The following is a 72089-nucleotide window of genomic DNA, read 5'->3' as shown; positions in this document are numbered from 1 at the left end:
AATGACAGAAAAGAAAAAATCTAGGCCCCCACCTTCTGAGGGTGAAGATACTAAGCCTCCTTCACCACCATCACGTCATCAGAAGTGGAAGTTAGCCCGTTTACGCTCATCGGGCAACTACACTTCTGACTCTGCACGAGAAATCTCTGAGAAAATTGTAAGATACAATTCTTATCTAAATTGCTCGTTCATGTTTTATATTATATTTTGATTTATAAATGTTTTTGTTACCTTGTAGGATTCGTTGGTTGAGCAGACCTCCCAAGGAGGATTCATTCCAGAAGGTCGTCATGACATACTTGCTGCTGCAATTGGACGACCTGAGCACCCTGGACGTGTGCGTGGTGCTGGATCAGGAGTCGGCATACGCCAATTTTTTGGTTCCTCCTCTCGTCAGTCTTCATGCAGTCATGGTGCTGATTATGAACAAAGACTAAAGGAAATGATCACGGCGCAAGTGAGAGAAGAACTAATGCGCCAATTTGAGCATTATGGCATTCGTTCGCCAGTGGATCATCCGCCAGAAGTAGACCCATTTGTGCCTCCCACGGGTAAATTTGTTTTCTATAAGTTATGAATTGAATAAATGATATTTAATAAAGTAATTGAATAACATTAATAAATCGTTGGCTCTAACAGGTAGAAGCGGAAAGGGGAGTTGTTCAGCTCCACCCGGGGATGACATGGATGACACTCATCCATGTCAGCTATATATTTGGGATGGTACAGAGAAGACACTAGTGGCTCGTGGAAAAGTATTTGAGGCAGCCACAATTCTTCATGGCATGGAGTTATCAGAGGATGAGGTTAAGGTCACGGTAGAGGAGGTTCTTATGCCGTATGCTTTAGTTCCTGTGCCAACAGATGAGGTGTATACTGTGGCACAGGCATTCCAGTGTTTCCTCGCCTGGCCTAGAGATTTGGTTGATACTGACCCCCCGGTACAGACTCTTAAACCCACAAATATACTACATTTTTAAGTTTACATGTTTATTATATTCAAACTTAAATTATATTCCATTTTAACTGAAATTGCATCAATATAGGAAAAACCTCAATCAAAGAAGATTCTTCTCTCTTTGGATGATCCTCTTGGTGCATTGCTCCAACTTGCAGAAATCATAGCTGATAAGCCAATGCAGGTTCCTTGGGATGCTAACATTTTTGGGAGAGATCTTGACATCCCACTTTACTTGCATTCCCAAGATGTCTTGGAGCTTGCACGAGGACAAGAAGAACTCAATATTACCATTATTCAATTATGGATGATGTAAGTCTTTTAGTCATTATATATAGTTATTTGATATATTTATGTATTTACTTATATCAAATCAATTTTTGGTTTAGGTATCTGTCTGGTGTCACTGAAACTATGGGGCTGAATGATGTATATGGGTTTATAGACCCCCAACTCACCCATGAAGGCAACAAGTTTGATGACATCCAAGCATATGTGACCAAATGCTTTCAACGTGGAAAAGAAATTTATTTTGTCCCTTATCTTGCTGGGTAAATCATTTTTGTTAACTTATGAATATAATAAGTCATTTTAATGCATAACAATGAATTTATTTTCTTATTAGGCGTCATTGGCAGTTACTTGTGGTTTCCCTAAGGGAGAACCTTGCTATGTGGTTTTGCTCTTTGCATCGCCCTCCCCCCAACCATCTTAGACAAGTGATAGATTGGTAAGAACCTCAATATCAATCTTATGAATATGACATGTTATATAAAAATATCCTAACTTATTCCCTATATCATAGTTCAATTGCTGCACATAACATGTTGTTAGGGAGATTAACGGCTAAGGCAAAAGGTCTTGTATGGTGTTCTCTCCAGGTTTGATATTTCTATCCATATCTTCATGATTGTTTGCTTGATTTTCTTCATTAATTAATTGTAAGGTTGTTAATATAATGTAGTGTAATAGACAAACCGGCTCATATGAGTGCGGTTACTATATAATGCAATGGATGACAACCACTGTGCGTGCTCGTATTACAACAAATTGGGAAACGGTAATATATATTTGAATTAAAATGAATACTTTGCAATATTTCCTTTTTATATACTAACTTAACTTAATCTATTATTTTGTAGACATTCAAGAGTCCTGCAGCAATTCCCGCAAAGTCCATCAAGTTTGGTAGGATAGCATGTGCCAAATATATAATTGAAATGTACCATAGTATTGATTAGAACATGTATGTTGATTACAAAAGATTTGTAATTGTCTTTTAAATGAATTTGAATTGTAGATGTGTTTTAAAATATTCTGTTCTGGTCTATTCTGGTCTGTGCTGGGTGCTGAATAAAATTTGCAGGTTCAAATGTGGGAATAACACCAAATCAGAAATTGCATTTAAAAAAAACAGCGTATTAGGCCTCGGTTCACACCAAAACCGAGGCCAAAAAGGGTATCGAATTTAAAAAAAAAAAAAAGAAGCCCATATGGCCTCGGTTCATACCACAACCGAAGCAAAAAGCAGACTTTTGGCCTCGGGTGCCACCAAAACTGAGGCCAAAAAGGGTATCGAATTTAAAAAAAAAAAAGAAGCCCATATGGCCTCGGGTGCAACAAAAACCGAGGCCAAAAGGGTATCGAATTTTTTTTTAAAAAAAAAAAGAAGCTTATATGGCCTCGGGTGGCTCAGAAAACCGAGGCCAAAAGGTTGGCTCTATGGTCTCGGGTTTGTCTGAATATAAACTTATGTGAATGAAGAATATAAACTTATGTGGGGTGGTATGCAATGATACCAGAATATAAACTTTGCATGAATTGTTCTGTAATGAAGAACATGTGTAGTGTTTGGGTTTGAGTCTCTCGTCCTTATAGTCCTTATAGGAACTTTATGATCATCTAGGACAAAGGTTTCGGTTAATTTATGTAAAAAGGTTTAAGTACTCCAAATGCTTTATTATTTATATATTCTTTGCCGATAAAAAAAAGAAAAGAAGGTTACAAAAACACACAAACAACGTTCCTGTATTTTCTAAGTGATCAAAATCCTTAAGCCTTAATTTTGTGAGGAAAAAACGTTATTTGTGTTTAATAACTATCTAGAAGAGTGAACTTTTTCTATATTTGTCTGATGTTATCTATCTTTTAATAAACGAATCTCATGACATTTAGATCACATTTCTTTGTAAACCAAAATGTTTTAGTAAGAAGTGATTGCATTTCAAATCATACTCAAAGTTTAGTCAAAAATGATTATTGTATAAATAATGCTTGAGTTTTGGTTGTGGCATAAATAATACCCAATTTTGGTTGAGTGACTCAAGTCCAAAGATTATTGTCTAATACTTTTAGTTTGCTAGTTGAACTTGACTATATTAATTAAGAACTTAATGTTTTCATACACAACCAATATAAAAACATGAATGTAAATATTTCTCTACCGTAATCTCTTTGAATTACATATTTATTATTCATCAACATGAGTTTGTCAACTTAAAGTTGTGTCTGCCTATTTTCATTAAAAGTTTAATTTTGTATGTAATTTTGATCAAATGTTGGTTTTGAAAATATTATGAAAAGTTTTAAATGGACAAATGAACCTTTCCTTCTCGTGTATTTTTCATATTTTCACACATCACGAGACTTCTTTTAGATAATAGAATTATCTCCATCATCTAAACCCTAGCTTAGTTAATTTTCCAAAATTATTGCTAGTTCTCGCTATCTTGGCCTATTTCTTATGTGTAGAGTTTTGCAATTTAGAGTTAAGAAATGGATTCCATGGACGTAAACACGTTAGGTTCAAAAACTATCTAAATTAGAGTTATATAAAAAAAAAATACAACAAACATAAATTTTATGTTTTTGTTGTTTAATTGAAATATGAATTTGTTGCTTAAATACATGTTGTATTTAATTGCTAATTTTATTATTATTCTATTTCTACTGTACCTTTTTTTTTTTTATAAATGTGGTTAAGGGTCACATGAATGTTAAAAAAAATTGTAGTTATTCAATATACACTTTGAATTGTGTTTGAAGATATTTGATTTATATATATGATCAAAATTTTCTAAGCAATATCTCTAACTTTCTCATGAAGTGTTGTTGGGTATTGGGCTCCCATCCTATGTGGAGAAAATGCCCAAAACTTGAGAAGCCCATGTCTCATTTAACCTAGTGGAGAGGGGGCTATAAAATAAAGAGAGAGGCAGAACAATAGAGTCCCTAACATATAGAGGGAGAGGTAGAGGGAAAATTCTGTTCACGTTTTTCACAGAGCTGTCACAGTAGAATCGGCGCTGCGGATTCGTTCACCGTTGGATCGGACTGAAATTTTTACAGCAGGTTCGGAACTCATTGCTCTTCATTCTAACCGGTCGGATCTTTGATACGAGATCTGAGTTTTGAGATATTAATTTCAAACTGCAGCAGTGATTTGTAGAGGTTTTCCTCTCTTGTTCTTCTCTATTTTGAAAGCTTTGTTGCTTTGTTATTTGGTTGGGTGTTGGCACTAATTTGTGCTATTGATTGAGACTCTTTTGTAGTCTTGTTGATCATAGTGGAGCTATTTCTTTGGTCTGGACGACTCGTGGTTTTTACCCTTGATTTGAGGGGGTTTCCACGTTAAAAATCTTGGTGCCTTTATTTGTGCTTTTGGTGATTTATTATTGCTGCTCTTTGATTATTGCTCCTCATAGATTCTTGCAAGTTAGGGGAAATTATATCCACTGCATTCTCTGGTATGTTGTTTGTTGTTGTTTTCCCCATTAGAGTGGCATCAGAGCTCTTGGTTGGGCTATATTTACTTGCTTGAATGATGGAGGCAAATGCAAAGATGGTTGCTTTGAATGGTACAAATTATCATTTGTGGAAGGGCAAGATGAAAGATTTATTATTTGTCAAGAAATTGCATCTTCCGGTCTTTACTACACAAAAGCCAGATTCTATGTCTGAAGAAGAATGGGACTTTGAGCACCAACAGGTATGTGGTTTTATTCGGCAATATGTTGAATATAATGTTTATAATCATATTGCTAATGAGACACATGCTAGAGCTTTGTGGGAGAAGATTGAGTCTTTGTATGCTTCTAAGTTGGGCAATAATAAATTGTATTTGTTAAATTGCTTGATGAACTTGAGGTACAGGGAGAATTCTTCTATTTCTGATCACTTAAATGAGTTTCAAGGGCTCCTAGATCAATTGTTAGGAATGGGCATAAAGTTTGATGACGAAGTTATGGGATTATGGTTGCTTAATACTCTACCAGAGTCTTGGGAGGTATTTCGGGTTTCAATTACGAACTCTGTCTCGAATGGTGTTGTTTCTTTTCAGATGGCAAAAAGCGGTGCTCTTAATGAAGAGATGAGAAGGAAGGCACATGGTTCTTCATCTCAGTCTGAGATGCTTGTTACAGAAGCTGGGGGGAGAAGTCAGAAAAAGGAACATAAAGGTGGTAGAGAGAAGAGTAGGAGCAAGTCCAAGTCAAGATACAAGAATTTAGAGTGTCATTTTTGTCATAAAATTGGGCACATTCAGAAATACTGTTTTAAGTGGAAAAAGGAGAACAAAGACAAGAAAGGCAAACAGAGAGAGAATGACCATGATGATGATCGTGTCACTACTGCTACAGATGGTGATCTTGTTCTTCTTCGTGACTTTGAGTCCGTTAATCTTGTATCTGATGAGAGCATGTGGATTATTGATAGTGGTGCTACACTGCATGTTACACCTATGAAGGAGTTCTTCACATCTTACACTTCTGGTGATTTTAGAGTGTTGAAGATGGGTAATGATGGTGAGTCTAAAGTGATTGGTGTTGGTGATGTTTGCCTGCAAACCAACATGGGAGTGCAGTTGTTGCTTAAAGGGGTCAAACATGCTCCGGATGTCCGTTTTAATTTAATCTCTGTGCAGTTGCTTGATGATTGTGGTTATGACAATCACTTTGGTTCTAGTAAATGGAAACTCACTAAAGGTAACTTAGTTATGGTCAGAGGGGAGAAACAATCTAAATTGTACTGGACTAAAGCTTTGGTTGCTAAAGACAGTGTGAATGTTATGTATATGGAGGCATCTTTGTGGCACCGGAGGCTTGGTCATATAAGTGAGAAATGGCTTAACTGCTTAGCTAAAAAGGATGTGCTTATGAGATTGAGAAATGCAGAATTGGAGAAATGTTCTTATTGCATGGCTGGTAAACAAACCAGAGTATCTTTTAAGAAGCATCCTCCCTCAAGGAAGTCAGAATTGCTTGAATTGGTGCATTCTGATGTTTGTGGCCCATTAAAGGTAAAGTCATTTAGTGGTGCACTTTACTTTGTTACTTTTATTGATGATTGTTCCAGGAAGCTATGGGTCTATGCTCTTCAGCAGAAAGGTCAAGTACTTGAAAAGCTCAAGGAATTTCATGCTATGGTTGAGAGGCAATCAGGCAAGAAGCTGAAATGCATCCGTAGTGATAATGGTGGTGAGTACCGTGGACCTTTTGATGTTTATTGCAGGCAGCATGGTATTAGACACGAGAAGACTCCTCCTAAAACTCCTCAGTTGAATGGTCTAGCGAAGAGGTTGAACAGGACCTTGGTTGAACGGGTTACATGTATGCTTTCGGAAGCAAATTTGCCTAAGCACTTTCGGGGAGAGGCATTGCTTGCAGCTGTGCATGTTATTAATCTCAGTCCCGCAGTTGCTTTGAATACTGAGGTGCCAGACAAAATTTGGTTTGGTAAGAATGTTAGCTATGATCATTTGTGTGTCTTTGGTTGCAGGGCATTTGTTCATGTTCCTAAGGATGAAAGATCCAAGTTAGATAAAAAGACAAGGCAGTGTATCTTTATTGTCTATGGTGAGGATGAATTTGGCTACAGGTTTTATGATCCTGTTGAGAAGAAGCTTGTTAGAAGCCGTGATGTACAATTCATGGAAGACCAGACCATTGAAGACATTGATAAGGTGGAGAAGACCACACCCGAGAAAGATAGTAATCGCACTGATGGTAATCCGATGAGGTTGCCCGTTCACAATTTGGAGAATGTTGAAACGGAAGCTCAAGACAATGAGCAACATGGTGATGTTGATGATCAACAGTTTGGAAGTGGAGTAGAGGTTCCAATTGATGATGCTCAAGAGGAACATGATGATGATGACGATCTTGGTGATATACCTGAATCACCTCAAGTCCAACTCAGGAGGTCTAATAGACAGAAACAACCTTCTACAAGGTATTCTTGTGATGAGTACATAACCTTGACTGACGGTGGAGAACCTGAGTGTTTTGAAGAGGCAAAGTTCATTGCTATTACTGAAGCATGCAAGGAGTTGTTATGGTTGAAGAAATTATTGCAGGAGCTTGGTTTTAGGCAAGATAACTATTCATTGTTCGTTGATAGCCAAAGTGCTATCCATCTTGGTAAGAATCCAACTTTTCATTCTAGATCCAAACATATTGATGTGAGGTATCATTGGATACGTGATGCTTTGGATGCTAAGTTGTTGGAGTTGGAAAAGGTTCATACAGATGATAATGGTGTTGATATGATGACTAAAGCATTGCCAAGAGGGAAGTTTGAAGTTTGTTGTGAGATCGCCGGTTTGGCGGTTATCTTCACATAGTTGTGAGGGGGAGATTTGTTGGGTATTGGACTCCCTTCCTATGTGGAGAAAAGGCCCAAAACTTGAGAAGCCCATGTCTCATTTAACCTAATGGAGAGGGGGCTATAAAATAAAGAGAGAGGCAGAACAATAGAGTCAGAACACACTGAAAGCCCTAACACATAGAGGGAGAGGTAGAGGGAAAATTTTGTTCACGTTTTTCACAGAGTTGTCATAGTAGAATCGGCGCTGCGGATTCGTTCACCGTTGGATCGGACTGAAATTTTTACAGCGGGTTCGGAACTCATTGCTCTTCATTCTGACCGGTCGGATCTTTGATACGAGATCTGAGTTGGGAGATATTAATTTCACACTGCAGCAGTTATTTGTAGAGGTTTTCCTCTCTTGTTCTTCTCTATTTTGAAAGCTTTGTTGCTTTGTTATTTGGTTGGGTGTTGGCACTAATTTGTGCTATTGATTGAGACTCTTTTGTAGTCTTGTTGATCATAGTGGAGCTATTTCTTTAGTCTGGACGACTCGTGGTTTTTACCCTTGATTTGAGGGGGTTTCCACGTTAAAAATCTTGGTGCTTTTATTTGTGCTTTTGGTGATTTATTATTGCTGCTCTTTGATTATTGCTCCTCATAGATTCTTGCAAGTTAGGGGAAATTATATCCGCTGCATTCTCTAGTATATTGTTTGTTGTTGTTTTCCCCATCAAGTGCAGACAACTTGCCATTTGAAACACCAATATGCAAATTATGTATGTTACCACACCGATAAGAACTTTGGCTTATACGGAAAAGAGATTAAGAAAAGGCAGAAAGAACATTTTTTAGGTCTATTCAGAGCTTCAAGAATGAATAATATGAAGCTTTGGTGAACCAGATTCCCATAAAAATAACTCACACCTCATAGAAACTAAGTAAGAAAATTCCAAATACAAACCACACAAGTTGGTTGAAGAATAATATCAGGTTCAAGTGGAAATGATAGGATGCTTCCACTTTCTGAAATCGTCCTTTCATTTATGTTTTTAAATCCTATTATACGAATTTTGTTTGCGGTTGTTTTCATCGTTGGCTCTTTTCTGCACTTTACGTCATGAGAAAATAAAAAATAATATATATAAAGTTGTAATTAAATTTTGTACATTAATGTGAACTGCATGTACATGGAATCCACTCTATAGACAAACTCATTACTATATGAAAAGTGAATAATAAATGTTGTCCATTATATTCTTCTTCCTCCAATGACTTTAGGTTATTATTCTACTAGTTTGTGGTTTTCTCTTAATGCCTTATGGGGCCTACAAAACTTAACGTGACTTTAATAGATAATTATTTTAGATGATCAGTTAATTAATTAACTTGTTGTACCGAATTTTTTTTTATCAGATAATAATGAAAGGTAAGCTTGCATGAAAAGATAATGTAGTTTAATAGTACCAAACAACCAGCATTTTATTTTGAGTTTCAAGTACTTTGTGGGCTGTGCGTTGCATGCTTTGTAGTTTGTCTTATGATTATGACAATGATCACATAATAAACCGTTTTTTTATGCTGTAATTGTAATCATTGATTTTGAATGAAATGGTATATATCTGTAAAAAAATTCTTATAAGTTAATTTAAATACCAATTTTTATTTACTTTTTACTTACAAGAAAAGCATATTTCATGTACACCATTACTTTTTAAAAGATAAATTGACATGTGACAAATAAGGTAAGTAAACAAATAGCCAATGCATAAAATACCTAATAAGCAATCTTATAAACAAACAAATAAATTACATAGGTTACATTAGAGTTGGAAGAAATTAATGTACAAAAAAATCCATATTTATTCTATCAAACAACAATCTAATACTACTAAAAAAATTTATATTTTCTGTTAATTTTGTTTTAAAATTTTTTTCGTACGAAATACTTACAAATTTTGTTATGAAATTTTTTTGCAACAAATTGCGATCAATTTTTTTGCAAATATTTTGTATAAAATACTTTTCGCATAGAAAATACTTACAAATTTTATAATTTTGTAAGAAATAATTATTTACGAAAGAATTACTGCCAATTAAGATTCTTAAAAAAACTAGCAGAAAAAAAATCTTTTCTTACAAATTTTGTTAACAAATTTGTAAGACAAAAATCATGTAATATACTTTTTCTTACTATTCCTTGTACTTTTTCTTTTCTCTTCTTAATGTATGTTGTTGAATTAGTCTTATTAAAACCTTTTTATTTTTATGTAAGTACAAACTTATTGATTTTTCTTACATTATTATAGTGAACCAATTACATGTTATGAGGATTCATATAGTGTGCTACCATCACCAATCAATACAGGTGAATAACCAGAACTTAGGAATGGATTTTGGAAGTGAACTAAAAATACCATGATTATTCTCCTATCAGTTTTTCTCTGCATACACACCAAACTTAGTAAACTTCAAATCTCTTATAAAAAATTGCGATTCTGATCCAAATTCTTTCTTTTAGGAGTTGGGGAATCTAGGCCTAATCTATTAGAATAGGTCTAGGCTGATTTGGCAGGTCGAAGCCTAAAGACTTTCAAGGTCAAAACCATTCCGCTCGAAAACTAGCCTTCAAAGAAAGTCAAAGACTAGCGGACCGCATACGTGCTTACTTTTTGTTTGATAGGTTGAAACGTCCAATTCAAGATTGACATCATTTGTTCATGGAAATATGGAGTTTTTTTTTTGTCTAACCCAATCGAAGACAAACCTATAATTCCAAACATCGTAGACGAGTTTACATGATGATGAAATTGTTCCAATCCCTACTATGAAGTACAATCCAAATGTAAAAGTCGAACTGTAGGAATGCATACACTTCGATTCAAAAGAGGCAATAATATCTGCAATAAAACACTATCACATCACCAATTGGTACAACTTCAATGTCGTGGAATCGAAGCCCCATATTTACGTGGCACGATGCATCCATTACAACAATGGATGTTAATGGCCTTTGAGGGCTGGTTACAGCAAAGTCAAACATCACTGGGAGATCAAGTCCATTGACGGACGACATACATGTTTCTCTACATTAATTTCCCAAGATCACTGCAATCTGGATTTAACTCATTGTTTCGATTGTTTTCCATTTAGTCATGACGAACCCAAGCATTCAAATTAAAAGTTTGGTTGCAGACATCAAAAGTCATTATAGATATACCATAACAAACAGAAGAGCATGGATAGCAAAGGAAAAAACAATTACCATGGAGTATAGCGACTGAGACCAATTTTATAATGAAGTTCCCAAATGGTTACAAGTTGCCTAACACACTCATCCTAGGATAATTTTCCAAGTATTTGGTCCTCTGGTTAATGTTGATGTTAGAATGGGACATCTTGTTACATAATTAAGGCTTATCAAGTTCTGTTACGTTCATTTCTAATTTCAATAACTTTACTTTTCGAAGGTTGAACCGTACTGAAGGTTGAGCTGGATCAATGGTTGAATCAGGTCAGATTGGGCCAAAGGTCAAGTTGAACCAACCTAGGACACAATTGAAGGTCGAGTCGAACTAGGCCAAAGGTGGAGCTGGGTAGGTCTAGGTCGAAGGTCGAACCAGGCTGAAAGTCAAACTGAGTCAGAGCTTAAGGTTGAGTCGGGTTGGGCCAAGTCGGGTTGAAGGTCAAGTCAAACCGGTCCGAAGGTCGAGTTGGGCTGAAGGTCGAATTGAACCAAAAGTCACTAGTGCAGATTTGGGATTTTACCTCGCCTTATAGGCCTCGATTATGGCGGAACCGAAGCCTATAAGGAGGCGGTGGCAATTTTGAAATTAAAGGCAACTTATAGGCCTCGGTTCAGTCAAAAACCGGTGCCAAATTCTGCTTTAGGCCTCGGTTCTTAAGAAACCGGTGCCAAAGAGGGGTTATAGGCCTCGGTTAAGGAGGCCCGAAGCCAAAAGGTTGCCAGAAATTGACCTATAGGCTTCGGTTAGGGAAAAGCCGGTGCCAAAGAGGGGTTATAGGCCTCGGGTGTTAGGAAACCGAGGCCAAAGAGGGGTTATATGCCTCGGTTCTGCGTGGAACCGAGGCCATATCGTTTAATTAGGGCTCAAAAACAGAACCCCTTCTTCCTCGCGCGCGCAACTGCCATTTCTCTTTGCAAATTCCGGCGACGCTGTTTCTTCTTCTCTCCGCGACTTCCGGCGAGCCCACCACTCGAGACCACCACGCGAGCCTCTTGCCACCACCGCCGTCTCGTCTCGCATCCAGCCACCGCAGTCTCGTCGCGCCTCCAGCCACCACCACGCGAGACCACCACGCGAGCTCTTGCGCCGTCTCGTCTGGCGTCCGTCCACCACCACGCGAGACCACTGCTGCTATCTCGTCCCTCTCTCTGTCTCTCTGCAAGTGTTCCGGCGTCCCTCTACCACCACGCGAACACTTTCCTTCTTTTGTCGCAATTGTCGCGCCGCGGTTTTCTCTAAGGTAAATTTCGAACGCGTTTTTGTTTGATTTTCTGTTTTTGTGTATGTTAATTTTAAATTTTAGTTATTGTGAGTGTTAATTTGGATTGAGATAGAAATTGTTTGGAGTGTTTTGATTAATTTTGTGAAAGGATTGAGTCTCAATTTAAGAGCATTGTGTCTTCAGACGTAGAGCATTAAGTCTGAAATTATTTTAAGAGAATTGTAAAAACACTATAATTAAATAGGTAATATATGATGTTAAGGAAATTGTTGTTTTTGCTTTTATTTGTTACTTATGACTTTCTCTTGTGTTTTTTGTTATCTCTTGTAGCTTTCGAACGTGTTGAATTGTATCATCTTCCAGTGTCATCTGCTCTTTTTACGCTCTCCCAGGTTCCTAATTCTAATATTTTCCTATTATGCCAATCTGTTGTTTGCTTTATATATTTTATTAATTATTTGTTAAAACATGTTGTTTGTTTTTTCTTATATGTGAGTTAGCCTTAGTTTCCCGTTTGAGATTCAATACGTAAATTATGTATTGTCCCCGAGTTTTCATTTTGAAAAAATTACATTTTTTTAAAATTAGATATAAGGGGATACAATACTAATAATTTAAATGTATTGAATCTTGAATTGTCCGATTGGACAGTTTAAGAAGATTAATCACTTTCTAGTAATTTATTAGTGCATATATATTTAAAATACATATCTTAAAATTCATGAATATTTGTCAATTGTGTTTTGTATTGATCTTCGGGTGCATATGTGATTGTGGTTTATAATCACTCTCATTTCGTGTATCCTGAAGGCCAATGCGAAATGCTGGCAAAATTTCGTGAAATTTAAGATATGTATTTTAAAAGTAATATGTACCAATAAAATAAGGAAAGTGAATCTTCTTAAATGGGATAGGGTCACACCTTGATTACGACGTGAGCATTGATTCAAAGATTACTGAAATTGTTCACGCAATTTCAGTATGGATCGAGATTGGATTAATTTACCACGTATTAGAGCTGAGTATGAGAATGGAGTAGAAGAATTTATAAAATTTGCGCAACGTTATGAGGGGAGAAGTGATGATGAAGTGAAGTTCAGATGTTCGTGTGTCAACTGTTTGAATGGAAGAAAATTGAATGCAACTCAAGTTAGGGAACATCTTATTTGTGATGGTTTCCTTAAAAGTTATACAATATGGACATGGCACGACGAATTAATACACATTCCAACTGTTTCTCGATCTGAATATCTTGCCAATTCCTCCATGAAAGAGCGACGAGAAGAGCGATGGGAAGAGCGATGTGAAGAGCGATGTGAAGAGCGATGTGAAGAGCGAGTAGAAGAAGACAATATAGAGGATATGATACGGGATGTTGGCGCAGAAGCTTTTGCACAAGCGCATGTGTATGAGACGATGTCTGCTGATGTGGAAACTCCGCTGTATGTTGGTTCAACTAAGTTCACGCGATTATCAGCGGTTTTAAGACTTATGAATTTGAAAGCAACCAATGGTTGGACAGATAAAAGCTTCACAGAATTGCTCGTGCTCTTGAATGAAATTCTTCCCGAAGGAAATACTCTACCCACTCGAAACTATGATGCCAAGAAAATTCTTTGTCCGATGGGTATGGAGTATAAAAGGATACACGCATGTCCTAATGATTGCATATTATACAGAAAAGAATTTGAAGATTTGAAAAAATGTCCAAAGTGTGGGTCATCACGGTACAAGCAGAAAAGAAACAGTGAAGATAATGGTCAAATAGAGAAGGAAGGATCTGCTTTGAAAGTAGTCTGGTACCTTCCAATCGTGTCTAGACTTAAGCGTTTGTTTGCAAATCCTAAAGATGCTAAAAACCTTAGATGGCATGCAACTGAGAGAAGATGTGACGGACTCCTTCGTCATCCAGCTGATTCAATGCAATGGAAAAATATTGATCAGGAATTTCCCAAGTTTGGTGAAGAATGTAGAAATATTCGTTTTGGCTTAGCTACCGATGGAATGAATCCATTTGGTAATTTAAGTACAAATCACAGTTGTTGGCCTGTTATATTATTCATTTACAACTTATCTCCTGGACTCTGCATGAAGAGAAAATACATGATGTTGTCTATGATGATATCTGGTCCAAAGCAGCCTGGAAATGACATAGATGTATATCTCAATCCTCTAGTTGAAGACTTGAAGGTGTTGTGGGTTGATGGTGTTGAAGTATTTGATGCTGTTGCTTCTGAAACTTTCATGATGCATGCAATGTTATTTTGCACCATTAATGACTTTCCAGCTTATGGTAATTTGTCAGGGTACAGTGTCAAGGGTCATAAAGCATGTCCTATATGTGAAGAAAACACTGCATCTCATCAATTGAAAAATGGAAGGAAGACCGTGTATCTGCGCCATCGAAGGTTTTTACAAGCTAATCATCCTTATCGAAGGTTAAAGAAAGCATTCAATGGACATCAAGAGAATGACAAAGCACCAACTCCATTAACTGGCATTGAAATTCATGAAAAAGTTAATAAAGTACATCATGTATTTGGTAAAACGTCCAAGAAGTCATCTGCATCGAGCCCTTGGAAGAAAAAATCAATATTCTTTGACCTTCCATATTGGTCGAAGTTAGAAGTTAGGCATTGCATAGATGTCATGCATGTAGAGAAGAATGTGTGTGATAGCTTGATTGGTACACTACTCAACATTCAGGGAAAGACAAAAGATGGAGTAAATGCTCGTTTGGATTTGGTTGAAATGAAGATCCGAGAAGACTTGGCACCAAGGGAGGTTGGTAGGCGCACTTATTTGCCCCCTGCATGTTACACTATGTCCAGACAAGAGAAGATAAGTTTTTGCTTATGTTTAAAGAGTGTCAAGGTACCTCAAGGATACTCTTCAAATATTCAGAGTTTAGTGTCCATGCAAGACTTGAAGCTTGTTGGCCTCAAGTCTCACGATTGCCACATCTTAATGCAACAATTGTTACCTGTAGCTATTCGTGGAATTTTACCCAAAAATGTTAGACAAACTATAACGCGTTTGTGTGCATTCTTCTCTTCAATTTGTAGCAAAGTCATTGATCCTTTAAAGTTAGATGAACTTTAAGCCGAAATTGTTATCATCTTGTGTCAGCTAGAGATGTTTTTCCCTCCATCATTTTTTGACATCATGGTACATTTACTTGTTCATGTGGTGAGAGAAATCAAGTTTTGTGGACCAGTATACTTAAGATGGATGTATCCCATTGAACGTTACATGAAGATTTTGAAAGGGTATATGAAAAATCAATATCGTCCAGAAGCTTCAATGATCGAAAGATATATTGCTAAAGAAAGTGTCGAGTTCTGTTCAGATTACATGGTAAAAGCAAAACCGATAGGAGTTCCTCACAGATCATGGTTGAACAGGTGTTCTATAAGTAACAGCATACGAGGTGTGAGTATGGTTACCAAAAATCGCGAAGAGTTGATGCAAGCACACCTATACATTTTGAACAACACAAATGAGGTAATGCCTTACTTATCTGCACACAAAGTCATTGTGAAAGAGAACAATCCAAGACAATCAGAGAAATGGCATTTGATGGAACATAATAGAACATTCATGCCTTGGTTTAAATCTGAGGTTTTGAAAGATGCGCAATGCTCTGAGACTTTGATGTGGTTAGCAAATGGGTTGAAATTTGATGTCATCTGTTGTACAGGTTATGAAATCAATAATTGCACATTCTATACAAAGTGTCTTGATGATAAAAGCACAGTACAAAATAGTGGAGTCAGTCTTGAAGCCGAGTCACTACAATTTTCTACATCTAAAGATCAAAATCCCGTAGTAGGATCAATGACATACTATGGTGTAATACAAGAGATATGGGAGGTTGATTATACCATGTTTACTATTCCACTGTTCAAATGTAAGTGGATTGACAATAAGAGTGGTGTCAAAATAGATGAATCAGGAATGACTCTAGTGGATTTTCGAAAGGTGGGTTATCGAGACAAGCCATTTATCATGGCACAACAAGCATCTCAGGTTTTCTATGTTAAAGATCCTGCGTCTGAACATTGGTTTGTCGCTCTTCATGGAAAAAAACAAATTGATCCTAATGAAGAGAATATGAGTGATCTTAATATTGCTGTCACCCACCCATTTAGACGAACGACAAATATTGATGAAATCCATCTAGTTGATGATGTACATGCAATTCGAGAAGATCACGATGAAGGAATATACATATGACCAATCAATAACTTTATGTATGAATTTCATATTCTTGTTAACATTTAGGTGTTTTGTTAAATAATGTTTTATATATTAATTTGTCAGTTGCTTATTAATGTTTTTTTTTATGTTTTCATTTCACAGATACATGGCTGAACAAACTTCATCAGAGGATGAAGCACCTACTAAGAGACCCACTAGAGGAGCCACTAGGTTGAGAGAGCTCTTAATTAGAAGAGCTAAAGGTCAGAAAACACATGTTGATATTAACGTCGACACTGGTGAACCTAGTGGTCGTTATGGGGACGTCTTCAAAAGCTATTTAGGAATGTTGGCACGAGAGAGAATATCAATCCTTACGCCATCTTTTGATCATGCCACTGAAGTTGATCGGGAAATGATATGGCAAGATTTATTGGTAACTAATATTAATGTTATTAAAGTTATACTTTGACTTTGTTGATAATATGATAAATATTGTTGATGACATTTTCTATATTGCAGCTAACATTTGATATTCCAAATGTGCCGACCTTAAGACAAAAATGTTTGTCATCGGTGGCTAAGAAATTTCGTGGTTTTAAGACCAAGTTGACGTCAAGGTATGTCTTTGGACATAAAAAGAATGAAAATCCATTGTTGAAATACACTTGGATTGATGAAGACACATGGCGTCAGTTTCTTGAGCTTCGGACATCTGAGGGATGGCAGGTATGTTTATTTGAAATCATCAATAGCACAATTGATAATTATGCAAAATTTTAACTAATTCATAAAATGGGTTTTATATGTTACAGGTCAAGAGGAAAAAGGCTCAAAGCATAAGTGCTCAAAATACAAACCCGCACATATTATCTCGTGGTGGGTATAGAAAACTTGAAGAGAAGATAATGACAGAAAAGAAAAAATCTAGGCCCCCACCTTCTGAGGGTGAAGATACTAAGCCTCCTTCACCACCATCACGTCATCAGAAGTGGAAGTTAGCCCGTTTACGCTCATCGGGCAACTACACTTCTGACTCTGCACGAGAAATCTCTGAGAAAATTGTAAGATACAATTCTTATCTAAATTGCTCGTTCATGTTTTATATTATATTTTGATTTATAAATGTTTTTGTTACCTTGTAGGATTCGTTGGTTGAGCAGACCTCCCAAGGAGGATTCATTCCAGAAGGTCGTCATGACATACTTGCTGCTGCAATTGGACGACCTGAGCACCCTGGACGTGTGCGTGGTGCTGGATCAGGAGTCGGCATACGCCAATTTTTTGGTTCCTCCTCTCGTCAGTCTTCATGCAGTCATGGTGCTGATTATGAACAAAGACTAAAGGAAATGATCACGGCGCAAGTGAGAGAAGAACTAATGCGCCAATTTGAGCATTATGGCATTCGTTCGCCAGTGGATCATCCGCCAGAAGTAGACCCATTTGTGCCTCCCACGGGTAAATTTGTTTTCTATAAGTTATGAATTGAATAAATGATATTTAATAAAGTAATTGAATAACATTAATAAATCGTTGGCTCTAACAGGTAGAAGCGGAAAGGGGAGTTGTTCAGCTCCACCCGGGGATGACATGGATGACACTCATCCATGTCAGCTATATATTTGGGATGGTACAGAGAAGACACTAGTGGCTCGTGGAAAAGTATTTGAGGCAGCCACAATTCTTCATGGCATGGAGTTATCAGAGGATGAGGTTAAGGTCACGGTAGAGGAGGTTCTTATGCCGTATGCTTTAGTTCCTGTGCCAACAGATGAGGTGTATACTGTGGCACAGGCATTCCAGTGTTTCCTCGCCTGGCCTAGAGATTTGGTTGATACTGACCCCCCGGTACAGACTCTTAAACCCACAAATATACTACATTTTTAAGTTTACATGTTTATTATATTCAAACTTAAATTATATTCCATTTTAACTGAAATTGCATCAATATAGGAAAAACCTCAATCAAAGAAGATTCTTCTCTCTTTGGATGATCCTCTTGGTGCATTGCTCCAACTTGCAGAAATCATAGCTGATAAGCCAATGCAGGTTCCTTGGGATGCTAACATTTTTGGGAGAGATCTTGACATCCCACTTTACTTGCATTCCCAAGATGTCTTGGAGCTTGCACGAGGACAAGAAGAACTCAATATTACCATTATTCAATTATGGATGATGTAAGTCTTTTAGTCATTATATATAGTTATTTGATATATTTATGTATTTACTTATATCAAATCAATTTTTGGTTTAGGTATCTGTCTGGTGTCACTGAAACTATGGGGCTGAATGATGTATATGGGTTTATAGACCCCCAACTCACCCATGAAGGCAACAAGTTTGATGACATCCAAGCATATGTGACCAAATGCTTTCAACGTGGAAAAGAAATTTATTTTGTCCCTTATCTTGCTGGGTAAATCATTTTTGTTAACTTATGAATATAATAAGTCATTTTAATGCATAACAATGAATTTATTTTCTTATTAGGCGTCATTGGCAGTTACTTGTGGTTTCCCTAAGGGAGAACCTTGCTATGTGGTTTTGCTCTTTGCATCGCCCTCCCCCCAACCATCTTAGACAAGTGATAGATTGGTAAGAACCTCAATATCAATCTTATGAATATGACATGTTATATAAAAATATCCTAACTTATTCCCTATATCATAGTTCAATTGCTGCACATAACATGTTGTTAGGGAGATTAACGGCTAAGGCAAAAGGTCTTGTATGGTGTTCTCTCCAGGTTTGATATTTCTATCCATATCTTCATGATTGTTTGCTTGATTTTCTTCATTAATTAATTGTAAGGTTGTTAATATAATGTAGTGTAATAGACAAACCGGCTCATATGAGTGCGGTTACTATATAATGCAATGGATGACAACCACTGTGCGTGCTCGTATTACAACAAATTGGGAAACGGTAATATATATTTGAATTAAAATGAATACTTTGCAATATTTCCTTTTTATATACTAACTTAACTTAATCTATTATTTTGTAGACATTCAAGAGTCCTGCAGCAATTCCCGCAAAGTCCATCAAGTTTGGTAGGATAGCATGTGCCAAATATATAATTGAAATGTACCATAGTATTGATTAGAACATGTATGTTGATTACAAAAGATTTGTAATTGTCTTTTAAATGAATTTGAATTGTAGATGTGTTTTAAAATATTCTGTTCTGGTCTATTCTGGTCTGTGCTGGGTGCTGAATAAAATTTGCAGGTTCAAATGTGGGAATAACACCAAATCAGAAATTGCATTTAAAAAAAACAGCGTATTAGGCCTCGGTTCACACCAAAACCGAGGCCAAAAAGGGTATCGAATTTAAAAAAAAAAAAAAGAAGCCCATATGGCCTCGGTTCATACCACAACCGAAGCAAAAAGCAGACTTTTGGCCTCGGGTGCCACCAAAACTGAGGCCAAAAAGGGTATCGAATTTAAAAAAAAAAAAGAAGCCCATATGGCCTCGGGTGCAACAAAAACCGAGGCCAAAAGGGTATCGAATTTTTTTTTAAAAAAAAAAAGAAGCTTATATGGCCTCGGGTGGCTCAGAAAACCGAGGCCAAAAGGTTGGCTCTATGGTCTCGGGTTTGTCTGAATATAAACTTATGTGAATGAAGAATATAAACTTATGTGGGGTGGTATGCAATGATACCAGAATATAAACTTTGCATGAATTGTTCTGTAATGAAGAACATGTGTAGTGTTTGGGTTTGAGTCTCTCGTCCTTATAGTCCTTATAGGAACTTTATGATCATCTAGGACAAAGGTTTCGGTTAATTTATGTAAAAAGGTTTAAGTACTCCAAATGCTTTATTATTTATATATTCTTTGCCGATAAAAAAAAGAAAAGAAGGTTACAAAAACACACAAACAACGTTCCTGTATTTTCTAAGTGATCAAAATCCTTAAGCCTTAATTTTGTGAGGAAAAAACGTTATTTGTGTTTAATAACTATCTAGAAGAGTGAACTTTTTCTATATTTGTCTGATGTTATCTATCTTTTAATAAACGAATCTCATGACATTTAGATCACATTTCTTTGTAAACCAAAATGTTTTAGTAAGAAGTGATTGCATTTCAAATCATACTCAAAGTTTAGTCAAAAATGATTATTGTATAAATAATGCTTGAGTTTTGGTTGTGGCATAAATAATACCCAATTTTGGTTGAGTGACTCAAGTCCAAAGATTATTGTCTAATACTTTTAGTTTGCTAGTTGAACTTGACTATATTAATTAAGAACTTAATGTTTTCATACACAACCAATATAAAAACATGAATGTAAATATTTCTCTACCGTAATCTCTTTGAATTACATATTTATTATTCATCAACATGAGTTTGTCAACTTAAAGTTGTGTCTGCCTATTTTCATTAAAAGTTTAATTTTGTATGTAATTTTGATCAAATGTTGGTTTTGAAAATATTATGAAAAGTTTTAAATGGACAAATGAACCTTTCCTTCTCGTGTATTTTTCATATTTTCACACATCACGAGACTTCTTTTAGATAATAGAATTATCTCCATCATCTAAACCCTAGCTTAGTTAATTTTCCAAAATTATTGCTAGTTCTCGCTATCTTGGCCTATTTCTTATGTGTAGAGTTTTGCAATTTAGAGTTAAGAAATGGATTCCATGGACGTAAACACGTTAGGTTCAAAAACTATCTAAATTAGAGTTATATAAAAAAAAAATACAACAAACATAAATTTTATGTTTTTGTTGTTTAATTGAAATATGAATTTGTTGCTTAAATACATGTTGTATTTAATTGCTAATTTTATTATTATTCTATTTCTACTGTACCTTTTTTTTTTTTATAAATGTGGTTAAGGGTCACATGAATGTTAAAAAAAATTGTAGTTATTCAATATACACTTTGAATTGTGTTTGAAGATATTTGATTTATATATATGATCAAAATTTTCTAAGCAATATCTCTAACTTTCTCATGAAGTGTTGTTGGGTATTGGGCTCCCATCCTATGTGGAGAAAATGCCCAAAACTTGAGAAGCCCATGTCTCATTTAACCTAGTGGAGAGGGGGCTATAAAATAAAGAGAGAGGCAGAACAATAGAGTCCCTAACATATAGAGGGAGAGGTAGAGGGAAAATTCTGTTCACGTTTTTCACAGAGCTGTCACAGTAGAATCGGCGCTGCGGATTCGTTCACCGTTGGATCGGACTGAAATTTTTACAGCAGGTTCGGAACTCATTGCTCTTCATTCTAACCGGTCGGATCTTTGATACGAGATCTGAGTTTTGAGATATTAATTTCAAACTGCAGCAGTGATTTGTAGAGGTTTTCCTCTCTTGTTCTTCTCTATTTTGAAAGCTTTGTTGCTTTGTTATTTGGTTGGGTGTTGGCACTAATTTGTGCTATTGATTGAGACTCTTTTGTAGTCTTGTTGATCATAGTGGAGCTATTTCTTTGGTCTGGACGACTCGTGGTTTTTACCCTTGATTTGAGGGGGTTTCCACGTTAAAAATCTTGGTGCCTTTATTTGTGCTTTTGGTGATTTATTATTGCTGCTCTTTGATTATTGCTCCTCATAGATTCTTGCAAGTTAGGGGAAATTATATCCACTGCATTCTCTGGTATGTTGTTTGTTGTTGTTTTCCCCATTAGAGTGGCATCAGAGCTCTTGGTTGGGCTATATTTACTTGCTTGAATGATGGAGGCAAATGCAAAGATGGTTGCTTTGAATGGTACAAATTATCATTTGTGGAAGGGCAAGATGAAAGATTTATTATTTGTCAAGAAATTGCATCTTCCGGTCTTTACTACACAAAAGCCAGATTCTATGTCTGAAGAAGAATGGGACTTTGAGCACCAACAGGTATGTGGTTTTATTCGGCAATATGTTGAATATAATGTTTATAATCATATTGCTAATGAGACACATGCTAGAGCTTTGTGGGAGAAGATTGAGTCTTTGTATGCTTCTAAGTTGGGCAATAATAAATTGTATTTGTTAAATTGCTTGATGAACTTGAGGTACAGGGAGAATTCTTCTATTTCTGATCACTTAAATGAGTTTCAAGGGCTCCTAGATCAATTGTTAGGAATGGGCATAAAGTTTGATGACGAAGTTATGGGATTATGGTTGCTTAATACTCTACCAGAGTCTTGGGAGGTATTTCGGGTTTCAATTACGAACTCTGTCTCGAATGGTGTTGTTTCTTTTCAGATGGCAAAAAGCGGTGCTCTTAATGAAGAGATGAGAAGGAAGGCACATGGTTCTTCATCTCAGTCTGAGATGCTTGTTACAGAAGCTGGGGGGAGAAGTCAGAAAAAGGAACATAAAGGTGGTAGAGAGAAGAGTAGGAGCAAGTCCAAGTCAAGATACAAGAATTTAGAGTGTCATTTTTGTCATAAAATTGGGCACATTCAGAAATACTGTTTTAAGTGGAAAAAGGAGAACAAAGACAAGAAAGGCAAACAGAGAGAGAATGACCATGATGATGATCGTGTCACTACTGCTACAGATGGTGATCTTGTTCTTCTTCGTGACTTTGAGTCCGTTAATCTTGTATCTGATGAGAGCATGTGGATTATTGATAGTGGTGCTACACTGCATGTTACACCTATGAAGGAGTTCTTCACATCTTACACTTCTGGTGATTTTAGAGTGTTGAAGATGGGTAATGATGGTGAGTCTAAAGTGATTGGTGTTGGTGATGTTTGCCTGCAAACCAACATGGGAGTGCAGTTGTTGCTTAAAGGGGTCAAACATGCTCCGGATGTCCGTTTTAATTTAATCTCTGTGCAGTTGCTTGATGATTGTGGTTATGACAATCACTTTGGTTCTAGTAAATGGAAACTCACTAAAGGTAACTTAGTTATGGTCAGAGGGGAGAAACAATCTAAATTGTACTGGACTAAAGCTTTGGTTGCTAAAGACAGTGTGAATGTTATGTATATGGAGGCATCTTTGTGGCACCGGAGGCTTGGTCATATAAGTGAGAAATGGCTTAACTGCTTAGCTAAAAAGGATGTGCTTATGAGATTGAGAAATGCAGAATTGGAGAAATGTTCTTATTGCATGGCTGGTAAACAAACCAGAGTATCTTTTAAGAAGCATCCTCCCTCAAGGAAGTCAGAATTGCTTGAATTGGTGCATTCTGATGTTTGTGGCCCATTAAAGGTAAAGTCATTTAGTGGTGCACTTTACTTTGTTACTTTTATTGATGATTGTTCCAGGAAGCTATGGGTCTATGCTCTTCAGCAGAAAGGTCAAGTACTTGAAAAGCTCAAGGAATTTCATGCTATGGTTGAGAGGCAATCAGGCAAGAAGCTGAAATGCATCCGTAGTGATAATGGTGGTGAGTACCGTGGACCTTTTGATGTTTATTGCAGGCAGCATGGTATTAGACACGAGAAGACTCCTCCTAAAACTCCTCAGTTGAATGGTCTAGCGAAGAGGTTGAACAGGACCTTGGTTGAACGGGTTACATGTATGCTTTCGGAAGCAAATTTGCCTAAGCACTTTCGGGGAGAGGCATTGCTTGCAGCTGTGCATGTTATTAATCTCAGTCCCGCAGTTGCTTTGAATACTGAGGTGCCAGACAAAATTTGGTTTGGTAAGAATGTTAGCTATGATCATTTGTGTGTCTTTGGTTGCAGGGCATTTGTTCATGTTCCTAAGGATGAAAGATCCAAGTTAGATAAAAAGACAAGGCAGTGTATCTTTATTGTCTATGGTGAGGATGAATTTGGCTACAGGTTTTATGATCCTGTTGAGAAGAAGCTTGTTAGAAGCCGTGATGTACAATTCATGGAAGACCAGACCATTGAAGACATTGATAAGGTGGAGAAGACCACACCCGAGAAAGATAGTAATCGCACTGATGGTAATCCGATGAGGTTGCCCGTTCACAATTTGGAGAATGTTGAAACGGAAGCTCAAGACAATGAGCAACATGGTGATGTTGATGATCAACAGTTTGGAAGTGGAGTAGAGGTTCCAATTGATGATGCTCAAGAGGAACATGATGATGATGACGATCTTGGTGATATACCTGAATCACCTCAAGTCCAACTCAGGAGGTCTAATAGACAGAAACAACCTTCTACAAGGTATTCTTGTGATGAGTACATAACCTTGACTGACGGTGGAGAACCTGAGTGTTTTGAAGAGGCAAAGTTCATTGCTATTACTGAAGCATGCAAGGAGTTGTTATGGTTGAAGAAATTATTGCAGGAGCTTGGTTTTAGGCAAGATAACTATTCATTGTTCGTTGATAGCCAAAGTGCTATCCATCTTGGTAAGAATCCAACTTTTCATTCTAGATCCAAACATATTGATGTGAGGTATCATTGGATACGTGATGCTTTGGATGCTAAGTTGTTGGAGTTGGAAAAGGTTCATACAGATGATAATGGTGTTGATATGATGACTAAAGCATTGCCAAGAGGGAAGTTTGAAGTTTGTTGTGAGATCGCCGGTTTGGCGGTTATCTTCACATAGTTGTGAGGGGGAGATTTGTTGGGTATTGGACTCCCTTCCTATGTGGAGAAAAGGCCCAAAACTTGAGAAGCCCATGTCTCATTTAACCTAATGGAGAGGGGGCTATAAAATAAAGAGAGAGGCAGAACAATAGAGTCAGAACACACTGAAAGCCCTAACACATAGAGGGAGAGGTAGAGGGAAAATTTTGTTCACGTTTTTCACAGAGTTGTCATAGTAGAATCGGCGCTGCGGATTCGTTCACCGTTGGATCGGACTGAAATTTTTACAGCGGGTTCGGAACTCATTGCTCTTCATTCTGACCGGTCGGATCTTTGATACGAGATCTGAGTTGGGAGATATTAATTTCACACTGCAGCAGTTATTTGTAGAGGTTTTCCTCTCTTGTTCTTCTCTATTTTGAAAGCTTTGTTGCTTTGTTATTTGGTTGGGTGTTGGCACTAATTTGTGCTATTGATTGAGACTCTTTTGTAGTCTTGTTGATCATAGTGGAGCTATTTCTTTAGTCTGGACGACTCGTGGTTTTTACCCTTGATTTGAGGGGGTTTCCACGTTAAAAATCTTGGTGCTTTTATTTGTGCTTTTGGTGATTTATTATTGCTGCTCTTTGATTATTGCTCCTCATAGATTCTTGCAAGTTAGGGGAAATTATATCCGCTGCATTCTCTAGTATATTGTTTGTTGTTGTTTTCCCCATCAAGTGCAGACAACTTGCCATTTGAAACACCAATATGCAAATTATGTATGTTACCACACCGATAAGAACTTTGGCTTATACGGAAAAGAGATTAAGAAAAGGCAGAAAGAACATTTTTTAGGTCTATTCAGAGCTTCAAGAATGAATAATATGAAGCTTTGGTGAACCAGATTCCCATAAAAATAACTCACACCTCATAGAAACTAAGTAAGAAAATTCCAAATACAAACCACACAAGTTGGTTGAAGAATAATATCAGGTTCAAGTGGAAATGATAGGATGCTTCCACTTTCTGAAATCGTCCTTTCATTTATGTTTTTAAATCCTATTATACGAATTTTGTTTGCGGTTGTTTTCATCGTTGGCTCTTTTCTGCACTTTACGTCATGAGAAAATAAAAAATAATATATATAAAGTTGTAATTAAATTTTGTACATTAATGTGAACTGCATGTACATGGAATCCACTCTATAGACAAACTCATTACTATATGAAAAGTGAATAATAAATGTTGTCCATTATATTCTTCTTCCTCCAATGACTTTAGGTTATTATTCTACTAGTTTGTGGTTTTCTCTTAATGCCTTATGGGGCCTACAAAACTTAACGTGACTTTAATAGATAATTATTTTAGATGATCAGTTAATTAATTAACTTGTTGTACCGAATTTTTTTTTATCAGATAATAATGAAAGGTAAGCTTGCATGAAAAGATAATGTAGTTTAATAGTACCAAACAACCAGCATTTTATTTTGAGTTTCAAGTACTTTGTGGGCTGTGCGTTGCATGCTTTGTAGTTTGTCTTATGATTATGACAATGATCACATAATAAACCGTTTTTTTATGCTGTAATTGTAATCATTGATTTTGAATGAAATGGTATATATCTGTAAAAAAATTCTTATAAGTTAATTTAAATACCAATTTTTATTTACTTTTTACTTACAAGAAAAGCATATTTCATGTACACCATTACTTTTTAAAAGATAAATTGACATGTGACAAATAAGGTAAGTAAACAAATAGCCAATGCATAAAATACCTAATAAGCAATCTTATAAACAAACAAATAAATTACATAGGTTACATTAGAGTTGGAAGAAATTAATGTACAAAAAAATCCATATTTATTCTATCAAACAACAATCTAATACTACTAAAAAAATTTATATTTTCTGTTAATTTTGTTTTAAAATTTTTTTCGTACGAAATACTTACAAATTTTGTTATGAAATTTTTTTGCAACAAATTGCGATCAATTTTTTTGCAAATATTTTGTATAAAATACTTTTCGCATAGAAAATACTTACAAATTTTATAATTTTGTAAGAAATAATTATTTACGAAAGAATTACTGCCAATTAAGATTCTTAAAAAAACTAGCAGAAAAAAAATCTTTTCTTACAAATTTTGTTAACAAATTTGTAAGACAAAAATCATGTAATATACTTTTTCTTACTATTCCTTGTACTTTTTCTTTTCTCTTCTTAATGTATGTTGTTGAATTAGTCTTATTAAAACCTTTTTATTTTTATGTAAGTACAAACTTATTGATTTTTCTTACATTATTATAGTGAACCAATTACATGTTATGAGGATTCATATAGTGTGCTACCATCACCAATCAATACAGGTGAATAACCAGAACTTAGGAATGGATTTTGGAAGTGAACTAAAAATACCATGATTATTTCCAAAAAGAAAAACAACCTTTGGTCCCGTATTCCATTCACTGCTTGAATGTACATAAGTTGCACACCGCAAATTTATGTCATAGTGGAAAATAGATTATTATGATAGATAAAACAGACTTATTATGATAGTTATTCTGACATCATAATTGCAGGAGTCATAGAAAATACGTATTTTTTATGACACCGCAAAAACTTGTCATAGTAAGTCAAATTTACTATGATGGGTGTTCGATTAATAATCATAGTAAGTTACGGAACAAAATGACAATGTTGTGACACTTAGTGAACTTATTATGACAATTTTTTGTAAAACCGATCATAGTAAGTCCAACTTATTATGACAGGTAATTCAAAGTACATCATAGTAAGTTAGAATTTTTTTAATTTTTTTTTGTTTTACCATTTCCCTCTCCATTTAATTCACATGCAAATATATTTCATATCATCATATCAAACATTTCTCAATCAAACTAAGTCCATACCGTTTAAGTTTTCTAACAAACTTCAAAAATTGAAATAGTATATACATAAACCTACAACATTGACAACTTTTACAAATACTCTCAAAAAAATTGTAAAGTACTATAAAACTAAGATTTGTTAATATTTTATCTATCCTTTAACATATGTTGTGTCTAAAGGTTTTATTTGTTCCTTGCTACGGAGTCTTCTCCAAGGTTTGCAATTCCCTATGGAGTCTCCAAGATTAAGGGTGAACTCCATGGGTGTAGTATGTTCCTAATGTTTATACTTAGAAATGTACTTTTGCTCAAGTTCCTAGTAATTTTTTATTTTTTATCAGTATATATTATAATTGTTAGTTTTTATTAGTGAAGGAGTTAAACTTAAAACCTCTTTCGTCTTTCCTTCCAACTTTTACTTCTAGATGAAATTTATAGTTTCTCTAATTGTGATATAACTCTTTCTCAACTTCCATCTCCTTGCATTAAGGGTGATTTAGTTTTGATTCAAATTGACGAGAAGTTTACTTAGATGTATTAGAGGAATGTAAGAATCACCTTCATATGGAGTGTTATTATCTAAGGGAGACAAGCCTTTGACTCATGGATACTTGTAAGAAATGAGAAAGGGCTTGGAAAACATTAGGCATTTGGAAGGTAATCTCTCTAAGGAAAGGCTTTTATGAATTTCTAATCCCTCGAATATGCAAAGGATGTTGGTTGGTGGAACTTGAAATTTATCTCTTGGTCTTTTGTGAGATTTTTCGTGGACAAAGGACTTTCTTCCTGTTACCATAAAATTTGACTAATGGTGTGTTTGTTTCCGTTGACGGAAACTACACATGCGCGAAATTGCGATAATTGTCCAAAATTGGAGACAACAAATTTTGAAAAAAATTCCTTCATTTTCTTCATTTTCTTCTAATCATATATAATATTGTCCACATAATTGAATTTTTCTAACTAAATGAGCTATCAAATGCACCATAATATCAAAAAATGATGACAAAAAATAAATTTTCAATTAATACAATATTGTGGCTACTTCATTTTTGAAATCATTTAACATTTGATGGTTGTTAACAACTTTATTGCATTGAAGAACAAACTCAAACATGTTAGAAGACCTCTAACAAGAGTATGTAAGATGACAAAGGTTGTTACGTTAGCATGTACAAATCGTGTGACTTTATAGAATTTGGTTATCTATGTGTGACATACTTTTGGATAGGGTGCTCAGACCTCTTTTTCCATAATAACATTCTCATTTTGATTCTTTATAAGTTGAAATTGTTCTTTTCCTTGAAGTTTGTAATCTTGAACGTAATGCTCATCTTTCTCTCAAAAATCTTGAGCAATACACGATATGAGATAAAAACTAGCTTTGACTCTGATTTGCTGAGTATCAAGTATCGAAACAAGCCCAAAAAAATGAAATACTAATTGCAATTATGCCAAGAAATGACAAATAAATATCTTTACTAAAATGTACTTTGTTATAACTTAACACATATAATTAGGCTCTATGATAACTATTGAGTTACCTTTATAGAACTATAAAATATTAAAAATATATAATGACAACTAACTAAAATAACATAACATAACCATTACAACGACTTTAGGTCTAATAAAGTCAATAAACACTCATAATAACAAGTCTAATTAATCTAAAACTATGTTATTACCCACTTACACAACTATGAGACATCTCTTCTAAATGGTCACAACGTCAACAATCACTATTCATACCATCCTAAAAAAAGTTTAATACACTATTGATTAATCATACTTTTAGTTTATTTGATAATTGATTAGCTTATCACAAACTAGATTTATTTTTACATTCAATTTACTTTTCCCTCCAAACACTATTTTATAACAATAATCAAAGGCATGAAGAAGAAAGATAACTAAAATAAGTCAAAGTATAAAAGTAGAAGTGACGCAAAATCATAGTATTATCATAATGTAAATACGAGAGTAACATGTTTAGTGAAGAAAAGGGGAAAGTGGAAGATTAGATGGAATGCAAAAGGGCAATTGGACCCACAGCACTGAAAACTAGACACTATAAAGATTGCAAAGTTCTTCTTTGTTTTCCTCATTCGTATGAATGTCAATTTTCATGTGCTGAATATTGAAGAAATATCTAGGGGACAAAAAAGTTATTACGAACTTAACTTACAACCTTTTTCAAACCGTGTTTTCCATATAGTGGCCAAATTTCACGCCCACGCCCAGTCTCCATCACAACCAGCTCCGAACCAATCCAATCTCGCGGCTCCAAAACGGTGCGTTAGGAGATAAGATTTTCGTTCATTTTCATTCTGCCCACGCTTCCCATCCAAACCATGCCAATTGGATCAAATTTACGAACCCTTATTATAATATATATTATTCCATTATTGTTTTGTTTCAACATTATTAACTAATGTAATGACGTAGATTACAGACGAAAGGAAAATTAACATATACAGTTATAGTACGGTATCGGGGGAGGTGGAGACAAGGACAAGGTAGAACCAAAATTTTTAGTTTTGATATCAAATTCTAATAAAGGGTTTACGGATAAATTCATCTCTTATCTCTTAGTAATTTAATTTTTATATTTGAGTTTTTCGTACGCTTTACATTTTATATTTTCTTTTATTTGATTGGGTTCCTATTTTTTAGAAAATACTTATTTGAATCTTTAGAAAAAAGTTTAATTGAGTTTTTATTTTTGTAAAAGGATTAAATATGACGGTTTAGAAGTGTTATATATAAGAATCTAGGTCTGTCATATTGAAAAAAAAAGCTTTAAAATAGGAGATAATTTAAATTTTGACACGTAACACTTTAAATTATGTTAACGTCACTCTTAATCAGTAATTTTTTGTAATTTAAAAAAATTTTAACTAGTACTTTAATAATATTGGTTTTGGTCTTTATATTTGTTTTTATGCAATTATGTTCTTATTTTTGTAAAAAATTCAATATAACTCATTGTGTTTAATATGTTAATGTTATTTGAAAGTATTTGAAAGTGTCACATGTCAAATCTAGATTTTCTTTAATATTAGTTGACATGTGGTAGATCTAAATTTTGATATATAATTCTTTTAAGCTGTATTAATGTTAATTTAACATAACAAGTTATATTGAATTTAAAAAAAAAATAGAAACTCAATTTAGTTATTTTTTTCTCTTTTAAATAAGGATTAAATTGAATAGAAAAATATGAAAGACAAAAATATATATTAAAAACTAAATATATAAAATCCAAATCACTAATTTAGTCTTTAGAGTTCTGTATTTTAAAATAAACAATATCTCATTATTAATTCTAACTATATTATTTCCAGAAAATTAAGGTTGAAATAAAAAAAAATATTCATAATTGTTTTTATTCTAATAAAGGAAGGTTGTTAGACATCTTGGTGGAAAAAGTAGCTCTGATACGAAAAATTTGAATTTGAAACAGTTGCGGCAATCCTTTTGTCCAAACCTGTTGTGTTTGTGAGTAACAAACAACCCAATTATTACTGCACTGCACACAAATATCCGATTAATATCCAGTAATTAACTAGCCTCCAACACAGCGCGGACAATTTTGTCTTTTCACCAGCCACCCCATATGGGATACATCGCATTCAACTACGATATGATACAGCAACTTATAGGGATATTTAATTGCACAAAAATGTTAGCTTGGAATTAGAATAAAGTGCTTCCCATCTCATCATCTCCACCTGTTTGGCCTGAACATAAGACAAAGCGTCAGCGTTAAAAAATAACGGGTTTGTGTTAGAGATCCGATCAACAGTGTTACGTTACCACATGTTGTTTCTATCCATCGCGTTTCTCAGAAAACCAAGTTTTGAGAGTGGAAAATAAGCTTAAATTGTTTGACCAAACAACCCTTATCTACCACTTCTTTCATTTTTTCTTGCCTTCATCACCTACACACTTGACTTCATTTTCTTTCGTCTTCTTTCACTTTCAAGGTACTCTTCTCTCTCTCTCTCTCTCTCTCTGTTTCTATTAAATTCTGTTATGGATGTTTGATGTGTCTGTGTGCGTAATGTGGAATCGCTTATCGTCATTCGTGTGTGACAAGTGAGAATTGGTTAATATCTTCTGCTTGTTTGTTGCTTGTGGCTTTTTTTTTTCCGTGTTCAGTTCAGGTTGCTATATGGATTTCAAGGAAATTGAGTATGCTATTATTTGATTTTTTGGTCCTTACGGAATAAGAACCGTGGAATTAAATCGCCTAATCCTGTGATTTTGTTAACTATTTCTCGATTATTTTTGGAGTGTTTGTTTGTATGTTTTGAAATTAAAGCTGTGCAGAATTTTTTACAAACTGGTTGGTTGAAATATAAGTTTGGGTGGTATAGTAGGGCTGTCATAAGAGATTGGAGATAGCACTTATTACTTGACTGTGCGGTGATGTTTAAAGCTTTGGTTTTTCAATCCTGAAGGACATGAGCAGAGTCTAATTTCAGCAACTCTTTTGGGTTTTTGGGCATTTCCTCTGCTTTTTTTTTTTTTCTTAAACCCATCGACTTACAACTACTCTATTTTTTGTTGTACTTAGTATTGTTTTAATCGCTATATATTTTGTGTGATAATTGAATGTGGTAAAATGTTGTAAATTGTCGAGTTTGAGACTTTATGCAGTTTGAAAGTTTAGTTTCCTATGCTAACATTTGTCCTTCCATTTTATGTATGCATATTTTGCATTTCGTTTTTGTTTGGTTCTTTTAACATTTGTCAACTGCAATCTCTTCTTTTGAAATCTGTTTAATGGCTTAATGTTTCCCAAGTTAAGACTATTTTATAGCATGTTTTGGTCTGGCAATTTACTTGAAGGAAGTAGGGTATTTGTCTCTGCTTTTTTAGATTTAAATTTGCTTCTTTCTATACTCTATTAAGTTCTCTCCTGGGCGCTTGATAATTATTGCTTGTCCTCCTTTTTACCTGACATGAATGTGGATCTTTTCAGGTTTGTTTGTTTATTTACATTTATCTAATTTGTTTTATTTGTCTGACTCCTCTTCTCTAGTCAAAAGGACGAAGAGTTTCAAGGGTCAAACTCTTGGTAAGATTTCCTATATGCAACCTCTTGTCTTGTAGCAGTTGAGAATTCGGGATAGTTATAATTCTATAAGGAAATATTCCTTTTGATCATTATGCATGTCTGGCCCTGTGGCCACAGTTGATAATTTGGATGGAGCACTTTCTTGTGCAGAGAGAACAAAATCTCTTGATGCCATTTCTGAAATAGACCGTGTACCTATATTGACAAACGGTGAAGCTGGTCATTCCTCTGAAGTTGCTGGATTTAGAGTTGGGGAACTCGCGCTTCCTAATGGAGAGTCATATTGTGGGTCCCTTCTTGGTAACATTCCAGAGGGTCAGGGTAAGTATGTATGGTCAGATGGTTGTGTATATGATGGTGAGTGGAGACGGGGGATGAGAAATGGATTTGGGAAAATACAATGGCCTTCTGGAGCAATGTATGAAGGTGAGTTCTCAGGTGGCTATATCCATGGTACAGGAACATATATTGGTCCGGATAATCTGACCTACAATGGTCGATGGCGATTAAATCTTAAACATGGGTTGGGTTATCAAGTTTATCCAAATGGAGATATCTTTGAAGGCTCTTGGATACAAGGAACACCGGAGGGTCCAGGCAAGTATACCTGGGCCAATGGAAATGTATATTTGGGAAATATGAAAGGTGGGAGAATGTCAGGAAAAGGAACTCTCACCTGGGTAAGTGGGGACTCATTTGAAGGGAGCTGGCTAAATGGGATGATGCATGGGCTTGGGGCATATACATGGAGTGATGGAGGCTGCTATGTTGGGACTTGGACACGGGGCCTAAAAGATGGCAAAGGAACCTTCTATCCAAAAGATAGCTGTCTTCCATCTGCACAAGAAGTATATCTCAATGCATTGAGAAAAAGAGGGCTGTTGCCAGATCTGAGAAAACAGAAACAGGTACATATTCATCATGCTGCTTCAGTTGATATGGGAGATGTCAAGGTTGGTGAGAGTCAGAGATTGAGTAGTGTTTCATCTGATAAGCTAGCCAAACGAAACCTGTTAAATCTGGAACAATCTCGCAGCAAAAATATTTCTCTTGAAAGGCGCTGGAGTCTTGAGGTATCTATTGAGAAAGTGATTGGAAACGATTCAAAACTAGGATCAACAGATTCTATCGCTGAAAATGGAGATAAAGTCCCAATTTTGGAACGTGAGTACATGCAAGGTGTGTTAATAAGTGAGTTAGTTTTAAATAATAAATTTTCATCAATGTCTAGAAAGGCAAAACAGCTTCAAAAAAAACTTGCCAAAGAAATTAAAAGACCTGGTGAAGCAATCATAAAAGGTCACAGGAGCTATGATCTGATGCTTAGTTTGCAGCTTGGAATAAGGTAAAGGGCACTCACTACCTTGACTTTTTTCTCTCGCATGAAGGTTTAGTTGTAATAAATTTAAGAATGCTGTGGGTTTTATTTCTGAATTTTTTTTTTGTTATTCCACAAAAAAAAAAAAAAAAAAAAGCTGGATCCATGTTGGAAGGAGTCCAGGCAGGCACGAAGTAGTGATATGAATTTTCATTTTTTTTAAATGAGAATTCTCAAATGGACGGGGTTTTGTATTTATCAATCATGTTAATTGTCAGTTTTGCCTCTGAAAATAAACGTGATTATTGAGAATAGATAAAATTACAAATGTCATTTTGGTACAGTATTTCAGTTTAGAAACGATTAAATGCTGAAGTGGTTAATCATCAAAACCAAACACTCTTTGCGCATCTTTAATTATTACTAGTAAAGTGACAAATTATTTTAGTACTTGTCTAAATGAATAATTACTTTTCGCAATTTTCCTACACACCAGAGAAAAGGAATTCCATTTGATATTGGGAATTACTTGACAATTGAAAGATGTTACCTCAGTAAACAAATGTTTGCTTCTTAGTTATATTTCACAAAGTTTTTCTAGAACTTAGATGAATATTCTTTCCTACTTCTATCAATGCATGATGGCTCAAGCGGTAACCACACACAATAAAAGCTTAATCTACTTACTTTAGTAGAAAAAAAGTTGTTACACTGCACTACCCGCTATTGCCTTTTCTTTTATTTTAAAATAAGTAATGTCAAAACGGGTTCATTATGGCTAGGTATACTGTGGGAAAGATTACACCAATTCAGAGGCGAGAAGTTCGAGCATCAGATTTTGGTCCAAGAGCAAGCTTTTGGATGAATTTTCCTAAAGAAGGTTCTCAGTTGACACCTCCTCATCAGTCAGAGGGTTTTAAATGGAAGGATTACTGCCCTATGGTGTTCAGGTAGGTATTGATACTTGTTTAGGCTTATTTATTTTGTGAGGCCACTGTATCCTCTTGTATTCCCTAGGCATGCATATAACAAAATCTTGTTTATCAAATGCAGCTTTTGGGTCTTGAATTACTCTATTATTAGTGTACTGTGTATCTATAGAAGAAGTGTTTATAATATTCATATCTTGAGCACCTAATTCAATAATCTAATAAGGATTTGAGTATTATGGGATGCCTAAATGTCATATCGAGTAGTATATGATACTTGATATTCTTTAATACCTATTTTTTAGGGTGGGCTCCAAGTGTTGGGTTCTTATCAATTGGTGTTAGAACTTCTTATTGGTGTCTCAAAATGGGTTACCTACTACAAAGGGATTTTACCAATGAGGGAGTCAGGTAAAGTGGTGGAGCATATTGGAAGCTTAGCATATATAGAATATAAGACTACAATTTCAAATATAGAGTTGAATCTCATCTTTACTTACTGTGTATTTGAAATCACAAGAAAACTTGAATTAATGTTTCTAAACAACATAGATAAACATGTTAAGGTTAAGAACACAAAGAGGAACATAGGACAACTAAAAAAACGAATTAGGAGTATAAAAACCAGAAGTAGAATAAGAATTGGTGTGAATAACTAAGAAGAACAAGATAGGAACATGAATTAAAGAACAAAATAAAATAAAATGTATGTAGAAGACTTAAGAGATGAAAGAAGCAAGAAACACCACTTGAAGTTGAAGGATCCATCTGCATCTTCTAGATAAACACCAAGGAAGAATCGACGCTACACTCCAAGAAATCAAGATAAGACCTAAGGAAGAATATCACTCTCACAAGTGTTTCAAAAAATCTTCAATATCAAATATGACTAAAAGTGAATTACAAGAGGAGGAGATGACCACTATAAGTGAGCCAACTGCAAATTCAAATGAAATTTACATGGCATAAATCTTAAATGACATGTAAATCCTAATTCAAGACTATTTCAAGTTGGTTGACTGAAAATTCAAATGGAAAAACAAGAGATAAATTCAAATCTTTAAAAATAAAATGCAATCTCCAAAGATCTTCAGATGGCCAAATAAGAGAGGTATATAACCTCTGCTTGCACATGTTTTCCTTGTCTTCAAAAGACCATGGCTTACATGCCTCTCCTTAGCTTCTTCATTGGTCAAATATAGCTCTCCTTATGGCTTCAATTTGGACTTAAATTGTAGCACTTATTCCTTTCTTGGCCATGACTCTGTTCTCTCCATTGGGCTTGAATGAGCCCTATTAAATCCTACACTGCGAGGACTATTTTCATCTAACATTACTCTTAGTAAGTGGGTTTATGTCTAACTTAACCTTACAAAACTGGCTTGTAAGGTGAGTATTGCACCCCACTTATACATTATAATTTGGCCTTATTCCTCGTTGATGTGAGATTTTCAACACACTACCTCACTACGAGGAACAAACATCTTGAATGAGGGATTAGATATTTATGAGTGGTCTAACAAGAGCCTAATAATTGTGGCATAATAGTCCCAAAGAACTTGATTAGGAGAAGCTCTGATATCATCTTAGTAAAGAGGTTTATGCCTAACTCAACCTTACAAAACTGACTTATAAAGTGATGGTTGCATCCTTTTATATATTATAATTTGGCCTTATTCCTAATCAATGCGGGATCTCCAACAATAATGATTATAAAAATTCAAATCCAAGAAATAAAAAATAAAGAAAATGGAGGTCTCTTTTGGTGAGCAAGAACATCTTGTCTTGTCATGCTTCTAGTGAATCTTCCATGATTATATGTTTTTGCTCATTTTCTTCTTCCATGTTTGTGTACTCATCAGTACCTGTACATCATATTTTTTATGCACTTGATTCGGAGTATCCATTTCAAATTGGCTGGTTGATAATTTTGACATGAATACTATCATTGAATGATTATTGTATTTTGACTTGTGTAGGATCATAATCATGCATTCTTTTTAATGATAAATGTGAAAGTAAGAACATATGGTCTGTCGCACTGGAATCTAGAACCCAAGAGTCTTTACATAAAGGTTTAAAAACATTAAAAGAGGAATTGGAATTCTTACTAGTCATTGTTTGTTATAGAGCAAGTACCAAAAGATGGCTTACTGACGGTCTCCATAAGAGATTTTAGATGTTCAATTTCAGCATGTAGTGCATGAATTTCTTCTTCAATTGAAGAGGATGAAGGAGTCTTGCTAGGATTTTTAGAATCTAAAGTTAGAAGATCAACATTGCTTAGTGGAGTTGTCATGCTAAAATAAAAATAGGGATTCCCTAGTCCCATCCTAAATAAAACAGAACAGTAAGATAGAAAGCTCCAGCAACGGCAGTGATGACAGCAACACTGGTAGCTCTGGCAAAAAGGTCTAGCAATGGCTCTGGAGATGGCAGCAATGGCTCTGGGATGGCAGAAGCTGGGGACAGGAGTGACAGAACCACAAGTTGGGTGAAATTCAAGTAACCCCAATAACTAGAGGAAATGGGTGCACCCTAGGCAACCCTAAAAAGAACTGTAACTAAGATGGTAAAGAAAAAATGCAAAAGTAGAGCTCCTAAGATCGGGAGCTTTGATATCAACTTGAAAGGATTAATCTGAATGAAAGAAGATTTTTATTCAATTGATTCATTTAAAACATCACATCAACTTCTACATATAGAGAACTCTAATCTTATAGTAATAATTACATTACATAGAGATTTATAAACTCTTCTAACAATTTCTAAAAGTTTCTAGTAGTATACTTAATATCCTACTAACAGTTTGTATAAGTAGTTTGGAACCAATGTTAACAGCTGCCTTTTTCACCTTTCTATTTTCCTTTCACTTTACTCGTGATTGTTGTATATGACCTTGTGGCCTGTTGCAGGAATTTGAGAGAGTTGTTCAAGATTGATGCTGCTGACTATATGATGTCCATTTGTGGAAATGATGCTCTGAGGGAACTTTCTTCCCCAGGAAAAAGTGGTAGTGTCTTTTTCCTGTCTCAGGATGATCGATTCATGATTAAGACACTGCGTAGATCTGAAGTGAAGGTATTTTTATTTTGTCTGGATCTTCTTTGTTGGCATTTGTTACAGTACAGATATCTAAAACTGTTTTGGGGGCTTGTTTCTACTGGCTCTATTTTGTAGCTCAAAATACATTATACAGTTTGTACCTTTACGGATATTGAGGTTGCCATTAATGGAAATCTGCATGTAATAGTAATTTAGATTTCCATACACCTGTTTGGCTTTGGCATTGTTATCGCTTATCAGTGACGCTCTTGCAACAAGGGCTGATAATGGCATCATTGCGCACTAGATGATGGTTAAAATATGACACAAATTATAAAAGTATACTAAACGTGGGATTAAATCAATAATATGGTTCAAATAAAACAATATTATATCTAAACTCACACTCGTAAAACATAAAACATAAGTTACATAATTCAATTGCGATTTTGTTGTGACTGTTTCAAAGGAGTTCCAGTTTCTGATATGCAGAGAAACTTGACATCTTTACCTCATTCTTGATTTTTTGTTACTTTTTCCTGAAGAATTCTCTCTGTTTTTGTTTGATGTGTGTATGATATTTTATGCTTCTCCAAACACTTATTGAATGTTGAATAAAGTCTTAGAGCATATGCTTTCTTGCTTAATAATGATATTTTAGTGTTCACTTGCTCTTCTTTACTTTTCTTTTTGACTATAGAATACAGATTGTATTGATTAAATTTTGAAATGTAGGTTCTTCTTAGAATGCTTCCAGACTATCATCATCATGTGAAGACATATGATAATACACTTATCACAAAATTTTTTGGTCTGCACAGGATTATACCTTCCAGTGGTCAAAAGGTAATATACATTTTTCTGCACCTGAATCAATTTTTTAGTATTTATCAATTACTTACTATCACATCAACTTTGATACAACTGGTACCAAAAATTAAAAGAATTAACGCCATAATGCAGAGGTAGATGTCAAGAGAGACTAGAGAGAGAAAATGAACTGTGAACTGTATTGATTACTGATAATTTGAGAATCTCATCACTCAATGAGTTTCCAAAACCTGGTACTACAATTGCCCAACTGGTTGACTTTTGAGGGTCAGTTGGGTTTGCTTTGTTATAATTTATTGTAGAGTACAGTTCAGTAATAGGCCTCATGTTATCGACAACAATACCTCCCGAAAAGGGTCCTCCTTGTCCTCAAGGTGAAAATGAGGAAAGGCTTGTTGTAGGGTAGATGTTGCCTCACAGGTATCTTCACCAGGAGGGAGGTTGTGCTATTTTTGATCAAAACTTTTAAATCACCCATTGCTGCCTGTCTGATATCCAACACATTTTATGGTTGAACCTGGAGCTCCATATCATCTGCTTAGGTCAGGGGTAGAGTTTGAATAAGCTGAAGTGAGCTGATTGCCTTCTTTGGGAGAGACACATTAAAAACCAGGTGAATCCTGCTATCCTCTGGTAAATTTAGCTTATAGGTTACTCTACCATTTCTATCCAAAATCTGAAAAGGACCATAAAAACGAGGACAAAACTTTTGGTTAGGTCTTTTAGCTGGCCAGAGCATCTTATAGGGCTGTAACCTAGGAAAAACCCAATCTCCCACAGTATACTCTATGCCTCTCCTATGTTTATTAGCTTGTATTCTCGTTCTGTCTAGGGCCTCAAGAAAATGGTGACTTAAATCATCTGACAACTCATCACATCGTTGAGTTAACTTGTTGACCTCTTTCACTTTTGAATGAATGGTTGTACCTTTCAACAGGGTGGATTGTGTCTATACAATGCTAGAAAGGTGTCATTGAACTGGACACATTGTATTATGTAGTGTTGACCCAAAACAAAACTCTGCCCAACTTAATACATCTAGCCAAACCTTTGGTTTAGTTCCTGCAGTACAACATAAATAAGCCATTGCTTAACCACTTTTGTCTAGCCATCTATTTGTGGATGGTACGTAGAACTGTAATTCAACTATGTTCCTGATCTCTTGGAAGAGTTCTCTCCCAAAATGGCATATGATGATTGAATACTCATATGATACGATAGTAGAGGGGAATACAAACGAACCACTTCTTGGATAAAAGTGGCAACAACTTAAGCTGCATTAAAAGGGTGGCTGAGCATATGTAATTATCCTATCCACCATAACCAAAATAGTGTCCTTTCCCTTCCGTTGAAATATCTGACCACACTTGTGAAGGTACCAGTAAAGGATAAACCAACTGGAGATGATGCTTAACACTTGTTACTTTGGCAGACCTCACAACTGCTAACATATTCTTTTATTTGCTTACTTGTACCTTTCCAATACACAATTGAGGATATTCTCTTCAAGGTTCTAAAGAAACCAGAATGCCTCCCACATGGAGCTTGGATAAAACTGATTTACCCTAGAAAAATAATTGTCCTTTTAACACGAAACCTGCATGACAATCAGGGTATGCAATCAAATCTTGCATAATAGCTCTTAATTGTTCATCTTGTTCAACTCCCTGTCTTGCACTTCCCAATCATCAAACTGCAGCAACTAATACCATTTAAATCTTCCTAGAGAGTGCATCTGCTGCCACATTTTGTTTTATGGGTCTATATCATACCAATTAATTTGGTGGCCCGTCTGAGCTGATCACCTATCAGTAGCCTTTGACCCTGCAAAAATATAAGACTTCTTTGATATGTAACAAAAGTGAAATGATTGCCCAACAGATACTGCTTCCATTTTTTCACTTCTTGCACCGCTGACATTTATTCCCTTTCATACTCAGATTTTTCTTGGGACCGTGTGGAGATAAAGCTTTACTCCAAAAGGCTAGGGGCCTCCCCTCTTGTGATGATACTGCTCCCAATCCTTTTAACTAAAAGTCGTCAAAAAAGCTATAATGGCTTGCTTAACTATCGCTGTCAGGCAAACTGTTTCTGATAATATTCATAGAAGAGTAATTGCTCTTAAATAGAACACAAAATTAAGAACAGAAAATCCTAATTTATGATGGCCATATTCTGTCCCTATAATTCAAGATCAATGATCCTGTCTATAAATGTAACACCCGGTTTGAGATGTTACTAAGATACTTAGTAAAATTCGTAAATTTCAAAATCTTTCACAACTTTGAAGCAACTCAAAGCTCCTCACTAATATGCATCCAAACAATATCTGCAACAACATATGCTCTTATATATCAACATACATATACGATCATCCCAGTCAAACACACACATGCAAGAGTGAGCTAATAGAAACATCAAAACATCATAACCAATAATATACATCAATAATAATATAACAACTCACCCAAACCTTTCATAACTCTAGTGTCTCACAACACCATTCAATTACATTATTTGTCTCACACTATCCTTCACAAAGCCTATTGTCTCAAACAATAGTTTAAACATATCATCACAGGTTCAAAATATGTCGTCACAATAATTAATACAAGTACCAGTAATCTTAGCGTCAGGAGCCGGTTTGTAACCCTCGCACGCAGCTTACCTATAAGCGCTTGACTTCCCCTCCTCCCTAGGAGTCTTATGAGCAAAGCTCGCAGGTGCCACTTCCCATTACCCTCCTCGGAAACCCTAACGAAGTATACATGTGTCACCTCTCATTACTCTCCTTAAGAGTCCCGACAAAGTTCACCTTTGGTACAACTACACAGAGTTGTCCTTCACCACCTTTCATTGGGTCACCACACACAAGCATACATTTACATTTTAAAACAAGCACTTGTTGACATGTCATCACAATCATACTAAATAATGTTTGTAACCATCAAGTATTTCCAAAACAAATAAAATAAAACAAAATAACATATCCAATTTCTAATAAATTTACTATTTATATATATATATATATATATATATATATATATATAAATATGTATGTATATATATATATATATGTATGTATATATATATATATATGTATGCATATATATATATATATATATATATATATCTATAATTTTAGATTCGTATTGTCCCTCATGTGTTCTAAATGTTGTCTTCCTCCACATCTTCATCCCTCATCCTTATTTGATAATAGTCGGCTTTGAGGTCAAGTTTTGAAGACACTATATCCCTTGATAATTCATTCAACAACTCTTCTACAATAGGAATAGGGAACTTGTTTCCAATGGCAATCTTGTTCAAAGCCCTATAGTTAACATAAAACCTCCAAGCACTATCCTTCCCTTTAACTAATATAGTGGGTCTAAAATATTGGTTTATGCTAGGCTAAATGATTCCTATATGATTTCAAGTTAGGAATTGTTGATCCCTCCTTCAAGTGGATTGCATAATATGGCCTCCTTTTTGGTGGGAGTCCTTCGAGGGTTAAAACACTTCTTGAAATTGCTGCAGCACAAGGTCCACCTCTGTCCATAACGAAATTCTTGAAAACCTCTCAAATTGATCTTGGGTTGCAAGATTCTCATCATGGAACCAACTAAGTGCCATCCTTCCAAATAAACCAATACCGCCTTCGTCTTGTCTTTCTCAGATCCAAATTCAATTTATGGGCTCATCCATGCTCATCTTCCTTTCTGCTAAAGGAAGGTATCACAAATCTTTCCAGTGATCTTGCAACTCCAATCTAAACCCTCTTTGCTTCTGACTCTGTTTTATCACTTCTTGTCTTTGATTTGTTGTTCTTCAAGCCTCCTTCCCCTCTCTGCATCTGATTATCCATCTTTTGAACTATGCTTTCCATCATTTCTCTACAATTTCCATTCTTCCTTTGATTTTCTTTTCACTTATTGAAGTCCTCTACTTGCCTCACTTGTGTTAATTCTTGATGAACACAACTCCAAGATTGGAGCTTTGATACCAATTGAGACAACTGGTACCAAGAATGGAAAGAATTTACAACACAATACAGAGGTAGAGTTAAAGAGAATAGAGAGTAAAAAACAGGAGTTTTGAGAATTTAGGAGTCTCAACACTCTCCCAAAATGAGTTTCAAGAAACCTGCTACCAACAACCACTTGTGTTATTTTGTACTGATTACTGAGAACTTAGGAGTCTCAACACTCCCAAAATGAGTTTCAAGAAACCTGCTACTACAGTAATAACATTGCTATTTATGCACTAACTGTCTAGTTGTTTGAGTTCTCGGTCTGATGGGTTTGTTTTGTTCGTATTTCTTCTTTACCACCCTTCAGTAATAGGCTTCATGTTCCTAACAAACTTGCTCTTTAATACTTGCAATTGCAATTGCGAAATGCCATAAGGACAAGATTTTTCACAAAGCAAATATACCTTATCAAATATTTGAACTTGTCATGACTTAACATATTTCATTCAAAATGACTTAATAATCTACATTTTATTTAATTAGAATGCTAATATTTATACATAATTCTCTATTTTGCAGTTTCGCTTTGTTGTGATGGGAAATATGTTCTGCACAGAATTAAGGATCCATAGGAGATATGATTTGAAAGGTTCATCGTGTGGACGTTCTTCTGACAAGATAGAAATTGATGAGAACACTACTCTTAAAGATTTGGATTTGAACTACTGCTTTTTCTTGGAACCATCTTGGCGAGAGTCTTTATTGAAGTAAGTGATACTATTTATTTTCTTTAATTTTGCATTTTCCTGATGTTTATTCTTTATATAAAATATTTTTATTGCTAGGAAGATAAAGATAAAGGAGGATAAGTTACTCTTTGTTTAAAAAGGAACAAAGAACAAAGCAGATAGAAACAAATTTGTATATCTTTTAGTTTGTACATGTAGGTTTATAAAGCAAATGTCTCTTTCGGTTTAGTTGAATTGTTGACACATTCTGATATTATATAGAGTGAATATATACAACTTTTAAGGAACAGGTGTTTTCTTGTCCCCCTTCCCCATATAGATGTATTGTTGCTTAATAAAAATAGGAACTGCTTGTGTTTGTTTGAATTCCAAAATTTTGTCTAGTGAGTTTACCAAAATTTTATTATGTACCACACTTTGTTTCAAAATTGAATATTACCTTACAGTCTTGGTCATCCTCATTGTGCAGGCAGATTGAGATTGACAGCAAGTTCTTGGAATTACAACAGATAATGGATTACAGCCTCCTTCTTGGTGTTCATTATCGAGCTCCCCAGCAGCTACGTCCATACAACCAAAGTAGAACTGTAGATGGATTGGCAATTCTTGCAGAGGAAGGTGAGTATTTGTCCAATCTAAAAAGCAAATGATTTTCTTATTTGCCTTTGTATGGTTGATATTTATTTTGGGCTGGTATTTTTAAGTATTTATATATCAAGGTGTCTTTAATAAGATGTTTTCATGCATCAGAATGAAACTAATGATCTGAAACGGAGAGACTAAAAAGATAACTCGATTCCCCTAATTATTGATGTGACTAGTAGACGATATAATCATGGGTTGTTTTAGTTTCATTTGGTAGGGTAGCTGATGAAAACGAGGCCAATTTCTGGAAACTTCCTTTTCTTATCCCTAATTGACTATGTCCATCTACCTTGTTATTGACAATTCTATAGTCTAAAGGTTTTAATATGAAGGTGGTATAAAATTCTCTTATGTTTTTATCTTGTGCTTATTATTGAAGATCTCCTCGTTGTTTTCTCCCCTCAAATTTCTCAACAAGTAGTATCTGAGTTGATAGTTTTTCTTGGTGACTACCTAAAATAAGTACAATGTGTAATGGTGATGGCTCTTAGGTGTGTGGATCCCTTGTGTCAAACGTCTTTTTGATAGAGAATTATTTTATAGATAACAATCCCACCAATTACATTTTTGTTACCTCTATTTGTAACAATCAAACTTTTTGAAATAAGTAAATAAAAATATATTACCATGGATCAGAAGATTCTAAAGATATTTTCTCCTAATCACTATGATGATATTTTTATCCTAATAATTTGCTAGTTACAATGCTCTCCCTCAAGTTAGTAAATAAATTTTGATCATTCCCAACTTACTTACAAGATCCTAGAGTCTGATTTGATGAAGCCCCTTTGTGAAAATGTTTGATATATGAAGTCCTATAGGAACAAGGGTTCTAATTACAACACCTTTGCCAATATTGTCTTTGATAAAGTGTGCGTCAATTTCAATGTTTGATCTTATCATGTTGTATTGGATTATATGCGATGCTCATGGATGATTTGTAACTACATTATAATTGCATAGGGATGTCAACTTTCATTTTAAGTTTATCTAGTATGATTTTGATCTAGAGTACACACACCTTGAGCAAGGGCTCGAAATTTAACTGTTTCACTAGAACAAGATAATTGTTGAAAGTCCCACATCGACTAGAGATAAGACAATTTCATAATATATAAGTGAAGTGCAAACCTCACCTTACAAGCCGGATTGTGGGGCTTGAGTTAGGCTTAAATCCCACCCTTTAACATATTAGAGTACTTAAAGTCTCTATATTTAGAGTGTGCAAACACCTCAACTTAATTTAAAGTATATATGTGTGGTTGCAAACATCACCTTCCAAGCCGGTTTTGTGGGGTTGAGTTAGACTTAAAACCCACTTCTAACATGGTATCAGTTTCTAATCTCACGCACGAGATGTATATACCTCGGCGTGAGGGGGTGTGTGGACAATTTCATAGTATATAAATGAAGTGCAAACCCCACCTTACAAATTAGGATTAAAGTGTCTTCTTTCTTGAACAATAGTTCCTCTCCTAGGCTTGACTTCAAGTAGAAAGGAATTTTGTTGACTGGTTGCATATTTGTTTCTCTTAGATCATGCATAAATTGACTTACCACACTAATTGCATTAACAATGTGTTGTCTCTTAATAAATAAGTCTTCCTACCAATATTTCGTGTTGGATATTTTCTATACGAGAACTCTCTTTACTTTCAATTTTATGATTTTGTTCAACAAGAACTCCTTAGATTCTACATTTTTCTAACCTCCCAGCTAAACAACTCTTCTTGCTTCGAATTCAAAGTGGCTTCTTACCTTTTTTGACATTTTTCGTCAAAGAATTTGTATTCTTCTTCCTCACCATGGGTTGGTTTGGTCTCATCTGTGATAGTCATCACTTAAATCTTGTGCATTCTACAAAGATAAATATTATAATGATAGGAAGAAGAACTCATCTGCTTCAAGTGCTTTCTCTCTCTGATGTGGAGGTTCGCAAAAAAAGTTTTGTTTCATGAAAGTTGACATCCTTCAAGGATTTATTAAGGTTGAAGGAGGAATATCTAAGTCTTCTATGATGAAGCCACATTTGGGAACATGTCCATGTTTTTAATATTGCCTGTTGACTTATAGCCTTTGTTTTGTTTTGGTCCTTGGGCTCCAATAGATATAACCCACTTTGCTCCTTAGTAATTTAAATTGTCATCTTCATGATAAGGTTTTGAAACACACAATAAGAAGTAAAAAGAAAATTACTAAAATACTCAAATGTTCTATTAGTTTTTGTACATAAATAAAATTATTGGACAGTTGTGGGATATATAAAACATTACTTAATACAATAGATGATTTTAAAGTTATATTCTCATATCTGCATATGGATGCAATATCACCGTTTGCAATTGTAACGAGTTGTTGTCTAGTGATTTTTACATACAAATTGAAGAGCATAAAAGATTGGAGTCATGTTTCCAAACACCTAAGATACAGGACCAACAATATCGAATGTACTGAATAGGATATAGAATACAGAGATGACTTACTCATTGATTCAACCATTGTTCTCAAATGACCACATTCCTCCTTATAGGCTTCATAGGAGACATTGAAAAGAAAATATACGAAACAAAGAAGTAACAAAAAGAACCTGTTTCGAAAAAGAACAAAAAAACTTAGATGTACTGAAATCGGAGCCAAATGGGACATTAACACCTGTTTGAATTATGTAAGGAAAAAAAATAATTATTTTATTGATAAGATCACACTAACTACATTCTCATCTGTTCTATGTGTAACACTCAAACTCTTAAAGGAAATAAAAATATGCTTAAATGAATTTGAAGATTCTAAAAATATTTACAATAATAGGTTTGGCTTATGTTTAGATTTTCTTCTTAAACTTAGTCACGATTATTTGGACCAGTGTATTAAAACTAAGCCTGGATTTGCTGATCTGAAAGGAACCAGGTCCTTGGTCATTCTAGTTGAACACGCTGACTCGTTTTCAGTCAACTCTTAACCCAGTGACTGTTTCTTCCTTCTTTTTTCCTTTCAACGTTATGGTTCTTTCCAGGTGCTTCATTTGGTTGACATATGATCAGTTCTACTCTACAATGGTTAGGACGGCGTCATTTTAGAAAGCCTTATAAGCTTATCCATTTGTTTGTCTTGTCATTATGCTTTCAAGTTTCAACATGATTTATATTCTTGCTTTTTCTACTAGAATTATTAATAATGGAACTGAGTAATTTGAAATTTTCATTGATGATCAACTAACAGACCCTCTAGAGGATGAAACATCCAACTATCCGCAAGGTCTTGTTCTGGTCCCTCGAGGTGCAGATGATGATAGCGTTGTTGTAGGGTCACACATTAGGGGTAGCAGATTGAGAGCTTCAGCTGCAGGTGACGAGGAGGTGGATCTACTTCTACCCGGTACTGCAAGGTATGGTTTCTTTAAGATGTATACTGGTTTATTTAATGTTATGTATCATTTTCAACATCGTAGTGATCCTTTCTATTCTGTTTTTACGTTTGATCCATGCATCTCCCAATTCGTTATCACTTGTATGTTCATAAAATATAAACAAATTTGGGATGTTTGACACTTAAACCTTCAAGGATAATTGTGGTGGAACTGAGAGATGATGTAGCCATTGTCAAAGGATGCATGTTTGAAAATTAATTAATAACAAATATGGCAATCGGGTTGAGAGAGAAAAGAAATAATAAGAATGATTAATAAAGGGTCTTTATGTTGAGGGTTTTTGCTACTTTTGAACTTGTTATGCAGACTACAAATCCAGCTTGGTGTGAACATGCCTGCTAGGGCAGAGCAGATTCCAGGGAAAGAGGAAGTGCAAATGTTCCATGAGGCTTACGACGTCGTACTTTACCTGGGTATAATTGACATATTGCAAGAGTACAACATGACTAAGAAGATTGAACATGCATATAAATCTATTCAGTTTGATTCATTATCTATCTCGGCGGTGGACCCTACATTCTACTCACGTCGCTTCCTAGATTTTATTCAGAAAGTCTTCCCACCACATGAAATGACACGATAACTTTTGGCCCTTCAAATTCAACCAATCTATTTAAAGAGTGAACAATTCCCACATTTCCACCATTTGTGCATGCTGTATAATTGACCTTTTTTTTATAGTCTGTATAATTCACTTGAATATCTTTATTATAAATACACTAAGTTTTAAATTTGATCCTTTTTTTTATTTTTAATTTAGTGTTTTTAGTTTGAAATTGACTAATTCCAGTGCCCTTGACTTGCAGCGATTTAGTAATTTATGTGTCTTATAAGAAATTGTTTGTGGGAGCAAGAGTTCCTAAAATTTCAGCAGCATTGCTCCTACGTTTTTCTAACTCGGCAGGGACTTAACCTATTACGTTTTTCTAAATTAATATTTAATTATAATAGTTAAATTATTTTCGGTAAATAATTGATGTAGTAGAACAAGTATGAATATATCTCGACTTTAATACAATAAGAAAAAAAAATTACTAGTAATGTTATTAATTTTATTTAAACTCCCTTGATTATTAAGGTAACTAAACATATCTACGGACTTTAGGCAAATTAAACATATCTATGGTCTTCAATAATTATTATGTGTTTATTAAAGAAAAAATTAACGTTAAGTACTTAACATTAAGTAACTACTAATGACTTAAATTTACAATGTAAAAAACATAATTCCTTCCTTCAATGTTAATTGTATTAATCTTAATTTTTTTAGTCTATTACTGTTATCAATATTCAATTTCGTCCGAATGAATAAATTTATTTTCAAAAAAATTAAAAATAAAAAAAATGTGAAATATTATTTTCTTCAAAGATTTTCAAACATTAATTTTAGAAAAAAGATGAAAAAAAGAAAAAAAAAAGAAAAAAAGAAGGAAGAGCCTAATTTGTTATTAATTATCGCACTCCTTCTTATGAGTCCATCAACTCAACATGCTTTCTACCCTTTGTTCTTGGAAGAGAAATTAGTTATATGGTTCTAATAATTAGAAAAAATATTTCTTCAAATGGTTATAATCAATATTACTAATTGGGATTGATTTTGTGGTCTGATTTGATAATGGTTATAATCAATATTACCGATCTTGATTGATTTTTTGCTCTGATTTGCTATGATTTGATTCTCGTAATGTGTTGTTATTGTTGTTTACAATTAAGGCTAGGATTGCATTGATATTGTAATATGTGAATATAAATACGCACTCTGTCATGAGATCGACAAAAAAAGAAGAGAGAAAACAAAATATTCTCTACACTTCTTCTCTCCTTCTCATTACCACCCACACAGACATATCTTATTTTTTATCTCTCTTGAAAAAAAAATAGAAAAGGATGCAAGGTAAAAAACGAGAAAAGGTAGTTATAATATACAAGATGAGAAAGTGAGATTGATACAAGAGAGGAGGAATTGAAAAGTGTAGAAGGTATGTCACAGTTGTTATTTTATTTATTTATTTATTCATTATTTCTTATATTATCTTTTAATGTTGAACGTGTTTTTGTTTTACACCTAACTTCGACCTTTTGTTTAAGGGATATTATTTTCTACTATTCATAAATATTTTATTCTATAAAAAGTAGTTTTCTTCATTTCTTTTAGTATCTGTCCGGCCGCTCGCGTTGCGTGACACCTTTTTTTCAAATTTCTTTTTCTAAAAAAATATAAAGAACTAAAGATAAAAAACATTTTTCTTTGTTTAATTTTTGTGTCTGTTCAGATGCTCGCGTTGCATGACACTCATTTCCAAATAATTAAAAATACCAAAAAACATAAAAAGGTTTTCAAAATCAACCAAACAAAAATCAAATATTTTCTCAAATAGTTTTTCATGAAGAACTACGTAATCCTGATTCTCCATTGTGAATGAAGATATGTAGGAGCGACGATTAATCCTCGTCGGGCCCAAAAAATTAAATTTTTGTGTGTCTTTTGCACATCCTTTTATATTATTTCTTAGGGAAATTAAATATTTTGAAAAACTACATTACTTTTGCACATTTAATTAAAGGTGTCATCTTAGGATGGACGTTGTGGGGTGCTAATACCTTCCCCACCCGTAACCGACTCCCGAACCCTACATCTAATGTTTTGTAGATCTTGTCTTACTTTTTTGGTTTTTTCGTACTTTTTCAGAATAAACTATTGTGGCGACTCCAAACTTTATTTTTACAAATTTTATTTTTGGTTCGTCGTTCCGTCACGATTTCGGTTGCGACAACTATATACAAAAGCAAACCTAACAAATGACAACTTCTTAATTAAATAACATATTTGTCAGAACTTTCATTCAAATTTTTTTCCACAAAAAGTAAAAATATTGATGTGTAACTCATACAAAATTTTGGAAAAATAAAAAATCAATAATCAATCTCCAAAACCCTAACAACCTATACCTACCTCTTATAATTCACTCACAAATTATGAATCCTGCGTCCACCCTCCATCTCAACTTCCATCAACCACAAACACAAAGACAACCTTACTTTCTTCGCTCCATTGCCTTCAATGTTTATTCTTCTTCTATCGAAGCTTTTGTTGTCTTCAATAAAATGTTTGAAGAAGACAACAAAAAAGGTACAATCTTTTCTTCTTCTGTTGAATCGTTTCTTCTTTTATCAAATGTACATACTTTTGTATGGCTTTTTTTTTCTCTACTGAAGGTTTTCTAGGCGATGTATCAACTGTTTGAAGAAGACAACAAAGGTACACATTTTTCTTCTTCTATTGAATCTTTTCTTGTTCTACTAGATGTAAGTACTTTTATCTAACATAAATAATTAGGACATGTTCCTACAAATATTTACAATTTGATTAAAAATAAAGATGTTTTGTCATTTGTTTCTTCTGATTTTCATTTCTATAATATTTTTCAATTTGCTAAACAAAATAGGCTGTCTTTAAGCAATCCAAATCATTTTAGTCTAAACTTGTTTGATTTATTGCATGATGATGTTTAGGTCCTTTTAAGGAATATCCTTTGTTTGTATTAGACACTAAAAAACCCCATTAGACGAGCTTGACAATAAGGTTTTGATGATAACAAATTCTATAATGAAATAAGATAGTCAAATTAGTAAGGTTATGTTCCAAGATATCTAAAGTTGATTAGATCATACTATTAGATAAGCATTGGACATAGAAAAAGGTTACCTAAGTCAAAGACCTCATTAGATGCTCGTATATAACCATTAGACAACCCATGTTCTTTATTATGAATATATGTTTTTGTTCATCTAATGTGTTGTAAGCAAAGTATAACAAAAGCACAAATAGCACAAAGCAGATAATGCTTGAAGACTAAAGTAAACACAATCAAAAGTGAAGACTAGGCAAGCTCAGTCAGAACTGCTAGTTAGACGAGTCACAAGTTGAACCAAATGACTCAAGGCATCAAGCGACCTAAGAGAACTTAAGGCATTAAACAACCAAGGTCATCAGGCAACTCAACATAACCAAGTACTCTCAACCACTTGAGCTAGTACTTTTCCATGTCATAAAAGCCAACATTAAATGCCATAAAGACTCCTACTACCCACATTTATTAAATAAATATTTCTTTAATTATTTAAATTTCTTCGTTCTCACAACTATTGCCACGGAAGGACCGACTGCTTCACCTTCAGTCACATTTTTATCCTTAACAAGAGGTTGCTCAAGGTTGGTTGGTCACTTCGCCACTAACCGAGGCCCCATCCAACACGACTACTTTGGGATAACCCCTTAGATGTCCTTGAATCCATGAATCTGAGATATCTGAACTTATTACATCAAAATTCCCCAACTAAACCTTAGGAACAATATTACACACAATAAATAAGAAGTCGAAGTAGAAGACATGGTTTACCTTGACAAAGGAACATGATCCATTATTTTGTTCTCAGAGCATAAAAAATAAATAATCTTCTGTTAAATGCAACCACATATGCATCAAAATATGCAATAGTGCCTCTAACTATTTATTGAGGGGGAGAAGGAGAAAAATCAAAACAACACAACTCTCCAACCATTGGATCGCTTCACATCAAACGATTGACAATGAGAGACTATTTGTTTTAGACCCTGACAACACAACTTTTATGACTAAGACTCTATGTCATCTCGGCATGAATCGATCATGGGGACTAATAGGCCAGACGATGCCAGAAAGATAAAGAAATAATTTTTTCTTTCAAAACAAATCGCTAAGACTCCATGTCATCTCAGCATGACTCTAGCCTGGAGGCCGGTGAATCATCTCGATCAATGATCGAATATAGTCCAAAAACAAGAAGGTAGATGAACTAATGCCTTGTATTCAATGGAAGACCTTGCTATTGTGGATGAACAACCACTACTGTAGTCAGCGAATATGTACTCGCCAACAGAAAGTATGATTAAAAATAGAAGGAAATTGTACCCAAACAACATAGAGAAGGAAATAAAATTGTGTCCAAATATTCCTACTTGTTTTTAGTGCTGGAAGAATTCAATTTGGTTCCATTTTAGAGAGATGGGGTTGTTAGGTAAAGGCAACATGGAACTCTTTGAGTAAGATATGCAATATGAGAAAGGATCATCCATTATGCTAGCTAGCTTAATAGAATAATCAAAAGTAAAGAAATAACTTCATCAATAGGGTATTCATTCTAGCTATAATCACATATCATATAGTATATGTTTTAAGAACTTTGTTCGGACAACACCAATTTTTTTATATATAATGCTAGATCTTAATCTTTTTATATAAACTTTTGTATATTCTTTTTAAAAAATTAGAGTGTAAGGCCCACTGTTTTCCCCTTAATGTTTAAGGGCCTAGTCTTAACTGTTGGGCCTAAGGCCAGCCCATAGGGTACCCCAAGACCCCTTACAGCCACTTGTTTCCCTTCATTCTGCATTCATTTGGCAAAACAACCCCCTTTCTCACTCTCTCTTTTCTCCAATAGAGCTCTGCTATGGTTTCGTCCCCATTCTTCCTTCAAGCTCGGTGAATGTTTCCCTCAATTTCTCTAGTGTTCTTGGAGCCGTGGTGCCATTCTGATAGTGCCTAAACCCCCCCTCACAGTAGCTTTTGTTAAGGTAAGGGAAGTTAGGGTTTCACTATTTTTATGTTATTTTGCCTGTTGGATTTGTTTATGTTATACGTGCTTGATATGTATTGTTGAACGTGTGATAATATATTGTTTGTGCTCACGGTGTTGTTTGAATCTAGTTTGGCACGCATGAGAGCAGATGGGTTCTGCTGGTGGTCACTCAAAACGAAAAGTTCTCGCTTAAGCGAAGAGCTCTCGCCTGAGTGAGAACAACAACAACTCACCCTCTTTTTGTTTCGAAGGCTCGCCTAAGCGGAAGCCACTCGCCTGAGCGAGATGGACTAGCTTGAATGAGACCTCGATGTGCCCTTTATTTGCAGTCTCGCCCAGGCGAGAACTTGTAGCTTAAGCAAGGGATCCCTCTCGCCTAAGCCAGAGCTCTTTAGCCAGAGCGAGCTTGACAGAGTTGGTTGGATACGTGTATGTTTCTAATGATTGGATGGTTTGTTGCTTTAAAAAGTTAAGTATGATGCCTTGTATGTTCTATATGATATAATGGGACTGGAATTGATAAGCTTGGTATGAATAAGTACATGAATCATGATTGGTTGATTGGTTGGATATTGGCATGAGATTGTTATGCTTGATAAATCTATGGTTGGTTGGTGAGACATGGCTATGGTATGAGATTGACGTAATTCCATAAATCTCTTGGTGAGATTTCATGATGGTGTTGGGTGTGATGGACGTAATTCCATGAACTTCTTGGTGAGATCTCATGGTGGTGTTGTATGTGACGAACATAATTCCATGAACCTCTTGGTGAAATCTCATGGTGATGTCGTATGTGATGGATGTAATTCCATGAACCTCCTAGTAAGGTTTCATGGTGGTGTCATAATGTATATAATTAGGTAAGGATTCAAGTAAGGGTTGCATCCTGAAACTCTAAAGAGTTAGTTAGTCTCACGTAAAGCGGACTGACTCAAGTGGTGAGAGTAGTAGGAGGCCCTAGTCTTTGGTAGGATAATGACCTTAGATGTTTGAAGGCTAACCTTGTGCGTGGTAGGATGAAACCCATTGGCAATGGCTCTGCAGAGCAGTAGAGGCCACCACAAGTGCAAGCATCCGGTGAATCCGACCGATTATATGTATCCAGATTAATTGAGTCTTATGTTGTGTCACTTGGGGGAGAGTGAGTGGATGGGTTTGAGTTGATTTAAGAGTGAAAGTTGTGTTGTTTTTTTTAAGGGATTTAGAAGTGATGGTGAGTAAATTTAAAAGTAATTTTTATGAAAGTTTAGGAAAGATTTGATTGATGTGATAAATTAAAAAATATGTTTTAGTAGAAGTAATAATCAAATTACCATTTAGCCCTTAGTTAAATTAGTATTGTAAATAAATTTCTTAATTTTTTTAAACACAACAAATGAAACTAAAAAAAATAAAAAAAAAAAATATATATATATATATATATATAAATTTTTTCTTTTTTCCATACTAATGTGTAATCAACGTTGTTATTAATCTTCAAATGCAATTTTTTTCATTTATAATTTGCAAAAACATCAAACAATATTGTAGACTTGACTTTGTTTTAGTTACAATGATGTTATAAATCCCAATTAAATGGTTCTAAAAAGTTTGACGTCATGAAATATAAATAAAGTTTTTAAAATAAATACAACCAAAGAGTGCTACCATACATTTAATGGAGTAGAACATTCTTTATCCTCTAATTTATGGAGAATTAAGTTCACATTGAAATTAACTTCTGCCATCTGTTTGTTGACATCAATAGTCAAATTGGATAAATTTTCTTCTATCCAGCTGTCGTCCACCCTGTTTCCCATTCGCGCTTCTTCTATCATAGCATTCAAAAGCTTTTCATCCATCTCCTCTATCCATTTCATAAATTCTCGCGGCCTGACACCTGATTCTGTCGCAATACTCTTTCCCCTGTTCATGTTTTCACCTAGTTGAACAAAATTCATGACATTATAATAAACTATTAAAGCATTTTTACGAATGATAAACTTTTTCATTAAACAATGCAACCTAGTACAGAATCTAAGAGTTTTCATAATCTCGCCACATTTGTTCTGCTAAATCATCCCTAAAGTTACAACCAATCCTATAATCATCTTCACGAACTTGAGAGATGTTACTTTCCATTTGCTCTTCCATCAACTCTCGATCCACCTCATCAATTAAGGCTTCATCATTATCCACCCCACGTAGATAGTTATGCAGGATGCAGCAAGCTAAAACAATGTTTGTCATTGTATCCACAACATAATGAGGTTCACTTCCACTTGCAATGATAGGGAATCTTTTCTTCAACACACCAAATTTTCTTTCAATAACGTTTCTCAGTGATGAATGGTGATGGTTAAACAACTCTCGTGGATTTTGTGGGCCTCTTTGTGTGAACTCTTTAAGGTGATATCTCACACCTCTATACGGTGTCATTATTGCTCTTTTCAGCATAAATCCTGCATCCCCTAGATAGTACTTTCCTACATGAATCATGACATTTGACTTATTAGTGTGTTACCATTGTAGAAATAAATTAAACTTAATGAACACACTAACCTTCAAGTATGATCAACGAATCATCTCTCACTAGAGCATCCTTCAATATTCTTGAATCAGATGTTGTCCCTTCCCAACCAGCTAAAACATAAGTGAATTTCATATTGAAATCACACGCGGCAAACACATTTTGAGTTGGCCAGTCCTTCCTCCCTCGAAACCTTACGGCATTAGACCTTGGGACCCTTACGCGTACATGAGTTCCATCTATTGCCCCTAAACAATCCTATTTGATATACGAAACAAAGTTAATTAAGGATCTTATTGTACATGTTAAAATTGAAAACATAGACTAGAATAATTTGAGTTATACCTTAAAGTATGAAAAAAATCGACGATTGTTGGCCAAGTGAGGATGAACCTCATTTCCTGATGGCTGAATTAAAAATTCAGACTCCAAGGTCAAAATTGCATCCAACACATTGTGGAAATGTTTGCTAACAGTTGACCCTGAACGATGGAAAAAGAATGTGACACTTCTATTTTTCACGTTATGGCCAATTATGTGAAGAAATTTAGCCACTTGTTCCTCCACTAACGACCGTATCGCATCCTTCACTAACCCAGTTGCCCGTAGTCGCTCGCAGAGGTTAATGAATGCCTCTGGTCCCATACGAATGATATCACGACATCGATTAGTATGCACCAAGTAAGACATAAGCTGTTGTCTTCGACGATCTTTGTTCGGCCAAAATTCCCTACCAATATTGCTATGATTTGAATATATATTCAATATATTCAACGCATGTGCAACAATGCATAACATTGTTACTGTGGCTATTGTTGTGCAAATTTGTAATTGCCGGTGTAAACGTGTGACTATATTGAAGTCCACACCCACAACATCATCAACTACATCATCACCATCCAAATAAGAAAGTTCTAATTCTTCTTCCATGTATGTCACCTTTAAGAAATGTAAAAACTATTACCTCCACATAATACACATAATTATGAACTATTATAAACATCATACTTTAAAAAACCCCAACAATAAATTCCCATTAACAAAATACAAATATTTCCTTCAATAATAACACTTACAATTAACCATGCAAACAATCCATTATGTATCCATAAATAAAACATGAAATCTGTAAAAAAAAAAATAAAAATAACACATTTCATACCATAAATAACACAAATAACACACTTGAACATGTTACATACCTTTGTTTTAGTTTTCAAGACTTCAAACAAATTTCCACAAAAGTCAAAGACCTACACCAACCGAATCATATTAGAATCTTCAAATCACACAAAATAATTTGTTCTCCTAACTACAAACATACCTCAGCCACATACAAGGGTCGTCACACTCACAACTGGACTACTTCCACGAACACACAGCACAACTCAAATCCACCAAGTACCAAGCATAGCACCACAACACAAAACCACGAACACACCACAGCAAACCTACACTAACAAACATATTATGGAAACTTGTAACTCAAAATCAACCCGAGACCATGAAATAACTAACCTCCACCACTTAGAAGGAGACGCAAACCCGCCTCAACCACAATCCATAATTATTCACCACCATAGCAACTCAATTAGCCACCTGCAAGTAAATATGAATATTAGGTCAGCCACCATAGTTACAAAACGTCTTAAGCATTTGAACTCGTGCAAGACCACCTCTTGAATCCCCTGCATTGCCATGTTCGACCACCTCTTGCATAAAAAAAAATAAACATTAGGAAACCAAGCAACCATGGCGAAAGGAACGAACATCGGATTTGCAAAAGGATTCAAAACATGTTGTATCTGATCCACCATAGAACGTATCCGATCCACCACACTCGTATCCCATTCAACCAAATTGTATCTGATCCAACCAAATCGTATCCGATCCAGCCTGGAACGAATCCAAGAGCACGTATCCGATCTAACTATCGAGCGTATCCGATCCAATATCGAGCGTATCCGATCCAGCACAATGGGATCGAATCCTTCACACATGGGATCAGATCTGGTTTTCTCCGTGACACTTCTCATGGTTGCAGCGAGTCATGGTTGCACCGATAGTGTGTTTGCAGCAGAGAGGTGGTAAATGGGTCATACACTGGATGGGTTCCACACCATTTCACAACTCAAATCAAACAATAACACACGCACACCAGTTCAAAACTCAACTTACACACACACATTTAAAAAAAATAGCACACTCACCTGAAATGGCAGCATAACGAAACGGATATCTCCACCAAAACCAAAAACCCAGGTTGCCTTCTCCCCTATTATAACTTATACACTCCACCAATACCAGCTACCAACCTATCTAACTTATTCAATACGTATTTAATGGCTTTTTTTCAGTCAAACAAATTCAAACAGCTTTGTATGGTCATAAGTGTCAAGAATCTAATGCTTTTTTCAGGAATATTACACAGTGCATGGCTGTTGAACGGTGCTCAAAAAATGACTAACTTACGTACCATCCCACACCATGCATGGCACGTGAGAGAGATGACAGGGGTAAATATGTAATACCCCAAGCCAATCCCAGCAAATCTTCGCATTATACCCGCAATTACAAATCTGATGGATTCCTGGCATCCTCGCTCTGCCATCTGCAGAGATACCCTTAAGCGAACATCACATGAAGTCTGATTTCTTTCCTCGCAAAGTTTCTCTCTTTAAAATAAACACAACATTAGAGTCTTGCTTGTTTGCTATCACATGCTTGGATGATTTATATGTTCTTGATTTTTAAATTGCATGATAAATTGTATGATAAAGATCTTTTTGCTCTAGCTTACCCTTCTTGCTTGTGTTTGCCTTCTTCTGTGATTTTTTCTTTTTGCAATGATCACCAATTCCTTGGTGTGAACAGATATGGAAACCCCTGATGATCATAGTGACAATGGGGATGTTGGAGCTTAGATGGTCATGGGTTGATGTTGGACTCATGTTTGAAGGACCCTGCTATATTGTAATATCTTGCTCTATGAGCAAGTTCTTTTGGATAACTGTTTAACTTACTTTTATTTTCTGTCATGGCATGGTGTGATGTGGTGCCTCTGTTCCCTGTTGGTATATTTGGATGACTATAAGTTCTTTATACTTTAAAACCTCGTGCCCTTTGGATATTATTAAATATGCGACATTTTATTTAATTAGAATTATCTATTGACGTTACATAGAGCACCCAAAATATTTTACTATTAATCTTTTTTGATATAAAAAAATCCAACCTTGTAAGAACATCCGTACCATTTTATTTTATTTTTTTCGATGAGAATTTACTAATACAACATTACATTATAAAAGCATTTACACGATTTAAATATGTAATTATGATATATAAAGATTGAATGGACAATTAAAATATAAAAATTTACGTATATAAACTGCCAGGAATTAAAAAAAACACTTAAAATATCTGAAAAACTTAATTCACACTACTAACTAAAGATGCCAAATATCACAACTTCAAAATATGTTACTAAATTAATATGAGAATTGATTAATTAATTATTTCCGTTAAATGAATTGTAAAAAACACTTTTTTGTATTCAATTTACGTCAGCATTATGAAAAGTGATAGAAAGGAATAATTCGAAAAACAAAAAAGGTTTTCATATAAAAAGAAATTAAGAAAAGAATATATACGTTGTTGTGTCGTTGCGTTAGTCAGCTGATTATTGTTCGTTAACCCAGGCAAAGGTAGCCGTTTTCTTTAACTTCTCTTTCACTCTCGAAATGAAAAATGCTGCTAAAGTTATACCCCATTCTATCATTACAGGTTACCTTTTCTGCTTTCTCTTCTCTCTCTCTACCCACTTCCATAACATAGCTTCCTTTCTTTGTACTTTTCACTCACAAAGATATACATATATAGAAACACAAACACTTTTTTCAGAAGCACTTCGTTGTTGTCATCATCATCATCATTCAGAGAGAGAATGAGTTCTTCTTCTGGTCAGAGCAGTGGCTATGATCTCTCTTTCAAGATCTTGTTGATCGGTGACTCTGCCGTGGGAAAAAGTAGCCTCCTTGTTAGCTTCATCTCCAACTCTGTTGAAGATATTTCCCCCACAATCGGTAATTCATTGTGCCCTCTAAAAAACCATTCTTTCTCACGATTTAGGACTTAACCATGAAAATATCACGATTTTTTTTATGTTTAAAAGGAAAATAAAAAGAGAATTGTGAACTTCTCATGTGGGTTTCAAGTGTGCTGTTGGGGACCACTTGTGAACGTTTTGAGTAGCTGTTTTTTTTTTTTACCTTTTTTGGGTCAGAGATTTTCGATGTACTGTGTTTTCATTGTTTGTTATTATTGAATCAGTGGTTAATACTTTGGTTATCTGATATCATTCTGTACAAAATACTGTTCAATATTTTGTTTTTTCTATCTGGTTTTATCAGATATTACAGTCATGATAGGATGTGATGCTATTTGTTCTTATCTTGTGTTGTTCTGTGTTACTTAGGTGTTGATTTTAAGATCAAGGTGTTCGAAGTAGGTGGGAAGAGATTGAAACTGACTATTTGGGACACAGGTAATAATTGCTTCATGTGAATTGATGAATTTTTAAGTTTCTGGCTTCATGTGAATGATGCAAACTAGTATATGAAATTGTTCCTTCTTTTTGTCCTTCTGTTGAATCATTTGTGCATTGACATATATATGGTTGAATAAAGTTGTAATTTCATGTCTAATAATGTTACATCTATGTTGCAGCTGGACAAGAAAGGTTTAGAACGCTAACTAGTTCTTACTATAGAGGAGCGCAAGGAATCATTCTTGGTATGTTAAAAAGGTTTATGTACAGTTTCTGAGCCATTGTTAGTAACGTGTTTAATCCATGCTTTAAATTATATATGTATATATTTCTTTTTGTTTCTTCTTAGTTTATGATGTAACGAGAAGAGACACCTTCACAAACTTATCAGAAGTGTGGTCTAAAGAAGTGGAACTCTATTCAACTAATCAGAATTGCGTGAAGATGCTAGTAGGAAATAAAGTTGACAGAGTAAGTTGTGTTTTATTTTTGTTGGAAACATATGATCCAAGGAATGAATCGGCCGGTGACTACTGTGAAATCTTTCCACAATGAAGTGTTTGAAAATAAAAATTATGTGCCTCAGAGCTGGTCTGCACTCTGCATTGAGAAATAAACTTTAAGAACATGTACTTGTCATGATTTAAGTTTTTGTTATGATGGATTCTTTTAAGTAATTTCTTGAATAATATTTGATTTCTTTGTAAGGATTCTGAAAGGGTTGTGACTAAAGAAGAGGGTTTAGCACTTGCCGAGGAGTTAGGATGTCTGTTTTTTGAATGCAGTGCCAAAACTAGAGAAAATGTGAATCGATGTTTCGAGGAACTTGCACAAAAGGTATGGAAGTGAAGTGATGATATTGTAAATTATTTGTTGTGCATTGGTTTTTCATTTGCTATAATGACAATATTGCTCCATTTTGATAGATAATGGAAGTTCCTAGTCTTCTGGAAGAAGGATCTACAGTGGTGAAAAGGAATGTTTTAAAGCAACAACCGCAACCCCAAGCATCCGAACTTGGTGGCTGTTGCTCTTAATTGTTCCAATGTGTTGTAAATTGAGTCATAATTGGTCCCTCAGATTCCTGTATATGGAATTTCTCCTATTCTTGTATTTTCTTTATTGAATTAATGGGCACTTGTTTCTGTGTATTCTGTTATTGTTTCTGCCCTAAAATTTATCTAAATCCCGATATTATGCAATTGCTGCTTTGTGTGTATTCATTTTACATCATCTATCATATGAAAATCATGTAAATCATGCTTTGTGTTATCCGACTTCTTACTTCCACCATGAAAATCATGCTAAAGCTTCATATACTTTCAAGGAACCAACTTTCTAATTGGTCTCCACCTTCATGTTATACAACTCGCACCTCAGGTGTAAAGCTCAAGTTTAGTCTCTTCACAAGGTGTCGCAAAATAGAGAGTGCAACAACTTATTAAAGTGAGGTTTTCAAGACCCCAACCTTTATAGAATTTCTTTATTACTAGTTGGGATTTTTTGATAAAAAAAATAGAAAATCACATAATTATTATAACAATTAGAGTTAAATATGTTTTTGGTCCCTCAAGTTTTAGCGAAAATTGGAATTAGTCCCTCATCAAAACTTTTGATCAATTTAGTCCTTCATCTTTCAAAATGCGTGAATTTAGTCCTTTTAACCAAATTTTGTTAAGTTTTTTTGACGTTTCAAGCGCATTTCGTGATAATATTTAAATTATTTACACTGTTCGACACATTTTTGTTTCAATGTTAACTTAAATACTATCATGAAATGCGCTTGAAACGTTAAATAAACTTAACAAAATTTGGTTAAAAGGACTAAATTTACGTATTTTGAAAGATGAAGGACTAAATTGGTATAAAGTTTTGATGAGGGACTAATTCCAAAATTTACTAAAACTTGAGGGATCAAAAACATATTTAACCCTAACAATTACAAAATTATAAAATTATAGAATTATTAAATTGTATATGACAAAAATTAAGAATGATGTAACAAGATAACACTCATATATCAAGTTAATGATAAATCTCATGACTTATTATTGTTCTAGAATAGTCTTGTAAGAATACTAAACTGCTTTGGAACATTTTTTGAAGAATATTAATTCATTCTTTAATGGTTTTCCTAGAAAAGACAAAAGTTTTAGGAGGGCGCATCAAAATTTGAAAAGCGCTTATGAACAATTTGACGATTTCATGATACAGGAAGAAAAAGATAATTTTCATGGCTAAAAGACCAACTCACGTCCAGCTCGAAAAGATTCGGATTTGAAAAAATCGTTTGGCTATTAATTCTGTAGCCAGTAAAACTATTCAAGAAAAAAGAAACTTTTCACTAAAAATTTAAGTTTAAAGTTCTCAAATTAAAAATAAAATACACCATCTAGGTTTTTCTACTGTGTTTGGACGTAAAGTGAAAGAGGTAGAAATAAAATGCATATTTAAGTTGTTTAAATTGAAAAAAAAAAGAATAGAAAATAAAAATAACAGAAATTATTATTATTTATTTGTTTAAGGGAAAAATGATGGCGAAGAAATTATGTATTACATGTTTATTGATTATCATTTTACGCCCTCATAAAGTTGATGCATAATGTGCCAACAGATTAATGCTTTTATTTATTTATTATTAATAATATTAGGAGCCAATGAATTATAGGTATTTTCAAATTATTTTTAACTCGTTAACTGATGTTTAATGGGTTAAGATTTTCAACAAGTACGATTGTCACTTAATGTCATGAAAAAAGACATCTAGCATTACATATTTTTATGAAAGGGTGTAAATGGTATGAATTATATTAATAACATTTGGTTTTTTAATCAATTATATTAATGAATTAGATTCATCTTTTTATTTATTTATTTTAAAACTCAGTTTAATTATAATTGAGTTCAACCACGGTGTTAAGTAATTAAAAACACTATCAAATTTTAATAAAAAAATACTTCAAAATAATAATTATTTTCAATTGATTTTTTAAAAGTCGAAAGCAATACATATAACAAATAGAAAAAATATTTTTATAGTAAAATTAGTATACATCTCAGTCAGATTCATCAAATTAGTAGACTTGCTGCTTAAACAAGAAATGATACTTCTTTTTATCTAGCCAATGTTAAAACTCCAAAGATGTTCCTCTAATAAATCATTTTGATTTTTGAATTCGAAGAAACATATAGTGTATGTAATACAGATTTTATGGTCCAAAAAGTGTAGCAGCTCTCTTAAAATGAAACTAAATATTTCTACTGACCAACGTCATAAGGCGATTAGCATGGCATGGCATGGACGGCAGCGTGAAGCAAACTCCGAGCATCAGTGTTCTGATCAGGTAAATCTGCTGGGGTCTGCCAAAAATTATTTTAGAAATTGATGAATAATAGAAATGGGCAATTCACAGTGATCTGTTTAAGTTCACTAATAATTGCAACATTGTCATTTAAAAGCAAAAACAATAAAATACTTTGACCATTTCATAGACAAATCTTTGAAAGGAGGAACAAAGTGAACAGATAATATTTTTAAATTACCAGTAAAAAGAAAAATATTTTGTTTCCTCAAACCAAAATCCACTAAATTTACCTTTCCGTATAAGTTTTCCTTTGTGGAAGATGCCCCATTAGACAGCAACAACCTAATTACATCAACATGCTCACCTCTTGCTGCGTGATGAAGAGGCTGAGAAAATAATCACAAGAAAATGATGGAGAAATTCATCAAACATCATAGAAAGACAGTTAGGGATAGGAATGCCTATTGGAATTGGTATCAAGAAAGAAGCCAAGTAGGAACTCAAATTTTTTGAAGGTTAATAAATACTCACTGTATCACCCTCAGAATCAACTGATTCCAGCATTATCTTTATATGTTCTGCGTTATTGGCTCTGTTTAGTAGCAGTTGGACTATCTCAGTAAATCCTGTTTAGGACCATTTAAAGAAAACGACGTTGAAATTCATGCTCCCAATAAAATAATATAAGTTCAATTTATAGAATATGATTTGAGAATCAAACTACCTCCAGCACAAGCATCATGCAAAGGAATTGCACCATCTTCATCCTTAGCCTCAATGTTTGCTCCTCTTTCTAGTAGCAGCTGCAGTTTATCAAACAAGATCAACAATTCATGCAATGTCTATACAATTGGAGTAAAAAAAAGTAAGAATAAGCAAAGATATCATACCTGGACACAAGCCAGATGACCATATAAACATGTCAAATGAAGAGCAGTATCCCCATCCTCCACTGGCTCATCAATACTACCAGTCAAGTTATCTGCAGTATATAGCAAGAGGATAAGCATCAACAGAAATGACACCCAGTATCAGCACCCAAGTGAGGATAATTTTTAAGATAACTTTACAAATTACGTATGTTTGGAAACATGTTGAGAAGAAAGTAATCACATCACATTCACTAAAGAAACACAGAAGCTATAACTACTAGCTTCTAAGTACGAGAGAGAACCACTTCTGAGAGACATGAAAGCAAACAAACTATACATCATCAATCTTTACAAAATTTAAATTTTTACTGCTAATGAACCAGACAAAGGACCCTATCAAATTCAAAAGCCATGAGAATTAAGGTATTAAATTGCATTGGTAGTCGGAGTTTCACAGCAATCTTCCATATTGAAATAAATCGTCAATTTAATCCTATGACTCTCTTCTAAGCAGTCCTTAAAGTAATGAAATAATATGAGTCGTCCCTAGAATTATAAATCATACTGCATAGTCTTCCAAGTATCGGAAAATCCTCAAATTAGCATATCAATGTTAGTAAAATATTTCAACGTAGGATTAAACTAATGAATCTTCAATACTTTAAGGATTACATTAACAGTTTATTCATGCTGCGAAATATTCAGTTGATACAGCCACTGTTTACCCTAAAATCATCATGGTTGCGGCCGAAATCGTGGATGTAGCTAAGACACTCAAATTTACAATTTACCTGAAGGTGACAAATATTCACGTCGACTAAACTAGTAACTCTCCATAAATCAATTTTTAAACAGAAGATATAAAAAAAAAAAAAAAAAATTTGTTCCCTAGTTCGCTAGGGTTTGGATTGAACTTTGAAGAAGCAAAAAGGTTGCAGCAGGGGCAGGTCAGAGATCAATTATTACAGAGTAATAGAGATAAAAAAAAAAAGAAAAAAAAAAAGAAAAAAACAAAGAAAAAGAGGACGGAGAGTGACGGCGAGAGAACCTAGAGCGAGGCGGAGGGCGTTGACGTCGCCAACCTGTGCGGCGGCGGAGAGGTCGCGGAGGTGAGGAGGGGTATCGGTGTAGTCTTCGACGAGACCTTCTTCCTCGAAAAGGGCGTGATCGTCTAAGTCCTCTTCGTCGTCGTTCATGCCGTTGCGCCTCCCTGGAACTGCCATTGATTGTTTCTTCTCCACGGTGCCGCCGCCGCAAATTCTCTCAGCACACAGTTTTCGGAGGAGTGCGCTTCCCAGAGGTGGGGCTGTGTCACAGTTTATTTTGTTGTGTGAAGGGTTAAATATTATTCTTTTGGCTAAATTATTTTTTATTTTGTTCGGTTAAATTTTTATTTCTTAACTTTTGAAAGGTTTGATTAAGTTTAAATTTTTTCATAAATTTAAAAAAATTTATTTGAATTTTTATTAAATTGTTACTATTTATTAAATATTTATATAATTTATATTTTGTATTGAGTATTTACAGTTTAACTTTTTCCTTAGTTTACTTACGTGACTCATAACTCAATGATGTAGATGTTATCTTTATCATTACTTGCATAATTATCTTAAAAATTATTTTTTTTTATTTTTAATTTTATAAAATTATAAACTTAATTATAAAATTATAATATCATAAAATTGTAAAATTGTAAAATTATAAATTATAAAATTATAATATTATAAACATTTAATATTATAAAATCATAAAATTAAATAATTACAAAATTATAAAATTATAAAATTATAAAAGTTTTGTGAGAATATAGAAAATGATATTTTTAGAGTTGACGGTGTTTTTAAAATAGTGAGACTCGATTATTTTAATATTAAAACGCTTAAGTATAAATAAAAATTTTATAAACGAGTTTTATTACTTTAAAACATATTATTTGTCTTTAAATCACTTTTTTAGAAAATTTCTACCTTCTTTTAAGCTTTCTCACCTGTCGTCCATCTCTTGGAATATCTGAGGTCGTTAGAGTGATTCTCGCGAAGAGTTCTTCAAGTTCAACCTATTAACTTCTCAATTTGAGTAAGTTGGTTTTTTTCTCTTTTTTAGGTCCAATTTGTTCTTTTCTTTGCATGTAGGCTTTCTCGATTTGCATGTGTCTTTAGATTCATATATATGAGTCTCTGCTAATCAATAATACTAATGGTATGGTCTGATTTTTTTTTTAAATGTTTTTACATATACATAGAGTATCATGTGAAGTTAAAGGTGTTTTGACTCTTAAAACTATTTGAGTTGTTTAGTTAGTTAAGGAAAACTAGCCTTGGTCTGTGATTTTGTGAACTTTGCTTAATTGGGTTATTGCATGTCAGGTATTACAGGATTGACAAGTGTACCAAATAACACAAGTAATAAAATAGAAAGTCTAATATTGTTTCCCAAGAGACTAATGTGGATTAAGAAAAATTATGTTTATTTACAAATGAAGGTTAAAATTTTCAAACAAGGAGACATTTTGATGAATGAGAAATAAGTCTAAAGCTAAGAAAGTAATAAAATTCACACAATAAAAACAATTAGTTTGATTTAAGAGAATATATGATAAAAGTTTCATTGGGATTGAGTTTCATGATTCAATTCAAAGCAAAAACACCAAACAATATACTTCTAATTCATTCTCTAACATTCACACCTTTTGTAACAAAATCAATTTCTATACTGGATAAATTTTTCCTGTTTAATAATGTTCCCAATAGAGATAAAATCCAAGGTCTAATTTGTTAAGACCAAATCACATTGTAAATAGTAAAATGATTTGAATAATAATAAAATTATAATTGATAATTAACTTAGTTAAGACCTGATTGATCCAATTTACAAAATGAAATAGTCTGTGGTCCAAATGATCCAAAATGGTTAATCCATCGTACAAAATAACTACCATGAAAGTACAAAATTAAACACCAAGATACATTTACATTAAAAGCTATCTTAAATTGGGTTTTCAGACTGCAGAATTAGTGGTTCCTGAGATGGCTTAGTGTGTTATGCAGGAGCATAAGTTGGTTCTTGAGATTGTTGAGTTGGTTGTGGAGGAGCGTCAATTGGTTGTGAGGACTGCACTTGTGTAGGCACTTGTGGGCAATGTTTTCTATTGTGCCCCAGTTCACGACAAACTCTACATCTTTTTCTATGGCCACCTTTTCTTAATGGAGTGTCATCTTTCCTCAACTCCCATTGTTCAGTCTTCTCTTTTTCTTGGGTCTCCCATGCATAATCCTTTTATGTGGAGGCATGACATCTGGGAAAACAGTGGTGGGCCACAAGTGTTATCCATTGATAGGGAAGATAATGGAGTTGTACATCTCTTCATAACTTGATTTCCTGAAACGTAGAGGGATATAATCTTCTGCATTCAAGTTCAAGAACCTGATGGCAGCAAGTGCATGGCAGCACGGGATGCCAGTTATCATCCACTTTCTATAGTTGCAATCTCGGGTGTCCAGGTTGACAGCATACTTGTCCCCTACCACGAAAAAGTATGGACCTTCAAATACTTTCCCTTTTGCACAACTACATCATAATTCATATACATACATAAACACATTATACAATAAATGATATTATACATCAACACATCATCAACACATAAATAAATCATACCTTGGGATCCAGTATGTAGTTTTTTTGGATTCTGCTTGAAGCCTGTTGTTTATTTTAGGACAAATCTGCCCCTCCATTTTTTTCACCTTCTCTCTTTTAGATTGTCACCTCTTCATCATGTATATTCGTATGTCTTCCAACATTGAGAGAACATGTTTGCTCTTAGCATCAACTGTTAAATACCTCTGTCATGTTGTTTACAATTGTCTTAGTGACAACATTCCTGGTGAATCTTGATCTGGACCAAAATCTGTGTATTCACAAAGATTAAATAAGATTAGCCATTTTTGATATATTAAAGTATAAAACAAATGCAATATGAATACAAACCTAGGTGGTATAGCAATGAGGTACTTTTTTATATCTCTCATTACCCTTTCCCATGCCACAGGGTGTGTCACAATTGTTGCCTTCCACATTAAGTTCTTCAACTTCTAACTAGCAAAGCGTTTTCTGAAATTGGAGTACATATTCTTCATACAAAATCGTTGCTCTGCACTAGGTAATAACTCTTGGATCGTAAGCAATAGACCCTATTTGCAAAGGAAAATTATGCAAGGCAAATCAGTAGTACATATTGTGATAAATGCTGAATATGAAGAAAAATAATACAATGAACAGAACATGAATACCTTTTGTTGATTGGACATAAATGTACATGCCCCACATACTTCAATTCCACCTAGATCATCCACTAGGATTTCCAAAAACCATTTCCAAGTCTCTTTGTTCTCTACCTCCACAATGGCATATGCTAGAGAGAGTATCTGGTCGTTAGCATTCCTCGCGACTGCAATTAGCAACTCGCCCCCATATTTCCCTTTCAGGAAGCAATCATCTAACCCAATAAAGGGGCAACAAACCACAAAAGCATCTTTGCATGCTTTGAAACATGTGTAAAACCTACTAAATACCGATTCGCCTTGCATATTATCCACTTTGACTTTCACTATGCTACTAGGATTGCATCTCAGAATTTCATATACATAGTCATGTATTCTTCAAAATTGTTCTTTGAATGACCCTTCCACTTGGTCTGAAGCTAAGGACTTTGCCCTACGAGCCATAGCCATTGAGATATTTGTATTCCACTTCCTCAACCCCTTCTCTCGCACATCCTTAATCTTGAATTTAGGATTTTCAATTAAAGATTTTTCTACCTTCTTACTAAGCCATTTTGTGCTCATAATCTTAAGTTGAACTCCCTAGAACAAATATGCTTATCAACAACTTTTCTTAACTGCCATGTTTTGTGTAAAGGAATATATGCAGCATATGCAGACCAGTCACATTTTCCTTGTGCCCCATACATTTCACTCTCACTCTTTTTTTATTATTTTTAACCCATCTAATATTTATACCAAAATGAACTACATAAATTATTATAGCTTGTTGCAAGTCTTCCTTATCTATGAAATTTGTGTCTACATCCCACTTATCGTCAACCATGGATTTTGACATGACAAATGTCCCAAATGGACCACAGCTGCCCCCTTCATCACCTGAACTTTCATCACCTCAGCCTTCATCATCACTTTCGTTAAGACTAACCAGCTCATCTAACTGCCATTCAGCTTCTGTTGTCTCCCTATCAGAAACTTCATAACTATAATCTTCCTCATTGTCGTTATCTTCCTCTTCCTTGCTTTCTTTCTCTTTTTCAGTATGCTCCTCTTGGTCAGACTCTTGGTCAGACTCTTGCTCATTATGCACTTGACATTGCACCTCCACACTCCCTTCAAACAAATTGTGATCACCATTGTCCAAACTGATCTGGACATCAACAAGTCTTTCAATATCTACTTGTGGTGATTTTTCACATCCCCTAACAGAATTCGGATTAGGCAAATTTTTAGATTGGTGTACTTCATCCCCCACCTTATGTTGAACCTCATCTTGAACTCCTTCCTCACCCTTCACATCAATTTCGTTAACTTGAGGCAAATGATTCCTCAAGTGAGATTGCACCTCACATTCACTTAAACCATCACCCCCCATCTGCACTTCAACCTCACAGTAACCCAAACCAACATCAACCTCAACCTCACATTCATGCCTATCATCTTGAACCTCCTTATGAATATGCTCATTAACCTCCTCATTAACTTCCTCATGAACCACCTCATGAACTTGGTCATGAACCTTCTCATTAACCTCCTCGTGAACCTTCTCGTGAACCTCCTCATGAACCTCCTCATTAACCTTGTCCACCTCATCTTGAACCTTCTTGTCATTATCATTTATATGACTGCTCTCTCCACTCTCTAAGTCATCCCCACAAAGATAACCCAATTTATCTTTTAAATCATTTTCCACAACTTTTGCTTCAGAAATACCATGCACAAGAAACATGTGAACTTGGCTATAGTTCTTGGCAACATGCATCATGTTTATTGCACCTTTGTCATCAACCAACATATACATGGCATTCTCAATTGCATACCATAATTCAGTAACATTAACATAGCCCATTTCCTTTATTTCCCCTATCACCTCAAAATAACTCCACCTGTCTGGGTCATAGGCCCAAATAGTGGTTTCCCCACCTATGTAATTAACTAGACCATGTTGTTTAAAAAGTCCACCATGGTGGACCACAACTTCGAAACTTACATCACACATCTAACATCACTATTCAAATACGTGATAGACCTATCTGGAAAATATGACAAAAAAATTGTAAAGCAGGGTCCACAAAAACATTGAATATCACATAAAACACACACAAGGACCACAACTTCGAAAGAAATAAAATTAACACCGACAAAGCACACACACAACCCCAATCCATTGACAAAGAGTATCACTAAATTAGGGAAAAGGAGTGGGACACACCAACGAAAACGACAATGGCATACAATAGCACAAAATGACAACACAAAAGCACAATCAGACAATCAGAACCACAATAAAAAATAACACAAACGCAATCGTAAAAAAGAAAAAACCCAATCGCAAAACCGAAAAACACAATCGCAAACCTAACCTCTCTTCGATGAATCGTTGATGATCCTGATAGCAATGGCACACACAATCTGAAGCTTTCTTTCTTTCCCCCAAATTCGAACAAACCTAAATCCCTAATTTTCTAAGTAAAACCCCTTTTCGTTTAAATCTGCCTACGTTGCAATTTTTTTTTAATTTTCCTTTAAATCCTCATTTTTCTTTCGTTTTAATTAGCCTGCATTGTTATTATTTTTTTTACTTCTTTACATTTATTTTGAAACATAATATGTTTAAACATGAAATTAACCATCTCATTATAAATAAAATAGTGCCACATAAGATTACTGATGGAACACGTAGCACAAAAATGCCAATTGTATAGTGAAACATTACCAATTTAAACGGCGTTACCTAATTAGAATCTAATTGAATCAAATTGACAAAAATTAGGACCTATTTGAGCACAACACAAAAATTGGGACCTATTTGAAAAAAGTAAACGAAAATTGGGACCAAAAAGGTATTTTAACCTAAACCTATCTATCAAACTAAGACTTACACTAACATGCTTTGTGACCATTTCTATTATGCATGCTTTGTGACCTTTTTTTCTCACTCTCTGCTCGTCTGATTGATGAAGAGAGACTATAAGATTGATCCTCGCGATGAGCTTTTCAATTTGGACCAATTAGTTTCTTCGTTCGCGTAAGTTAAGATTCAACCCTTTTCTTGATCTATTTCTATTTTTTGTTACATGTGAGCATTCTTCCGCTTGTATGAGTCTTTCTTAATCAATGATCATATCAGTATGTATTGATTGTGTTTGTGATGTTTCTATGTGTAGATAGATTATCTTATGGAGCTAGAGGTATATTTTGGTTGTCTTGGATCTATTTGAGTCGTTGTGTCAAGCAAGAAAAGGTAATTTGTTTTTTTAAACTTCCATTTCTATTTACTTGAATTGAATAATGTATGTTAGCATTCTAGTATTTGAATTAGTATAAGCTTGATAAATCTATGTTTCATTTAATGGTGAGAGCTGAAATCATGTGTTGATTTTGTATAAATTGTGGTAATTTGGT

General features: G+C 34.6%; 3 protein-coding genes and 1 pseudogene across 5 annotated transcripts; 3 read left to right on the top strand and 1 right to left on the bottom strand.

Annotated features, from left to right (window-relative positions):
- Nucleotides 1-12991: 12991 nt before the first annotated feature.
- LOC146884611 (uncharacterized) lies at nucleotides 12992-16246 on the top strand (annotated as a pseudogene).
- A 15003-nt stretch (nucleotides 16247-31249) lies between these two features.
- Nucleotides 31250-48302, top strand: PIP5K9 (phosphatidyl inositol monophosphate 5 kinase). Of its 3 annotated transcripts, XM_028078165.2 has the most exons (10): nucleotides 31251-31536; nucleotides 32598-32633; nucleotides 32784-33978; nucleotides 34734-34901; nucleotides 37796-37961; nucleotides 38661-38771; nucleotides 43306-43493; nucleotides 43945-44093; nucleotides 47340-47505; nucleotides 47854-48302. In XM_028078165.2, exons 3-10 carry the CDS (start codon nucleotides 33008-33010, stop codon nucleotides 48128-48130), a joined length of 2196 nt encoding a protein of 731 aa, XP_027933966.1. In that variant the 5' UTR covers nucleotides 31251-31536; nucleotides 32598-32633; nucleotides 32784-33007; the 3' UTR covers nucleotides 48131-48302. The 3 variants fall into 3 exon arrangements, with proteins under 3 accessions (XP_027933963.1, XP_027933966.1, XP_027933964.1); XM_028078162.2 differs by having other exon boundaries at nucleotides 31250-31536; nucleotides 32598-33978; XM_028078163.2 differs by lacking the exon at nucleotides 31251-31536 and adding an exon at nucleotides 31631-31648 and having other exon boundaries at nucleotides 32598-33978.
- An 11111-nt stretch (nucleotides 48303-59413) lies between these two features.
- Nucleotides 59414-61429, top strand: LOC114190528 (ras-related protein RABC2a-like). The gene is made up of 6 exons (XM_028079453.2): nucleotides 59414-59763; nucleotides 60156-60224; nucleotides 60407-60472; nucleotides 60577-60698; nucleotides 60936-61064; nucleotides 61154-61429. Exons 1-6 carry the CDS (start codon nucleotides 59625-59627, stop codon nucleotides 61262-61264), a joined length of 636 nt encoding a protein of 211 aa, XP_027935254.1. The 5' UTR covers nucleotides 59414-59624; the 3' UTR covers nucleotides 61265-61429.
- Nucleotides 61430-63317: 1888 nt separating this feature from the next.
- On the bottom strand, nucleotides 63318-65734 carry LOC114190488 (Ankyrin repeat family protein). The gene is made up of 6 exons (XM_028079394.2): nucleotides 65453-65734; nucleotides 64423-64514; nucleotides 64257-64335; nucleotides 64064-64158; nucleotides 63823-63918; nucleotides 63318-63587 (listed from the first exon to the last, which is right to left on the bottom strand). The coding sequence occupies exons 1-6, from the start codon at nucleotides 65625-65627 to the stop codon at nucleotides 63510-63512; spliced, it is 615 nt and encodes a 204-aa protein (XP_027935195.1). The 5' UTR covers nucleotides 65628-65734; the 3' UTR covers nucleotides 63318-63509.
- Between the last annotated feature and the right edge of the window lie 6355 nt (nucleotides 65735-72089).

This window comes from Vigna unguiculata, chromosome 7, assembly GCF_037176805.1.
Source record: "Vigna unguiculata cultivar grain cowpea cultivar isolate G323 ecotype 2 chromosome 7, ASM3717680v1, whole genome shotgun sequence".
Classification (NCBI taxonomy): domain Eukaryota; kingdom Viridiplantae; phylum Streptophyta; class Magnoliopsida; order Fabales; family Fabaceae; genus Vigna; species Vigna unguiculata.
Note: the sequence above shows the minus strand (reverse complement) of the source record. Positions and strands in the feature narration are given on the sequence as shown.

Excerpts from the sequence above, each read along its gene's own strand:
- PIP5K9 (XM_028078162.2), top strand. The coding sequence starts at position 32,729 with ATGTCTGGCCCTGTGGCCACAGTTGATAATTTGGATGGAGCACTTTCT. Across the intron at positions 38,772-43,305 it reads TACCTTCCAGTGGTCAAAAG|TTTCGCTTTGTTGTGATGGG; the intron begins GTAATATACATT and ends TCTATTTTGCAG. Across the intron at positions 43,494-43,944 it reads TGGCGAGAGTCTTTATTGAA|GCAGATTGAGATTGACAGCA; the intron begins GTAAGTGATACT and ends CTCATTGTGCAG.
- LOC114190488 (XM_028079394.2), bottom strand. The coding sequence starts at position 65,627 with ATGGCAGTTCCAGGGAGGCGCAACGGCATGAACGACGACGAAGAGGAC. Across the intron at positions 64,515-65,452 it reads CGCCCTCCGCCTCGCTCTAG|ATAACTTGACTGGTAGTATT; the intron begins GTTCTCTCGCCG and ends TATATACTGCAG. Across the intron at positions 63,919-64,063 it reads TTGATTCTGAGGGTGATACA|CCTCTTCATCACGCAGCAAG; the intron begins GTGAGTATTTAT and ends TTATTTTCTCAG.
- LOC114190528 (XM_028079453.2), top strand. The coding sequence starts at position 59,625 with ATGAGTTCTTCTTCTGGTCAGAGCAGTGGCTATGATCTCTCTTTCAAG. Across the intron at positions 59,764-60,155 it reads AGATATTTCCCCCACAATCG|GTGTTGATTTTAAGATCAAG; the intron begins GTAATTCATTGT and ends TGTGTTACTTAG. Across the intron at positions 60,225-60,406 it reads ACTGACTATTTGGGACACAG|CTGGACAAGAAAGGTTTAGA; the intron begins GTAATAATTGCT and ends TCTATGTTGCAG.